Source organism: Thrips palmi, unplaced genomic scaffold, assembly GCF_012932325.1.
Source record: "Thrips palmi isolate BJ-2018 unplaced genomic scaffold, TpBJ-2018v1 HiC_scaffold_8, whole genome shotgun sequence".
In the NCBI taxonomy this organism is placed as follows: Eukaryota; Metazoa; Arthropoda; class Insecta; order Thysanoptera; family Thripidae; genus Thrips; species Thrips palmi.
In genome coordinates, this window is record NW_023144635.1 from 4,035,927 (window position 1) to 4,105,324 (window position 69,398).

The window sequence follows — 69,398 nt, forward strand, 5'->3', positions numbered from 1 at the left end:
CGCCGTACCGCTGCACTCGAATTCCTCTGCACGGCGCACAGCGGGCAAGATGCCGAACAGTGCAGAGCCTTTGCCTTCTCTCTCGCTCTCATGGGGCGTGCCGCAAGGTGCGAGAGAGACGGCGACGAAAGGTTGCGCACACTGTCTCTGGAGTCGGACTGCAGGCCGGCCGCCACAATTTGTCTCCAGTGTGCTCGACGACGATGCTGAGATATTTGAGAGCGGACGGGGCGGCCGATGGGAGTGGTCAGGCGGTCCAGAGAGCCATCGCTTTGGGAGCGGCCCGCCACGGAGACGGACTGCAGAGAGCCCCGCGAGCCGCACGGCGCCGCGTCGTCCCCGAGACAGGTCACGAGGCGGTGAAAGGGAGGGCAGTGGCGACAATTAATTAATATGGCAATGGAACTCGGGGACAGAGAGAAAGATAGAGGGAGGGAAAGAAAGAGAGAAGATGCCGGGAATCACTTCTGCGGTCCTCAGCTGAATCACTCGTCTCGGTCAGTGACTGCCGGTGACTTCGACACGAATTTTTGCGTTTCGTTTATATGGCACGAAGCAGCGTCACATTCGTGCGCCTTATTGGAAACCCTGGCTGACTGAAGTATTTCATTTTCCTTTTGTTTTTATGTGTGTGTATTTTTTTGTTTTTGTTTCTTTTTTTTCGGGTGTGGAAGGCGATCCAGATATCCAGGATGTCCATCGGTATCAGTAGCAGCCGGCCGGGGCCCGCTGGAGGACTTGGACGTGCGTGGTGCTCATTAAGGCCCGCCCCGCCCCGCCCCGCCCCGCCCCAGACGCCTACTCCGCCCACCTCGTTTACACGCATATCACTACCGGCTCCAGCGGTGCTCCAGCACAGCAGCAGCCTGGCGTCCTCGCGCGGCTTCGCAGCTTGGCGGCTTCGCGGCCCCTCGCCGGGACGGCGTTGTTTGCGACGCGTCTGGAATGTCGTGTGGCCCCGCCGCTAGGCCGCGCTAGGCCCGCCGGGACCAAAACGCGATCGTGAATGTGAACGCGAATGTGGATGTCGATAACCTCTGGCGGTCGAGGGGGAGGGGGGGAGGGGATAGGACGGCGCGTTTTGTTCCAGCTTAGCGCCGCGGGCGGTGGGCGGAGGAGACGCCGCCGGGGCTGTCGGCCGCGGCTCAACGCGCACGCACACACGCACACGCACGCACACAGACGCCGGACCGCGGCAGTGCCCGGCCAGTGCAGGGCCCTAGACCAAATAAAAAGAGCGGCGGACGACCTGGAGTCCTGGACCTGGAGTCCTGGACCTGGAGTCCTGGAGGGGATGATCGGAGAGAGCTGCGTGCTACTGGACGGTACATGCCATGGGCCGCAATTACGTCTCCGTCCGCCCGTCGGTCTGTCTGCCTGCCTGCCTGCCCGTCCGACCGCCCGTCTGACTGACAAGCCAGACTCCCCGGTGCCCCGCGGCTACACCGGGCCACGGCCACCTCCGGGGCCTCGTGGTGTGGTGCTCGGGGCCGTCACACACCCACCCTGCACAGTGGGCCAGAAGGCCGGTGGAGGCGATCAAAGTCCCAGACGCGTTGTGAGCTCCAGAGTCGCTAAATGTGACTCGAGCCGAACGTGTGACCCCACCAATGGATTGCTCTCCGAACGAGGTGTCCATTGGTGGGGTCACACGTTCAGTTCGGGTCCTGTGTAGCGACTCTGGAGCTCACAACGCGTCTAGAGTTTTGACCACCCCGCCTGTGCCCCGCGGTGCCCCGCACCGCAACAGCAGCGGCGGTGGTTCCGAAATCTCGCGATGCCTGGCGGTGGCAAGGAGCGGGATTCACCTGTGACAACTTTACCACGGCACAAAGGCAAAAAGATAAAACCAGCAAAAGAGTGTGAAGCCAAGGTCCTCTCGGGCTCGGCCGGGCCGTGGCGAGCCGAGCCGAGCCGAGTCGAGCCGAGCCGAGCGGGTCCAGCCCGGGCGAGGTATGCTAATTTGCCGGGCAGCCGGCCGCGGTGCGAGGCGCGAGGCGAAGCAGCGGCGAAGCGCGGACTCTGGGACTCACCCACGCCAGGAATTTCGCAGCCTCATCGCGCATGCGCGGTAGCGCCGGCAGAGCCGCGCTGTCTCTCTCTCTCTCTCTCTCTCTCTCTCTCTCTCTCTCTCTCTCTCTCTCTCTCTCTCTCTCTCTCTCGCACCCGCACCGCATGCCGCACCCCGCGTGAGTGCGAGGGAGACGGAGCGAGGACAGCGCTGTTCGGGATCACTCTGCAGCAGCGGCTTCTCAATGACTTGCACACGCACCGAGAGAGAGGGAGGGAGAGAGAGGAGAGAGAGAGAGAGAGAGAGAGAGAGAGAGAGAGAGAGAGAGAGAGAGAGAGAGAGAGAGAGTCTGCTGGCGGCACACAACGACGGCACCTCCTCCTGGCGAGTGGAAACAACGCGCTGGGCCCCGCCAAGGCTGCCCCTCGACGGCGTCCTCGACGCGGCCCCGCCCCGCCCTGCCTCGCCCCGCCCCGCCCCGCCCCGAGTGACCGAACGCATTACGCGCCCTAATGCAACAAGTGCCGCACCTGCAGACCGATTCCGAACCGCGCCTTCGTGGCTCTGTCTCTCTCGCACTCGCGGGGCGCTCGGGCCGGCGCGCGAGGGAGACACACCGCGAATCAGCGCACTGCAGTGCACTGGCCGGCTGGTAGCGAAGCGGCGAGGCGGCCAAGCAGTGCCACAGCTCTATCAGCGCCATACATTGCCGCGGCCGACAGCGACAGCGGGCCGATACACTCGCCCATTACTCCGGGGGAAAAGGAGAGAGAGGGGGGGGGGAGATCGGCCACCGCGTCGTTGCGCGACATACGATGATGGAGGAGTTGTGAAAGGAGGCGTATGGCAGTGTAGGGCACGCGCGGACAGAGAGAGACAGCCAGCGGGCGCGGGGCGTGCCGCCGCCCGCCGGCCACGGCATGCATGCCTGCGCGACGTGGGTGTCGACGGGCTGCCTACCCCGCAGGCGCTCGGACCGCGCCGCACTCCAAGCGAAGCCATCGGCACTCCACGAGCTAGAACAGTGGTTCTCAACCTTAGGGTCGCGACCCCAAGCGGAATCGCGAAATTTTTTTAAGGGGTCGCGGCGATGCTGGGGTCGTGTTTTAGGCCGATTTTAAGCAGCCACTGCGTCTGATCCGAAGCGGGCATTTTGCTCCCTCAGCGGGCAATCGGTCTTTGGACCTTCCTTTAGCATGACTTTGTTACGGAGTGCAATTATCAGTCTTAGTTTGGGAGCAGTATTGTCTCAAAGTTGGTCAAAACGCTCAGAAATGTCTATGAAAAATCGTGTTTTAGGCCGATTTTAAGCAGCCACTGCGTCTGATCCGAGGCGGGCATTTTGCTCCCTCAACGGGCAGTTGGTCTTTGGACCTTCCTTTAGCATGCCTCTGTTACGGAGTGTGATTATCAGTCTTAGTTTGGGAGCAGTATTGTCTCAAAGTTGGCCGAAACGGTCAGCAGTGTCTTTGAAAAATCGTGTTTTGGGCCGATTTTAAGCAGCCACTGCGTCTGATCCGAGGCGGGCATTTTGCTCCCTCAACGGGCAGTTGGTCTTTGGACCTTCCTTTAGCATGCCTTTGTACGGAGTGCGATTGTCAGTCTTAGTTTGGGAGCAGTATTGTCTCAAAGTCGATCAAAACGGTCGCAAGTGTCTTTGAAAAATCGTTGTGACTATTTTGGTCAACTTTGAGACAATACTGCTCCCAAACTAAGACTGATAATCGCACTCCGTAACAAAGGCATGCTAAAGGAAGGTCCAAAGACCAACTGCTCGTTGAGGGAGCAAAATGCCCGCCTCGGATCAGACGCAGTGGCTGCTTAAAATCGGCCAAAACACGATTTTTCATAGACATTTCTGAGCGTTTTGGCCAACTTTGAGACAATACTGCTCCCAAACTAAGACTGATAATTGCACTCCGTAACAAAGGCATGCTAAAGGAAGGTCCAAAGACCAACTGCCCGTTGAGGGAGCAAAATGCCCGCCTCGGATCAGACGCAGTGGCTGCTTAAAATCGGCCCAAAACACGATTTTTCATAGACATTTCTGAGCGTTTCGGCCAACTTTGAGACAATACTGCTCCCAAACTAAGACTGATAATTGCACTCCGTAACAAAGGCATGCTAAAGGAAGGTCCAAAGACCAACTGCCCGTTGAGGGAGCAAAATGCCCGCCTCGGATCAGACGCAGTGGCTGCTTAAAATCGGCCCAAAACACGATTTTTCAAAGACACTGCTGACCGTTTAGGCCAACTTTGAGACAATACTGCTCCCAAACTAAGACTGATAATTGCACTCCGTAACAAAGGCATGCTAAAGGAAGGTCCAAAGACCAACTGCCCGTTGAAGGAGCAAAATGCCCGCCTCGGATCAGACGCCGTGGCATGTTAAAGGAGGGGTCCCGTGGGGTCGCGAAATTTTTCCTGGGGGTCGCGGAAATTTTTGGCTTCAAATTTGGGGTCGCGAGCCGAGAAAGGTTGAGAACCGCTGAGCTAGAAGGTCCCTTCTCGAGTCAATTTCTATCTGTGCTCCACCGCGTGCTGAACTCGAACCAAACCGGCGTCGCTCCCGCTGCGTCTACTGCCACACTGTGCCGCGTGGAAGCCTCGCGTCGGCAGTGGGCTGACTGACATGAGAGGCCATGCGGGCGTTGGATTTTGCCGTTTTGCCGTTGTTGATGGCTTGTCGCCATGGACTGTCGCCGTGGCGGCGTGGCTTGTCGCCGCCCGGCCGGCACGCCGTGCGGCACGCCGCCGTGATGGCCGCTTTGACGCGCTGTTCCCCACTTCCTGTGGGTGGCTCTATGGCGGTCTATGACCCATTCCGCTCCGCCGTTCCGCCGCTCCGCCGTCTCGGAAGGTAAAGGTAAAACGCCAGCATCGCCTCCACTGTTTACGAGGCTTCCTCTGCTGCCGAGCGCGGCGCTGCGTTCCCGCGTTCCCGCGTCTCGGACGGAACCGCATCTTGCGTGCACCGCAAAATGTGGCGATTTGGGGCGCTCGCTCGTCCACGATTATTTTCAAAACTTGGGCTTTTCGGACAGACGACGGGAAAATGGTGTAGGAGGAACGACCTCTGCGTCCCAACGGGATAACGGGCTTTCAAACTGTGTTTGTCACGATAGGCCTGAGGTAGCCGTGTTCTTGCGTCGGCGTGTGTGTGCGTGTGTGTGCGTGTGTGTGTGTACCGCAGGCACACGCCTATGTTGACGAGGCTTCAGTTCCAAAGAGGAACGCAAACGGGCGCGCACAGCAGAGAAACGGAGGGAGTGCCAGCAGCCTCGTTTCGGCGGGCGCGGTGGTGCGACCACCTCCCTCTCGACGGCGACGCCCGCCTCGCCGTCGCCCAGGCACCCCGACGGCACCCCGCCGACGACACCCCGCCGATGACACCCCGCCGATGGCACCTCGCCGATGACACCCCGCAGATGACACCTCGCCGATGACACCCCGCCGATGACACCCCGCCGACGTCGCCGTCAACCGGCATCGGCGGTAGCCGGTGGGAGGAACGCACCCGTATTTTATGCCTTTTGGACGCTTTGCCTGGCTTTGCCTGGAGGCCTTGAGGCCTTTAGGGCGGGGCAGCGAGTCGTCATGCACAGCGATAAACGCGGTACAAACCAGTAAGCATGTTTGAACCGTTTCCGCTGTTTGAGGAGCAGTTAGGCCCCTTAGAGCCAGCGGGCCAGCCTTCGCCACGGTGGAGGCGAAGCGGGCGAGGCGAGCCGAGGCGGCGCGGTGCGGCGTACTGCTGCTGTTTGCTCGGGGGCTCCCTGAGTCCCCGGCTCCCTGGCCGCCTGCCTGTGGACCGTCTGGACGTGACCGGAACACCAAGCCTGTTGTCGGTGGCGCCCCGCCCCGCCCCGCCCCGCCCCGCCCCGCCCCGCCCCGCCCCGCCCCGCCCCGCCCCGCCCGCCCCGCCCCGCCCCGCCCCGCCCCGGCGATGCTGCGGCGGCCACATTAGGAGCTTCATGATAACTGCCACCCGATGCAGGATGCGTTTTGACAGCGTGTTTGGTGCAAGCGCCAATTACCGCCAGGAGGTGCACGACGGCGCGCGGCCAGCCAGCAGACTCATTCGTCGCTCTGTCTCTCTCGCACCCTCACGGGAGTCCTCATGAGTGCGAGAGAGACAAACCACTCTCGGTGCAGGGCCAGGGCCCACAGGCCCACAGCAGGACGCCGGTCGGCCGAATCCGCCATCATTTGCTGCCGCATGGCTGCCGCCATGACTTCTGGTGCACACGGCCCGGCCGGCCCAATTCGAACACGGTGGGCTGTCGCTTCGCTGGACCGTCGGCGGGCCGGGCCCTCCACGGCTTTGTGTGTTGCAGTGTGCGGCCTGGCCGTGGCCCGCCGGTCGCTCCTTTTATTTGAACAGTAAACAAAGTGAAACATGCGCGGCGGTAACTGTCGGTGCGGGTCGGCCCGGGCGCGGACCCCGCTGCAGCTGAAACGGGAGCTGCAGGAGGAGGGTCCTTTTCGGCTGGGGGGTGGAAGCACTGGCTGGAAGGTGCGTGCACTGGAAGCGTGTCCACTGAACTGCAAGTGTCAGCGCCTGGCCGAGGTGAAAGTGGTGCTGATAATGGAGGCGGGGCTGGCACTCCTGACCTCGCGGCGTCGCGCCGCGTCGCGCCTCCACTGCGAGTGGCCGGCCGGCCGGCGAGCCGCGCCGAGCTTCCGTTGACTCCACACGGCGGCCAATCACACTCCCTCATTACCCAGCCGGCCAGCCGGCCAGCCAGCCAGGGAGAAAATAAGATGAGAGCAATTAAAGACGTGGGCGGTGGTCGGCCCGGCCGGCCGCCCGGCAGACCCCGAGAGTCGCTCTGTCTCCCTCGCACCTGTACGGCGCGCCCCGTGAGTGCGAGAGAGACAGAGCGACGACTCTCGGAATGAGTCTCCGGCGCGCGGCCCCGCGGCAGCCGGGCCTACCGTTTCATTACAGTGGTGCGTGGCCACGGAGGAGCTCCCGAAAACGGGACACAGGAGAACAAATTCGACTCGTGTTTACCGTCACAAATTTCGGTTCCGGGAGCACCAATTCGCACTCTGTATCTTTTCTATTTCTCTGGTACTTTTTAATTTGTAAATATTTCTTTTTGTGGGTTGCTTGCGACGGCGCGGCGGTGCACGCTAAGCCGCTGCGGTGGCGGCGCAAAATAGGCGCTGAAAGTGACTCGGACGTTACGACACGTGACGGAGGGCGGGGCGGGGCGGGGCGGGGCGGGGCGGGGCGGGGCGGGGCGGTGTAGGCGCGCTGCGGTGGCCGGCCTCTCATTCCGCGCGGCAAATCGTTTCGGGTGGGGGCGGCAGTGGCGTGGCAGTGGCGTGGCAGTGGCGTGCGGCGTGTGTCAAGAGACACACCGTCCTGGACGCCGTCCGGGACGCCGCCGAGGCAGGAAGGCGATGATTAGTGCCTTTATTGGCCGTCTCGCTTTACTCGCGTTTGCTGACGTTTACCGGCGCCGATTGGAAGCGAGATGAGTGCCATGCGTCATGGCGGCTCACTCACCGCCTGCCCGACTTTCCCTCATCGCACTAATGAATCGCCGCTAATCAGATGGCAACGATTGCAGTGCAGTGGCATGCAGTGGCATGCAGCGGCCGCCAACAATCCACAATAATCTCTTTCGCGCTTGCAGGCCGCGCCAGGAGGGTTGGAAAAAACACTTGGCCTCGTCGAGTCGTTAGTTAGCGTGATAAGGGCCAAGGTTCCACACCAGCACACTGCCAACGCGGTGGAAGGCGAGAAACAGCACTGGCTGTGTGTGTGAGTACGTGTGTGTGGGTCACCAAGTTTCCCATAAAATCGGCCACTGCACTAGAGACCCTGTTTCGCCCTGCTGCTGCAGACCCTCGTGGACCCTCGCCAATGCCAAGTGCAGACGAATAGACGAAGCCAGTGCTAGTTTCGGGACGGCCCCCACGCTTCTCCGCAGCCATTGGCTGCCATTGGCCCGGCAGTCCGGCAGGTCGCTGCCTCCGCCTCCAGAGCCCCGCGGCCCGGCCCGCCTTTCCCCGCGTAGTTCCCACACGTCCGTCCCATTGTAAAATCGGCGACGTATTGGACAGGCGCCTCGTATTGGCTCGGGGCTGGCAGCGCGGCCGCGGTCCCGGGACGCTGTCCCCGGACACCTGCAGGTGCCGCATCGCCGCACCGCTCCTGGACAACAACACGGAGGGGGCGTCGCTAAGCCGCCAGCACCGGGTTCGAGTCCCGCACGGCCAGGAGGCCATCCGAGCCACGCGCGCTCTCCTTCTTCGGGCCGCTTCTTTCCACCTTTCCGCGTTTCCGGTTTTCAAATGTGCCAACGGTGTAGGATGACTCTGGCTCGCGCGCTCGCGCTCGGCGAGCTAGGCTGCCGGGCCCGCCTGGGCTGCCAGGGCTGCCTGCCCGGAGTGGCGGGGCGACGCGGGGCGTGTGTCAGTAACTCTACTCTTTGCAATTTGAAACGAACGTCAGCGTTTTACGAAATGGGACGTATTAGCATTTCTCATCGAGGGCCTCACGGCTCGGCCGGAGGAAAACACGCACGCACACAGACGCACGCACGCACACAAGTGCGTCCATTCAAGCGAACAGCATCAATTGCACACGGGGCGGACGGACGCATGGCGGCGCATGGCAGCTATACGACGCATTCATACTACTTGCAGATTTGAGCGCGACGGCCCTCTGCGCGGTGTCAGCTTTTGCAGTGCGTAGGTACCCGGTGCAGGCCGTGCAGCCAAGGGCCTTGGACGACGGCGATAGCGACGCGAGGGTGGCTCCGCCGCCACACCCTGCCACAATCGTGAGAGTGCAGATGACGCACCGAATTACGCGATGATGACATATTCGCACGTCTCTACGTAATCAGGCCTCTGTGCATTGTGACGATAAGTCTAAAGTTACAAATAAATTTAGCGTCTCCGAAGATTATTTTTGGTCTGAACAATAAATGCTTGTTTGCACCAGGCGTTTGTAAATTTTTTAACAAACAGACCAAATTTTTTAAACACTCGTTCTTTATGATTTTTTTTTTTTTTTAGAAATTTAAATTGGAGGCCCAGCGAAACACGGTTCACGGAAGCCGTCGAAGGGCCGGCTCCATTTTTCAGGGAAGGCCTCGGAGCACACGCCCACGAGCGGCCGAACGGGGGCGAGAGGAAGAGAAGATAATCAGAGAAGGAGAGCGACACGGCGGCCGCCACGGCCAGACGCCCACGCGGTGCGAGAGGGACGGACGGCGCCGGCCGCTTCTAAACGGCCTCCCACTGGCGGGCAGGCGGGCAGGCGGGCAGGCAGGCAGGCCGCGGCTCCCTCAGCGGCTGCACTGTAATCACTTTAGCGGAGTGTTTCCGATAGCCTGCATAGTAATGACGGCCCGGGCCGGCCAGTCCGGACGGCATGGCCCCCGCCGCGCGTGGGAGAGAGAGAGAGAGCGAGAGAGAGAGAGAGAGAGAGAGAGAGAGAGAGAGAGAGAGAGAGAGAGAGAGAGAGAGAGAGAAGGAGAGACGCATGATCGTTCATTTGACCAGTCTCAATGGGATCGGGTCCCGGGGAAAAAGGAAAGCGGGGGCCGCGATCGGCCCCGCCCCGCCCCGCCCCGCCCCGCCCCGCCCCGCCGCGCGGGTATCGCGGATGGGTGTGGCCGACGTCGTCGAGTCCGACACAAAGGTGTGACGACGACGTGGAGCATCCCGATTCATAATTCGTCCCTCATCCACATTTCGTTTTGTTTTTCGTTTTGCTTGGCTGTCTCTATCTTTTCCCACCGACGCGAGCGGGCGCCCTACAAAAATTTCTCTATCTCTCTCCCTTGCACTCACTTTCCCACTCGGCCGTGCAGAGGGCCGCCTTTTTTTGGTCCGTTCCCTTCTGCATGGGCACATCGAACAAGATGAACGACTAGCGTGCCCGAATGCATACGCCCGTGTGTGTGCGTGTGTGTGTGTGTGTGTGCGGTGCCTTGGCTTTTATCATTAGTCGTGCAGCAACTCTCTTTCTTCCTCCTCAATTTCCCCCCACCCTGTCTCTTTTTTTCCACCTCCCGGGGCCGATCTCAGAGTATCCCCGGAGGCGCAGTAGCCCACCGGGCCCCTGTCCGCCCCCTCCCACACCGTGTACCGTGTACACGCCGGCCCGGGCCCCGCCGGGCCCCGAGCCCCGAGCCCCGCCAGGCCGCCACCGCCAAAACCTGTTTATTTTCCTGCTTCATTTCTCGAATGTGAACTCAGCGTAATCTGCTCCCGATGCGCGAGGCAGGCGGCCGGGCAGGTCACCGCACCGGTCACCGCCTCGTCTCACGGTCACCGCGGCGGCTCGGCTCTGCCTGCATCCCATGCCAATTCAGCACCGCGTCGCTGGGCCGCTACCCTGTCTCCGTCCCTCTCGCACTCCAGGGGCGTGGCGTACGGGAGCGAGAGAGACAGAGCGACGCCCCGGCCTGGCCAAGCTCGTCGTCACCGCGATAGTGGCGCCGACGTCCGAGTCCGGCGATGACGCGCTGTCCGCCAAGTCCGCGACGGCGACGCGGCGACGCCAGTGACGTCCACGGAGGAGCTTGGCGCTGCTTGGCGCACTTCCCGGCTTCCCGCGAACGCCGTCTTCATCATCGTCTGATAAGGCAGGTGTGTGGCTATGTTTTGCGCAAGGTGTCTCGATTGTCTATCACGCCCGCCCACACGCTGTGACACGTGTATCCCGCAGGGCCCCGCCGCCAGGAGGCCCTACCAGGACCCACATCGATAAGCCAACACGCACAGCGCGGCGCTCGTGTCGCAATGGGAAAAGCTTTCTCTTCAACGTCTCGTTTGGCTACGTGTCGGCCGTTTGTTCCAGGATAGGGTGCCCAGGAAAAGGTGTCCCGGAAAAGGCGCCTCGAAAAAGGTGTCCAAGAACAGGTGCCCTGGAAAAACTGTCCAGGAAAAGGTATCCTTGTCCAAAAGCAGGCGTCCTGGAAAAGGAGTCCAGAAAAAGGCGCCAAGAATAAGGTGCCCAGAAAAAGGCGCTTAGAAAACCGCACAGGAAAAGGCGCCCAGAAAAAGGCGCGCGTTTCTAGGCAGCCCGACACGCAATGCTGGCCGGCGCGTCGTCCGTCGTCTCCTTGAAGACGGCCGGGACGCCGACGCCCCCTCGCGTGTGAAAACGAAAATACGTCCGCCGGGCGCGCCACTGCCGCGCCACTGCCGCGCCACTGCCACCGCCCACCGCCGTCTCGGCCTGCCATAAGCAGGGCACTTTTCGCTCCTCGCAGCAGCGTTTTCACGCCGGGCGATTCCGCGTCTGTCCCTCTCGCACCGCGCGGGCCGCGCCGTCAGTGCGACGGAGACGGAGCACTGTGGGTGGGGGACGCGGCGGGGCGGCCACTGCATGTTGTTTGTCGTGTCGGTAGCGGGGCCAGCGGGACGGCACCTTCGAGGTGTGGGAGTCTCACGGTGCACCCGCGCTCGCCCCGCCCCGCCCCGCCCCGCCCCGCCCCCGCGGCCAGCCGGGCCCGCGGCCACCGCCCGCCCCGCCGCTCCCACATAGTTGCCCACACTTTAATAAGAAATACGCCCCGCTGCAGGCCGTACTGCTGTAATGGAAACGATCGGTGGCCCTATTCATCAAATCGGAGGGAAAAAACGGCCCAAGCTCAGCGGCAGCAGCAGCCTAACCTCAGCCCTCGGCCGCCAGCCCGGCAGCCCGGCCGAGGCCCCAGGCGGGGTGGCCGGCTCGGCTTGGGCTGCGCGACACTGGGTCGTGATTCGGCTTGGCCTGCTGTGCTGCGGTTCGCTCCCACAGCCCGCTACACAGTGGGCCAGGCGACCGGTGCCGGCGGCCAAAACGCGTTTTCAGCTGCAAAGTCGCTAAACAGTACTCGAACTGAGCGTGTGACCCCACCAATGGATTCCTCGTCCGGAGAGCAATCCATCGGTGGGGTCACACGTTCGGTTCGAGTCCCATTTAGCGACTCCGGAGCTCAAAACACGTTTGTTTTCAGGCCCACTGTGCGCTACCACAATCCGCTACCGCCCGCTACCGCCGCGCGGCGTGCAGCCTGGGGGCCTGGCGGCCCGGCTGGCGAGCTGAAGCAGCGGCCCGTCGGCCGGCTGCCCGTTGGATGTTGCATGGCGTGTGGGCGTTGTGCGCCAGATACTCATCTAGGCATTGGGCCGCGCGGCCAGATAGCGCTGCTCGGCCGCTTCTTCTACACGCCACGCGTCGCCGTGCGTGCTGCTCGTGTCAAAGGCGTGTGTTATGGCCAACGTCCCCGCCGCCGCCACCGCCGGACGCGTGAAGGACGACGGCAAAAAAGGGCCGCAGCTGCTGGGCGCGCCGCGCTGCCCAAGCAGCCTTACTGGCCACTGATCGCGGAGGGTGTGAATGGCGCGATTTGTTTGAATGGAGTGGCTTCGGCGAGGCGTCGGTGTCCGCGACTCCGCGGAGGACTCCCAGGGAATTCCCGCCTGGCGGCATTCCAGTGTCGCGGCCCGGCAGCGCCGGATCGATCATGTTTCCGTTCGCCGGACACGTGTTTCCCTTTGGCAGTGTACCGAAATAAGGCGAGCCGGTTCCGGGAAAAGTAATGACCGTTTCGGCGAGATAATTCAGTCGCACCGAAGGCCCGAAGGCCCCAAGGAGGTGTGATTCACTATTCACCGGCCGCGACCCCGCTATCTTATCGTGATGCAACGCGCCGCGAAGGACGAGGCAGACGACGCGCGGTGGGCCGGGAGACCGGCGGAGGCGGACAAAAACTCTAGACGCGTTTCGAGCTCCAGAGTCGCCAAATGGGACTCGGGCCGAACGTGTGACACCACCAATGGATTGCTCTCCGAACGAGGCAACGCGAGGCGGTGAGGTGGCCGTCAAGGACCCTCGCCGTCGCGTTCACGTTGTTGCAGTCGCTTTCGGCGCATTTGGAGCGTTTCGGAGCGTTTCTTGGGCCCTCCGGTCCCGCTTGCCGCTCGCTGCGCCCGCGTAGAAATGTACGGCTTTTATACGGCTGCTAGATATTTTGTGATCAAAGTAACGCGCAGGCGTTCGAAAAATACCCGGCTAATGTTTGGACTGTGTCAGCAAGATGTTGACAAAATATTCGGATATTTTGTGGACGTTTTGCCAGTCTCTGGCCGACCGCTTTTCGACGTCGTTTTAAATGACCTTAAAAAGATGTCCAGAAGGCAAAGACAAAATATCGGCAAAGAGCTGCCGCATCGCTGGCCGCAGCGGCAAAAGAGAAGCCACCGGCGTCGATCCACTAACCTGTCGCTTGCGAGACAAGAGCGAATCCGCTGGGCCAGGGCGTCTTCGCTGAAGACGATTCGCAGCTGAGCGGTCCGTATACGCATCCACGACCGCGTGGACTCAGCCGGTCCCTGCCCCAGATCAAGCCTATGATCCAGCGAACACTGTTGATGACGCGCGGCAATAACAGCTACGTAGCTTTCATCTCTTTCCTCCCATTCGTTCACAGCAGGTCGCAGCAGGTCCACGCTCTAGACTACGTAGCTGTTATTGCCGCGCGTCATCAACAGTGTTCGCTGGATCATAGGCTTGATCTGGGGCAGGGACCGGCTGAGTCCACGCGGTCGTGGATGCGTATACGGACCGCTCAGCTGCGAATCGTCTTCAGCGAAGACGCCCTGGCCCAGCGGATTCGCTCTTGTCTCGCAAGCGACAGGTTAGTGGATCGACGCCGGTGGCTTCTCTTTTGCCGCTGCGGCCAGCGATGCGGCAGCTCTTTGCCGATATTTTGTCTTTGCCTTCTGGACATCTTTTTAAGGTCATTTAAAACGACGTCGAAAAGCGGTCGGCCAGAGACTGGCAAAACGTCCACAAAATATCCGAATATTTTGTCAACATCTTGCTGACACAGTCCAAACATTAGCCGGGTATTTTTCGAACGCCTGCGCGTTACTTTGATCACAAAATATCTAGCAGCCGTATAAAAGCCGTACATTTCTACGCGGGCGCTTCTGCGAACGCGACTGCAGTAGGCCAGGCAGTCAGGCAGGCAGGCAGCCAGGGCGCCATTCGTGGACGACTCCTTTTGATTGTTTTTCAGTGCGTTCCTCCCGCAGAGAAGATTGATTTCCCGGAAGGGAAAAAATGAGAAAGAGGAAAACAGCAAAAACAAAGGCGCGGGCAGCGCGATGTGGCTGGATACGCACGTGACGGGGATTGCTTGAGTTGTGCCACCCCCACCCCCTCCCCCACCCTCTCCCCGAGGCGGGTCGGGGTCCGGTGGGGCATTCGGACCACTTGCCGCTAATGCCGCACGGCCCCACGGCCACCACACTGTACCACCACGGCCCCCGGACCACCACCGGCGGGCCGCTCTGGCTGCACTCGGCCTGGCGGGGCTGGCGGGGCAGCTGCCATCACCGGGCCGGACTCGGGGCTCGCGAAACGCTGCCGGGCCAATAATGTTGTCCGCCAGGACGGGCCAGCAGCAGGACTCGCCAAGAAAAATGCACACAGAATCTTATCCCGAGCAAAAATCTGCTCCCTTTTCTGCTCCTTTTGTGAACGTTCTGTCTCGAAGTCGTCCCGAGTCGTTCCAATATAGTCCCGAAAATTTTCGAGTTGTTTGGGGTGAAAACGGGGTTCTGATTTTGTTGAGCCTCTGTTGAGACCGAAGGTCACAGCTGTTGTTGAGACCACGCAGGTCACAGCTTTCAAACTAATTTATGACGTAAGGTCTTCTGCATCAAAACATGTTGTGGTCAAGAAAAATTGAAAAATCTTGTACTGCTAACGATGGTAAACTTAAAAGGTCTCCCGCTGCGCTGATTGCGGCTAGCCATTTCAACCTTCGCGCTAAACTCTTACTGCGGACACCGTATCATTATTGAAGTAATCTGAGCTGGATCACTCCTGGCAACGAGCACTGGGCGACACTGTCATAGCGTTCGCGTTCGTGGTGCCAAGTAGACTCGGCGCCTTCTGCTACTGGTGCCTAGCGTAGCCAGCGTAGCGCACTACACTGCGAAGCGAGGCGGCGGGCAGACACTGCATTCTCGCATTCTCGATTCGCGGGAATGCGCCAATCGACTTATCGCTGCCGCGCCCCGCCCCGCCTCTCCGCGCACGCGAGCGGCACGCGACGTTCTGCCTCGCGCCGCGGGGCGTGGCGGGGCGGGGCGTGAGTGGCAGCGCGGCCTCCAAGGCACGCGTGCCAACGAGGCGCGACGAGTGCCGTCGCCGTCCTCGCGGCCTTGGTGCAGTGCACCGAGCGCACACAGCGCCGCCCTCCAGTGCCGTGCGCGGGGGCGGAACGCCGAACCCCCTCCCCTGCTGCCCTAGTGAGGCGTTCCGCGCCGCGGAGCAGAACGCCCCGCCCCGCCCCGCCTCGGTGTCAAAATGACGCCCTTGGACACGGGCGGGGCGGGGCCGACGAAGGTCCTGTTCCTGGAAGACGCGTCCGGGGCCGCGGGGGCGTGGCGGGCTGCTTGGCGGCCTGCTTGAGGTGCGGGGCGCGCGTCCGGGACTCCGGCACCGACGCGGCCCCACGTCGAACTTGAGATGCAGGGCGCGGTGTTTCGGGCCGTTGGTCCCTCCGCTGGTCCGCTGCTCGCGTGACCTTGTCGCGAGATCTAGAGGCTGCCGGCGGCACTAGCGGCGGCATGAGACGGGCGGGGCAGGCAGCTCGCAACCCTCGCGAGGTGCAGTGCCCGCGGCCGCGGCAGGCAAGGCGGCAGGCAGGGCGGCAGGCCTGCAAGCACGCTGCAAGCCGGGGGGCGGAACTGGGCCGGCTGACGGGGAGCCTGACGGGGACCCTGTCGGACTGGCAGCACGTTGAGGCGGCCGCGGAGTGAGCGGCCGGCTCGCCTGCATTAGGCCCTCCGTGTCCGTGACTCCGTGACTCAGCGGTCGGCGGCTGTCTCTCTCGCACGCACGGGGCGCAACGCGTAGCGCTGGGGTGCGAGAGGGACAGCAACACCGCTCGGGAGCAGGCCGCACGGCCCGGCACGCCGCGCGGCACGGGCCGACTGCAGCCCGCCCCATCCAGGCCCCATCGCAGCCCCGCAGCTCAAATGGAGCCGATTTGGACCGGGGGGCTGATGGCGCGACCGTGGGAGAGGCGGCCCGGCCCGGCGCGGCTCGCGGGTTGCGGCGTGTGGAAAACTTTTAGTTCGCGGTAGTCAAGCTGGCGGTGCAGGCCCAGCCGGGCTGCTTTCGAGAGTCGTTTCTGTCGCTCTGTCTCTCTCGCACCTCTCTCGCCCCATGAGTGCGAGAGAGACAGCGACGACAACGGAATGAGTCTGCTGGCCTAGCCGCCGACAGGGCATCGCTATCGGAATCACGTTGGCCCCACAGATCGCATCGCAGTGTTTGATACAGACGTGCGGCCAAGTTTGGCCCGGCCAAAGGGGGCGGGTTCGAGTCCCAGTGACGGCGCGCTGCATATATTTGTTCATTATTATTTCCAGTCGGTGGCGCGCTGCTCCCGTGCCCCGTCTCCCTGGGGGCATCGGAATGGGTCTGCTTTTACGGCGTAATGCCAAAGCCATGGGAAAACGGTGGGCACCTGGTCTTCGGGTGCAGGCGCAATATACTTCCTTCCAAGTATACTTTGGTGTCTATCTCGCAAACGGTGCGTAGCGTGTAGTATCCATCGCCGGTTTCGAGTGACTCACTTCGCGAAAGTTTGATTAATCAAGCTAGGAAGGGACGCGCCCTGCGTGCCCTCCCTGGGCCCTGCCGCCCTGCCGGTCATAAGGGCCTTCTTTACGAGGGCGTCCGGGACGTCCGCCGCGCCGTGCGTGCGGGCTGCATCCAAACATCGCCCCGTCGTTCCGTCCCCGTCGCACCCCTACGGGGCCTACGGGACGCGCCGCGAGTGCGAGAGAGCCCGAAAGCTGGGTTCGGAGGGTTCGGCTCGGCCTGCCGCCGTGTCTCGCCGTGTCCACATGTCCAGCGGGATAATGACGCGTCACCACGACCCCGTTCCGTTCCGTTCCGTTCCCCTGCACTTTAATTCCATGTCGAATGGACTGCCTGCAGGATGCAGCGCCCGGCTGCGGACTCAGGCCGAGAGTCGTTTTCGTCGCTCTGTCTCTCTCGCACTCGAGGGGCGTTTCGTACCGGTGGGAGAGAGACAGAGCGACGAGAACGACTCTCGGAACCAGCCTGCGGTCAGCCGGCCAGGCGGGCAGGCAGGCGGGCAGGCAGGCCGGCAGGGACGTGCTATCGGGAGCATCGCTGCGAGCGGATTCTTATGGCTGCAACGAAACCGCGCACCGAGCGGTTTGCGTGCTGCACACATCGACTCATTAAGCAGCCGGTTGCCACTTTCTCGCAAGAGAGGAAGAGAGAAGAGGAGAGAGAGACTTCCGCGGTTCGAATCCCGCACCCGCCTCTTCATTTCGGTGGTTGCGAGTGCGTTCCATTCACGGCCTCGTTGGTTAGGTGCGATCTCCGCGGACCTGCTCCCCGTCATCTCGTGGCCGCGTGGCCCGGTCCATGTCCGCAGCATCCCCGCGCCGCCCCGCGCCACGCGACACCACAATGCACCGCGCCCGCCAGGCCGCCACCGAGACCCTCCTCCCCCACGACGACGTCACGACGGCGGCGCGGCATGACACTCGGCTCGTGCTGCGCGTCCTCCTCCCCCAACTAGAGCGCTCGGCTCGGCTCGGCTCGGCTCGGCTCGGCTCGGCTCGGCTCGGCTCGGCTCGGCTCGGCGCGAGCACCCACGCGCCGCGAAGCGCGACGGCGACGGACAAGCCGCGCTACAGGTTAGTCTGGCTCGTCTGGTCGGATCAGCGCGGCAACAGGTTGCCTTGCCTCCCCCGCCTCGGCGTGCCGCAGTGCCGCGCCTCGCGCCTCGCGCCGCGACCGCCACTCGCCTCGTGTCATTGTTATTGTTTGTCATGGTACTTTTACGAGGGTGTCGCGGTGTCGCAACGCCGCGCTGCTTTACCGAGTGCGAACCGGACGACATTGTGGTCGCCCTTCGCCCTTCGCTGTCTCTCTCGCACCTGTGCGGGCCGCCCCGTGAGTGCGAGAGAGACGCTCGGAGTCAGTGTACCGCCCTCCAGTGCGGGTGGCTGGGCGGCGCGGCGGCGCGGTGACACTCATCCGCTTAGGCTGCGTGCGAGGGCGAGAGAGCGCGACCTTCCAGGCGAGGGCGGCGGGCCGTGCTTCGCCTGCTTCGCCTCGGAGACTCGGAGGGCTCAGGTGACCGGGCGTCCTCCCCCTCATAATTCCCTGATCCTCACGACGTGCGTCTGGCCGCGTCCGAGGCGCGCGCTCCGTGCCCGTCCAAGCCACGTCCAAGCCACGTCCAAGCCACGTCCAAGCCCAGGCCTTCAGCTGCCTTCGGCCGGCCGGCCGCCCCGCACGCAGCCCGGCCCCGCCAGGCCGGCCAGTGCGTGTTATTGAGAAATTATTCGGCCGCCGGGCCGTTATTCATAACTCCTTGCTGGTTTTGTACGGCCATAACACGATCGCCACGGGTTCAAATCCCACCCGCCTCAGTCACATTTGTTCCTTTTTTCTCGCTTCAACTTCAAGAAGACGCTGCTCGCTGCGTGCAACTCACGGCCCTCCTTTATTTTGCGCGGCCCCGTGCCGGCCGCGTGCCTGCCTTGGCCGGCCCGGCGGCGTTCGCTCCGGGATTACCAGGACGCTGACAACGCGCGGCGAGCGCTGTCGCGGGGCCCGGCCATGGGCCCGGCGAGGCTGGCGAGGTCTGTGGTGCCCGTGGCCGGGGAGTAACACCGCCCAGTGGCGCCCCTTCGCCGCGCCGCCGCGCCGCCGCTTCGAGCCGCGGCCGCTAGAGGGCGGGGGCGGCGCGTGGCGGGCCCCACTGCCGGTGTGGCGCAGTGTAGCGCCACCGCCCTGCACCACCCCACGCCGGGCGGCCGAGCGGGGCGCCGGCGAGGGGTGCGGGCGGCGCGCTCGGTCTTCCCCGCCGCACCTGCGGCATTAGTTTTACTTTGTTTCACTCCTAGATACGCGCCGGTCAATTTACAGTGAGTTGGGCTAACTCGCTGCTGTTCTCGGGCTTGCACCCACACCGACTGTTTCGGCCTGGTTCTCGAGCCGGGCTGGCTGCTCGGGCGGGCGGGCGGGCCGGTCGCGCGCACAAATCGTTATTTTCCCATCCATCAGCCATCAGCGTCGTTCCGTTGAAATCACCCACACGGCATCATTACCTAACCGCCTTCGACAAGACAGATCCAGCGGTCCCCCGGGTCCGGCGCTGTCCAGCCGGCGGCTCAGCCTCAGCCGCGCCAAGGATACACATCTCATCCATCTCCCCCTTGACCACCCATATGTCCGCCCCCCTCCCCCTCCTCCCCCTCTGCACCAAACTGCTTGAGTAAGACTGGTTCCGATAATCAAGGTGACTAGGCCATATACACCGCCAGCCCGCCGCCCGGGCCTATTGAGTGATTGCTTTGTGAAGCATTGTCGGGGCCCACGAAGGGCTTAAGTGTAAGGGAGAGAGAGAGAGAGAAAGAGAGAGAGAGAGAGAGAGAGAGAGAGAGAGAGAGAGAGAGAGAGAGAGAGAGCGCTGCGAAAGCCCTGCCGACAGTGTGCTGCACTACAACCGAGGCCTTCCCCGTGCTCGGCTCGCGGTGATATTCTTAGCGCTGCGTGTATTATCATCTCTGAAGGGCGCTGCCCCGCCCCGCCCCTCCAGCTGACCTTAAGGCCACGTGCGCCAGCGCGGACTGCCACGGCAATGGCCTGCCAGTTTTAGCGGGGCATTTCAGATCCGTCGTCGACTCTCTCTAGACGCCCTCTGGACTCCCGAGCGGCGCTCCTGGCGGATGGGCAACCCGCCCCACGGCGGCGTGCACGGCCCGCGCTGGTTGCCTACGCTGCATTGGTACCATTACCATTAGAGGCCAGAGGCGGTAGTCCTCCACGCCACGCCGTTGCGCCGCCGGGCAAACGGCTTGCAACACCGAGGCGGTGGCGGCGCTGGCGGCGCTGCCGTGGTGGCCATGCATGGCCAGACCGCGGCGCGAAGCCCGCGAAGCAAAGCAAAGCCAGCAAAGCACACAACGGTAACAATCGTAACACGAAGTGTATTGCCGCGGTCGAGTCGGTCTGTGCGGTCGGCGCGCCACCGCGGTGGAGCCCCATGCCGCATAGTGGCAATGGCCAGCAGCCCCGTTCTGCACGCGGTGCGTCGGTCTCTCTCGCTCCCACGCGGGGCCGCGGGGCGCCCCGTGAGTGCGAGGGAGACGGCGCGACGCGGCACGGCGTGCAGGCGGTGCGGGCACCACTCTCATCGGCAGCCTTCTAGAGGCGGCCGTTCATCACAATGACACGAATCCATTGTCTGCCGGAGTGCCGGGTGCGGCAAGTGGAACGCCCCGCAGGAACGCCCCGCAGGAACGCCCCGCAGGAACGCCCCGCTGGAACGCCCCGCAGGAACGCCCCGCAGGAACGCCCCAGGCCCATGGCGAACGGCAGCAGGCCGCCCACCGCCAAGGCCGTGCAGTCCGTCGCGAAAGCCAGACAGAGGCAGCCGGGGTCCGGAGAGAGAGGTCACGCGCGGGCCGTGGGTTCAAGTACCACCCAGGGCGTAACTCAGGCGCGTGCCTCCAGTGGAGGCGCGCCCGGCGGAGGGGAGGGGGGTGTCAGTGGCGCGGCAAAGAAGCACTACGCGGATGCCCCACTGGGGCGGGGTAGCTACGCCGCTGCCGCGCCTGCACCCTTACGGGCCCTTTTCCCGCCTGTTTGGCCGCGCGGGGTATTGACGTATTTTACGTATTTTCGAGCAAACAGTGTAGGACGAAAGGCGTGGAGGGCAAACGCGCTACCGGCGAGGCCTGCCGGGGTCAGCCGAGTCGCTTCGGCGCCCTGTCTCCGTCGCGCACGTGGGGCGCCCCGTGGGGGTGCGAGAGAGACAGCCGCCGCCTCCGGCGGTGCGTCCAGCGGGGACGCGCGGGGCCGCCAGGACCAGGACGCACGCGGGTGCGGCTCGGCTCGAGTTAGCCGTGTGTTTGCCCGGCGTGTTTGCCCTCGAGGTGCATCGCAGCGGAGCAGCCGGCTGCGTGCGACCGCCGCCGTCGCTCTGTCTCTCTCGCACCCACGGGGCGTTGCGTCGGGGCGAGTCGTCCCTCCTCGCAGCCCTCGCACTCCGCGGCGGCGCGTAGCGGCGCGTAGCGGCCCGTCTGTGACTGTGAGCTGCTTGTGGTGCCTCGGTCCTTTTTCTTCCTAGTGCAGTGCCTGCCCGGCAGGCCGCAGCTCGAGGAGGGCACCACCTTGTTGGCTCTGGCTGCACGCGTAAAGTGTGTTTGCCGTGCCGGCATCAAAGAGAGGGCCAAGCGCAACCCGCGCTACGCAGAGCGCTACGCAGAACGCACCGCCTCGGGACTCGACACGGACGACGGGCCAACAGGACACTCCCGGACATGGCGCGGCACCGCCAAAAACTCGCTGCATCAGGTTCGTTCTGTCTCTCTCGCACTCGTGGGGCGTCCCGCATGGGTGCGAGAGAGACAGAGCGAGGGAGTGAGGGAGGCGCTCCCTCATTACGTCCGGCAGGAACGGCCGGCTCGCCTAGCGGCCCGTCGCGACGGCCTGGCTTCTGCAAGTCCCCGCCGCCGCGCCGCCGCACCGCCGCGCCGGCGTGGACACACACGTGCATTGCGCGCTGTTGGTTTATTGCTATGAAACCATGATATTTATCGTAAACTGAAACCACCGGCCGCGGCGGCCGGTGCAGGCGGCGAGGGGGTATTGATTGTGTGGGGAGTCTCTCGCTGTGTGTGTGTGTGTGTGTGTGTGTGTGTGTGTGTGTGTGTGTGTGTGTGTGTGAGCATACAGCGCTGCGGTCAGCGAGTCCTGCGAGCCTTTTCTTTACCAGCTGCAGGTTTACCAGTGGCGGGACGAGGCTGGTGCTGCTCGAGGCAATCAAAGTCAGCTCATGGAGACATATTGGCTCGGTGACGCGAGACGCGAGACGCGGGGCTGGCGCGCCAACTCCAGATGGGCCTGCTCATAACTCGGACCTCGGCTGCCCTCGGCCCGACTGGAGCTGACTAGCTGCAGACTGATTCCGAGAGTCTCTCTCTCGCACTCATGGGGCGTACTGTGCAGGCGCGAGAGAGAAGACGGAGCGACGCAACCGACTCTCGGCATGAGTCTGCTGCTGAAAGCGATCGCCGCGGTGCCGTCCGGTTGACATGTTTAGCCAGCAAGGCGATAGGCTGGGCCGCGCCGCGCCACGCCGAGCCGTCACCACCGAATCGTAGCTCAACTTTTCGTTGAGTCGGATCGCGCGGACGTCGGCCCTCGCCGCGCGCGCGCCGCGCTCCCGGGGACCCCGAAGACCCCCTCCATTGAGCCGAGCGCCCTTGTAGTAAGGAGTTACGATCCGGGACGCCGCCATAAGTCTGCGGCGTCGCGACGCCTGCCTTCGCGTCCCGGAGTCCTGGAGTCCTGGACACGGGGAACAGGTTTCATTCTTCAGCGACGCGGCGCTGCCCGTCCGTAGTGGGAGGGAGGGAGGTCGCTTCCAGGATCCCGTTGAGCGCCCCTCCCTCTGTTTCGGCAACAGGTGCGCGCGGGTCAAGCACCCCGTCAACGTCATGGAGGCCTCGATGAAGGCATCCCGAGCGATTCCGCGAAGGGAGCGCTGCGGCGGCGGCGCGAACCAGCCGACTGATTTCCAGAGTCGTTTTCGTCGCTCTGTCTCCCTCGCACCTTCAGGGAACGCCCCAGGGGTGTGAGGGAGACAGAGAGACGGAGTCGACTCTCGGAGTCCGTCGGCAGCCGCAAGGGCCGACCCTCCGGCCCGACCGGACACGATTGCACCGATAAGCCGAATATAAAAGCGTACGACGGGGTGTTGGGGTGTTACAGCACTGTGAAGAGCCGGCGGGGCAGGCGGGGCTGGCGGGGCTGGCAGCAACAAGGAGCACCAAGAGGCGCCATTGGCAGCCTTTATGGCGGCCCGCTTGACGGGGTTGGCAGCACCGGCAGCATTGGCAGGGGCGGGCGTGGGAATGCTGCGACGCCACTGTAACTACAGGCAACTTATGGAAAAAACGCTAACGCTAACGCTAACGTGGAAGCAGATGACATTCTAATGAGAATGTTTATTTTAATATGCTTGTTTATCACTTCATAGCTGCCGGGCCCTTTCACGTTTACGCTCTCGTTGTTCTTCGGTCAGCTTCCTGGGGGCCATAGCTTTGGGCAGTGATTGCCGCTTCACGTGCTTCTTCCCACATTTCTTGTCTGTGTACTCCACACACGCAACGCGCTCCTTCGGGCCAGCCGGCGACACTGTTGTTGTTGTGCAGTGCGAGGCCCCCGCTCCCCTCGCCTCCAGCGGCATGCGGCGTCGCCGGCGGCGGGGCCACGCTGCATCCTGCATCGGTATCGGCCGAGCGAAGCCGACCTAGCTCCGAAGGCGGTACGAGCTGAGCAGGCCACGCTAGGCCCCTGCTTGAGAGCCGAGCCGAGCCGGCCGAGCCTTGCCTAGGCACGCAGCACGCCGCGCCACTGCGCCCAGCGCTGGCGGCGGGGAGGTAGAGGGGGGGGGCCCGGCCCAGGCCGGCTTCACGCACGCATGGTCCCGCCCCGCCGAGGCGGCTTCACGCACGCACGGTCCCGCCCCGCCTTAAAACTATCTCGAGAGTAAAAGCAAGCTGACACCTTCATTGCAATTGTATAGCTTGCTTTTGCTTTAGCAACGGTGTCATCTGCTAAAAACATGAAAAATTGCAAGCAACGTTTGCAGCAACAAGTTTGCACCGCTTGCCGTCCTCTGCCACTCTGCTGATCACCTATTCTAATTCAAAACGCGGCTTCTTCACCCTGTCTCTCTCGCACCCCTAACCGCACCACGAGAGCGAGCGAGACGGAGCCCACACTGCAGGGCGCCGTTAGACCGCTGCGCTGCGTTGCCTTCGCATCATCATCATCATTGTCATGCCAGACAAGGTGTGTTTTTGTTTTGTGTGTGTGTGTTTTTTTTTTTTTTCAGTGCCGTGGGAGGCCAGCGAGGGCACTGAGTGAGCGAGGTGTTATTGGCGGCCATAAACTGTTGTCGCTAAAATCCCTGCCTAGTGCCAAGCACTGCCAAGCACCCATCCGTCCGTCCGTCCGGCGATACAAAGTTATCCTCCTCTCGACCGACACACTCGCATAACACACCTGCGACTGCGTGCCACAGTGCCACGGCAGGCCGAGGCCCGCGCGGAGGCGGTGGAGGCGGGCCTCGCGAATGCGGCGAGCAGAGCGAGAGAGAGAGAAGAGAGAGAAAGGGAGGGAGAGAGAGGGCGGTGGCTGAGTGAGCGGGGGAAGGTAAACAAACACCCCGACGCGACGCCGGGCCGGCTAACGAACGGTCAAAACATGCAACAAATAATGAAGAAACAAATAAACAAAAGGGCGGCGGAGGGGGACAATATTATTACCATTATAAAGTAGAAAGCACCACGCCGCGCCACGGCCACGGCTACCTTGATCGTGTGGAGCGGCGCGCTGGTGTGCAGATCACGGTGGCCGTGGCGCGGCGAGGCGCGGCGAGGCCTGCCGGGGGTGTCCGCGCGGAGAACAAATGGCGAAACTTGTTGGCTCATCACTCCACTGCGAGACTGCGAGACTGCGAGACTCGGTGCAATGAGACGTCGGGCCTTTACCGGGAATCCACGGCGGTGCGGGCAGGCAGGCAGCCAGGCAGCCAGGCAGCCAGGCAGACAGGGGCACTGGAGGCTGCGGACGAGTGAAAAACGCGGCCTCGATTTGAAACTTTGAGGGACCGGTTGAGGGACGCATCAGGACGTCCACAAAATGGTCATAAGGGATACACTGCAAGTTTGACATCGGTGCGAAATACCGCCTGCCTGGATCTCGATTTTGTTCAAAAATCTGTCATGCATTTACGACGTGCCAACGTTTTCGATTGGCCCGAGATGGGCATGCGTACGAACGGCCTGCGAAGGGTGGGACCTTTTCAGTGGCGGTTTGAGGCAACCCCTCGACCTGAACTCGCCTACGCCACTGGCCACGACGTGAGATTCTGCTCCGCGCCCCGACCCCTCCGACCCCACCTCCGACCCACTGCGGCCCGGCCGAGGGCCCGGCCCGCGCCATACTGACCCATTCCCGGCTCTCATTCGCGACACTCATTTCTCCCAGGAATGCACATACCTCATTTCGCGCACATCTTTTATCGCCCGTCCGCGACTCCGCGTGTCGCGTTCATGGGTACTTGGGGGCATGCGACGCTCCGCGCTCCGCGCTCGCCGGGCCGGCCGGCCTGGCCGTCGGCGGGCGACGCGGGGCCCGTCATGCGCGCCGTCATGCGCTACACGCGGGGGGCGTGCCGCCGGCAGACTCGTCTTCGTCGCTCTGTCTCTCTCGCACCTGCACGCCGCGCCCCATGAGTGCGAGAGAGACAGAGCCCGACATCGGTCTGCAGGGCCGCCAGCGAGGCAGCCGAGCGGCTGTGCGGTGTGGTACGCGCGCATCTCTTGCGGTAGGAGTCCGCGGACGTGGCCGGGCCGCCGGGGACGTGGGAGGTCTTGTCCGCCGTGCTCGCCGAGCTGCCCGACAACGCGACTCCAATCACAATTACTGTCCGTTTTATTATTTCACACTTGGCTGAACGGAACGCGAGGCCTCGCTGCACTGCCTCGCTGGCTGCACCGCGAGAGGGAGGGGTCGTAAATCAGGGCACAACACCACAGTCAGTCAGTCACACGCCAAGGCATCGCCAAGGCTGCACAGACTGACTGCGGACCGGGGTCGCTCTGTCTCTCTCGCGCCGCGACGGAGCGGCCCGGCGGCCCGTCAGCGCGAGAGAAACAGCCGCTGTCGGGAATCAGTTCGCTGGCCGCGGCCGGGGCCCTTGAACCGCCCCGCGCCGCGCAGAGCGGGATTTTCGCGCGCTAGCCCCGCCGTGCCGTGCCGTGCCGTGCCGTGTCGCGTCCCCTGGCGGGCCGCCCCGCCCCGCCCGGAACCCTCCCCATGCCGTGAGACCGCGAGGCAGAGAAAGAGAGAAAGAGAGAGAGGCGCTGAGACAAAGGCAGATTCCCTTCGCCATTCCAGGAGCGAGCGAGGCGGCCGAGGCCGAGGGGTGCCTCGCCTCCCCTTTCTTCGGCCTTCGCCACCGTGGTGCGTGGATCCGCCCGTACCTGGGGACTCCGAACGGTGCTCTGCCTCTCTCGCACCCCGGCGGTGCGCCCCGCGAGAGTGAGAGAGAACGCGCCGTCCGGAGTGGCCTGGCGTGTTGTTCTTTTCCCCATTTCATTACGCGCGGCAACAATAGGGGAGAAGGAGCGGCTTTGTCTTAGCCACTGTGAGAGTTGTTTCCAATGAGGACTGGGGCTGGTCGCCCTGGTCGCCCCGGCCGCCCCGGGACGGAGGCGTCGCCGCGCGGTCCCGCGTGTGACACTCCCGCGGCGTCCGCGGCCATGAGGGTCATGATCGTGAGCGGGGAAGGCGGCGGCCTCAGGGTGCGAACGGCCGCCGCCCTTGGCCGCCGCTCGTCCTGGAGGGCATCAGGCAGGTCAGGGGGCGCGGCGAGGGGCGGGCTCGCCGTCGTGCCCATCCGGGCGGAACAAGTTAGCGAAACAGTGATGGTCCAGAGTCCAGGCCGCGTCGCCTTGGCGTCGCCAGCGCGGGCCTCCCTTCGGCTAATCCAAAACCTGAGGTGCCGCGCAACCCCGCTGCCTGCCTGGCCGTGGCCTGGCCCTGGCCTGGCCCTGCACCCTCCCTCGCTGCTTCCTGGTGCCGATTCACCCTCTGCAACGGGACGGCGACGTCGAGGAGGCCGAGGGGAGGGGAGGGGAGTCTTAAGATCCATCGGGGGCACCGGGCCACGGCGGGCGGGGCGGGCTGCGGTGCAGGGGTGCGGCGCGTTGCGCGGGACGACGCGGTCCTCGACCCGGGAACCCTCTACTCCCCCTCGACGTGTTGCAAACCGAGGCCGTCTTGTGTCGCCGCCCGGCAACGGCGAGGCGGGAACCGGGGGCGGTCCCGGCAGGCCCAGCAGGCCCGGCGGGGCTGCAGGGCGTTGAGGGGTGTGTGAACCAACCAGCTGGCGGCGGGCTGGGCGCGAAAAGTATAGCCTCACCGGGCCTCGCGGTCAGCCCCGCAGAAGACCGGTGGAGGCGGCCAAAATGCCGGACGTAGTTTGAGCTCCAGAGTCGCTATAATGGTACTCGAACCGAACGTGACCCTACCAATGGATATTGCTCTCCGAACGAGAAATCCATTGGTGGGGTCACACGTTCGGTTCGAGTCCTGTTTGGCGACTCTGGAGCTCAAAACGCGCCTGGCCCACCGTGCGTTGGTGCCGGAGTCCAGCTTGGCGGTGCCGCTTCGAAATTGAGCCAATCAGAGACACGACCGCGGCCCGTTGACGAGTTGGCCTCCTAAACCCGCAAGTGTCGTGGCGTTTACGGACGGACTGCCCGCGGCCCGCGCCCTCGGGGCCGTGGCGGTGCCGTGGCGGCGCTGTCGCCGCGCTGTCACGCCGTGCTGGAGCCGAACCGGGACGGCGACGGCGACGGCGAGACGGCCGGGACGTAATGGACGTGCCGCGGCCCTGCGGGTCGTCATTCATCAGGTTCCAATCACGGCCTCGTAAGTCACACCGCGGGCCGCATCGCGCGCATCGCACGCATCGCGGCACGGCGTCCGCCAGGCCTCGCCAATTACTAAAACGAACAGGCCGGCCTGATACTCGATCCGAGTGTGTTCAGTTTGTAGGAGCCCTGTCGGATTCGGAAACGAATGGCCGGCGGCGCGGGACAAATGTGCTGGAACTGGAACTGAGGAACCATTTTCGGCCAGCCCTCGCCGCCTCCGGGGCTTCCACCTCGGCTTCCACGGCCCCGGGGGGCGTCCGCAAACCCCGATAAGGCGGGCCCGCTCCGCTGTCTCCCTCGCACCCCGCACGCAACGCCCCATGAGGGCGAGAGGGACGGCGGCGTCAGCCTGCGTCGAGGCCCTTTGCCCCAGGACGACGCGAGTGTCTTGTTGTTCCGGACACACGTTGCAATATGCAACGGCGAAGGTGATCGATAGCCGTCGCACCGCCTCCGGCAAAGCCCTCTCGGCCCGGACGTCGGCGCAACCACTCCGCAACCACTCCGGAGCCGTTTTGGGGAAGTTGGCGGCCCCGGGCCTCAGCCTCCAGCCTCAGAGGGCGGCACTGTCGTGCTCACCCACAAAATATTGGTGTTTCTGGACTTTCTTGTTTGCTGAGACCCGTGAAAGTATTTAACGCGGTTGCCTTGCCCGCCTGCTACTGCTCACACACTCACACATACACACACACACTCACGCACACACAAGCCGAGGAACGTTAAACACGATGTGGCATGCGGTGCGACAGAGAAAGAGAGAGAGGCACCGCGCGAGGGGGCCGTCGGGGCGGGGCCGGGCGTTGGTCAGACGAAGACAGACAGCGTCCCACTGATTGTTAGGTAAAAACCGGTCGAGGCAAAGGTGACGGAGGCGGAGGGGGCGGGCAGGGGGCGGGCGGGGGGCGGGCGGGGGGCGGGCGGGGGGCGGGCGGGGGGCGGGGGAGGCAACGCCCTGCCCGCCGGAGCCTGAGGAGGAGGCCTCGCGGGGCCGAGCGGCCGAGCCGCCGCGGGAGCGAGAGCGAGAGAGGCAGAGATGGCCGCGGAGGGGGAGGGCGGAGGGCGGTCCCGCGGAGTGCCTCCACGGCTGGAGGTGGCGGGGCGGGCGCGGGGGGCGACGCGGGGGGCGGCGCGGGAGCGGGAAGGCGGCGGGGAGAGCGAATGGCACGGCAGCTCGACGCCGCGCCGCCGCGCCGCGCCGCGAGTGAGGCCTGCCTGCTGCCTGGCTGCTGGCTGCCGCTCAGCTGAGAGGGTTCGGGCTGCGGCCGCTCGTGGCGCTAGCGTTGCGTCGCACCGGCCGGGCGCTGCGCCGCTCTGCGCCGCGCTGAGGCTCCCCTGGCTCGAGGAGGGGGACCGGCTCTCAGTTTGTGACAACAGCCGCCGGGGACAGTACGGCCGTGTAGCGCGCTGCGTGTCGCCCGCCTTCGTCCTCACGGCCCGCTTGTTCGCGAGCCTCGCGAGTCGAGACGAGACCCCAGTGTGAGGCAGCATCCTTGGAGGAGCCTGCCTTGTCTTCGACGCCGCAGCCACAAGCTTCGACAGTGACTGTCGCCTCTCAGTGCTCGAAAAAAAAGTGTGTGTGAAAGTGAATGACCAACACCGTCGGGTGTCAGTGGTGTTTAGTGCTCGACAACAGTTGCCGTGCCAAGGCAAGGGATTATACCGCTGTGACGTGCTTCCCCCGGTGCTGTCGACTTGTTGACATCGCTTGTTGACTATGCGTGCCGCCGCCGGGTGCAAGCGCCAGGACTAAACGCAACCGTCGCCGGATTTGTGGCCGTGGAAGGTGAGTGTCGGTGTTGTCACCCGCGTGTTGTGACAGTGACGGCGTGCTTGACGGGCCGGCCGGTCGAGCCGCCCAGCCTTGCCCAGCCTCCGCCCGGCGCGGACTTCCGGACTTGGCGTTCGCCGCGCTGCCGCCGCGACGCGTCGTAAAAGTGCGCGTTGCCAGTGGCGTGCCGGCGGCGTGCGGCGTCTTCGCCGAGAAGGAAACACCGCCGCTATCTAGCCCGGTTGGATGACTAGCCGGGGAATGCCGCTAGCTTATCTGGGCCGTCTGCCGGGCGCGCCGCGTCGTCGCGGTGCTGCTGCATGCTGCTGGCGCTGACGGGGGCGTTCGGCGGGGGCGTCGCCTCACGTCGCCTTGTCGCGCAGGAAGCTGCACTCTGATTCCGACAGTCGTTACTGTCTCCCTCGCACCGTTACGGAACGCCCCACGAGTGCAAGGAAGACAGAGCGACGCGCGGAATCAGTGTGCTGGTTCTCCTGCCGCCGGCCGGCGCCCTCGGAAGTGGTGTCGGCGCGAGGCGCTGGGCGCGCGGAGTCTCGCGGACGACCCTCCGCTCCGCGCGCCGCCACGCCACGCCGCGGGGGCGGGCTGGGAGGCCGGCGGGCGCTACAGGTGGTCGATAGAGTGCGTAGCGCGTAGCGCTTCGCCGTGCGTAGCCACCCTCCTGGCCACCCTAGCACAACCAACCCTCGCTACGCCCCAAGGTCGGCGCCCGGCCAGGGCTGGCAGCCAGGCGCGCGGGGTGGCTTTGCTTTATTAGCCGCCGCTGGAATGCCCGCGCTTTGCCTGTTATTTGGACGTGTTCTGGAACACAGTGGAATGGCGGCGGCGCCGTTATTGCTTTGGCGAGGGCCCCGGGTTCAACTACCGGCGGCCGTGTCGCAGTTTTTCTTTCGCCTTTTCGCCAAGCTTTCCTGCCGCGCTGTGCGGTGCGTGGCGGCGCTCGGACGACGTGAGCCCCTCTCGGCGTTTCGGCCGTGCGGCCCGTCGGGCCGTCGGCGCGGCGACCGGGTTTACCTTTTTGATGGGCAGCCCGATCCGTGCCCTCCTCTTGTAAGAATGAAAATGACGCCTATAAATCTTTTCATTGACTTAGGGCGTCATGGTAATCGGGGGGCGGCTGCGTCCGCGCAGTCCGCGCTGCGTCCAGTGCGCGTCCCGCTCCGCTTCGGACGCGCTGCTCGCGGCGTTTCCGCCGTCGTCCTCGTCAGTGTCGCCGTCATCGGCCCGCGAACCTCGCGTCGGCAAGAGTACAGTGCCGTGGACGCGGCGCCGGCGCGAACTCGCGCGGCCCGACTCTTTGTTTTTTGTAAAAATGTGGACCAGGTGCCTGTGGCTGGTTCGGGCGGATATGAGGGGGTAGCAATTATGTCGTTTATGCTGCGATTACGGCGAGTCCCTCGAGTCCAGTCGGCCGGCCGGACGACCCGGGGCGACTGGGCCGAGATATATCGACAGGCGAGGCCTAGGGGGCCTCGGCCACGGCGGCCATGCGACTGCATGCCGCGGCCCTGGAGGTGGTGGAGGTGGTGGGGGAGGGAACCGCAAATTAAATACAAAGTGCACCCAATAAATCGTGCAAGTGTCGGTATGGTTTGGACCGGGTCGGTGCGCTACGGTTCGGTGCGTGCGTGTGTGAGTGTGTGCGTGTGTGTCTGTGAGCGTCCAAGGCGCCGCGGCGCTCGGTGCGTCTGCCGGCTGCTCCGCCTCTCGCACCCCTGCACAGTGAGTGCGACAGAGACAGGACGACGGCGGTGTTCGGAATCCTTCTGCTGGACTGGAATGCCTCTCTGAGTGAGCGCGGCGGGCCGACGCCGGGGCGGGGCGATGTCAGTGTGGTTGCCTCTTCGCACAGTGTGCGCGCTGCGGCGCTGCGGCGCTGCGGCGCTGTCACGTGGTGGACATCTGCGTCCCTGCTGTCTTCCCGGCAGTTCCACACAGTGGAGCGGACCCGCGGCCGGCGGGCCCGGCAGGGGCCCAGGGCCCTACCGGCAGGTCGATCGAAGCACGCCTGGCTGCCTGCCTGACCGGCTGCCTAGCGAGGTGGCGCGCTCTGTCGGCCGGCGCGGCAGTGCGGGCTAGGCTGGTGGCTGCGGGGCCTAAAGGCGATGGGACGCGGCGCCGCCCCGAACGCCCGCCGAGCCGCACATCCCCTTGAAGCTGCACGCGCCGGCCGGCCGCCGCGCCACCCCGCCGTCCAACAGCCCCACCGCCCCACCGCCCCACTCGGATCCGGCGCTGCTGAGAGCCCTTCCCTGCGGCCTTCCCTCGGCCGGGAAAGGAAGTTGGCTGCGAATTTGGCTGCCGGCGCCACGCTTTTCTCGCTGGAATGCCTTTGTGTGCGGGCGGGGCGGCGGGGCTGCGGAGCCATTTGCCGGCCATCTGGGTGCCTCGCTGCGCTCCCCGCCCCGCCCCGCCCCGCCCCGCCAGCACGATGCTATCGCACCCGTGTTTTTCGCACCTTATTGCCGGGGTGCCGCTCTGCTGCGCTCCGCTGCTCTTGGCGCCCGGGGCGGCTTGCCTGCCCCGTCGCTCTGTCTCTCTCACTCTCATGCTGCGCCCCGTACAGGTGCGAGAGGGACAGAGCGACGACTCTCGGAACGAGTGTGCTGGCCGGCCGCGGTGATCGGTAGTGTTCACGGCCTCCTTGACAGCGCCGCACTGGTCCGCGGCTTCGCCGGCTTCGCCGGCTTCGCTCAATTTGCCGCTAATTGCGTCTCGCAGTGTTCCTGCATGCACTCTGGCCGGCCGGCCGGCCGGCGGTATGCGGCGGGCGGTGCGCGGCTCGCCACGGCCCGGCACGGCCCCGCAGAGATTAATGGAGGATGAATTATCGCGGCGGCGCCTCGCTGTGCGTTGCGGTGCGTCGCGGTGCTCGGCCGCAGGAAGAAGAAATGCGGTCCTTTATTTTGCTGGCAGCTCCCGCGTTGCACGCCCCCGCGCCGCCACGCCTTGGCACGCCCCGCCACGCCCCGCCACGCCCCGCCACGCCCTGGCGGCCGCCGCTCGGGTCCTCGGTCCACCCACCCACGCGCGGCTGGCAACCGCGGCGCGCTGTGCGTCGTCGTGGTGGCTGCAGCTGCAGGCTGGCGGCGGGTACAGTAGGCCGGGCAGCGCCCCCTCTGGGTCCTCTAGGCCCTCTCGGTGGCGGTGGGCGCGAGGCGCGCGATGTCGACGTCGGTGACGCTGGCGGACAGTTGGCGGCGCTGAGTGCGTGCCGCGGCTCTCCGCGGCGTGTCTTCGCGGCACCCACAATCATTCACTGTGTGTGTGTGTGTGCGTGTGTGCGCGCGTTTCGATTTTTCATTCTCTCGCCGTTGGTCCGCCCCCGCTTACACGGCGCGTCGCGTCGCGGGGAAAACAATATACCGTGGCCGCGTCATGGAAAGTGGAAATGGAGGGAGGGGGGGGGGATTGCACGGCCGGCGCCTAAGAGATTTTGATGGATCAAGATTATTTACGCTCGTATTTTAGCAGCGGAGGCGGCTCGGCCCGGTGTTTACTACGCCCGCCTTGTTTATGTGTGCCGCGCTTTCTGAGGAGGCCGGTGAGGGCGGACGGACGGACAGACAGACGGGCCGGCCGGGCCGGGATGGCTCGTCACCTGTTTAAGCCTTCATCATTCCCTGCAGTGGCGATGCATCACCCTGTCCCACCTCCACCCGCAGTTTATCGCTGTATCTCAAGTCGAGTGACAGTGTGTACGCGCCGCGAGAGTGTGCACGAGTGAGTGTGTGTGTGTGTATTCGCGCGGTGTCGTCACGTTTTATTCCTAGCGCCCCCTGGAAAGGCCGCCACACCGTGCCGTGCCGTGGGGGTAGGTTCGACGCTCGGGTCTTTGTTCGTGGTCGTCGCGTTGCCTGTTGTGGCCCGCTCGTCGCGGACTGGTTCCCGTCAGTGCGAGATACTCTCGACTGCCAATTGCTCGCCACTGGCTAAAATTGTGCGCAGGCCCTTTCTGCGAAGCGGAGCAAGCTGAGCGTCTCGTGGAGCCCCCACGGCGGGTCGGCCGGCCTCGGCTGGGCCAGGCAGCACCGCCCGGGGTGGCGCGGCCGAGTGCGGCGGTTGTGTGGCACTCGTTCTGGCAGAGGCTTATCCACTACTGGCGATCTTTGGCTCTAAACGTCGCTAAAGTGACCCCCCGTCCCCGTCGCGGACGTCTCGGTGCGCGCTGCGGTGGTGGACGCGGACGTCGCGTCTCGTCGCATCCGCGGGCCGCCGCGCCGTTGGGGGTCGCCGCACAGCGCGGCCGATCCCGAAAAACGCGGACATAAACGACTTTTTCAATTTTGAGCTACAATTGTTTCTATAGTGGGATTCGAAACTAGGATGATTCTTGCGTCTAAAAACAGTTTACTCATATTTTTGCACACCCGAGAACGTCTTCTGTAGCCCTTCAAAGATACGTGTTTTGGCGCCAACGAAAGGGGCAACATAACCTATACATGTTTTCAAAGCTTTTATCAAGTTCCTTGAGCCACCGAAGCAGGCCGCGCAAATGCCCCAGGTACAGCTCGATCCCTCGTCTTTCACGAGCAATAAGGAACTTTACCAATATTTGCAAAATAAGTATTCTAAATTAACTTTTTCCTGGGAGCCCGCGCGGCTTCAAATTCATATAGTTTCGATTGAGATATAAAATGATTCCCGGGGATTCCCGTCGTTTGGCGCACATCAAATTAAAGCTTGATACTTCCTTGATCGATTCCAACAAAGATTGGGCCCAGCACGCCCCAGCCGCAGCTGTGCTGAGCAAGTATGTTCCTTGATTTCTGCACTTGTCGCCATATTTCCACCTTAGTGGACGGGTCGGTATCGATACAACAATCACAGCAGGGACAGTCAAATTGAGTCTCCTCAAGTTTGGAAGGTCGGTGAATCCGTCCGTGACCGCATTTTTGACAAAACAGGGGCGGAACCAGGAACAAAAAGGGGGGTAAATTTTGAAATTTGACCAAATTGTTTAAAATTTTGTATTGGGGAGTTTTAAGGGTATCTAAATCCATTTTTGGCAATTTTGTTGACCTATCAAGTAAAATGGAACTTTCCCCCCTTTTAACTCCCTGATCCGCCCCTGCTATAGCAAAATTAAGTTTTGAAATGGATTAAGAGACCCTAAAAACCCTCGGGTGCAAAATTTCAGTCTGTTTGAAATACTTTTAAAATTTACCCCCTTTCATATTTCTGGTTCCGCCCCTGCTGTATCAAAATTGAGGTAAGAAATAGAAACAGAGACCCCGCAAACGTATCTGAGCGAAAACTCGTCGGCCTACGTTTGCTAGGAACAGTTTTTTTGAAATATGTCCGTCTTTTTCGAGATCGGCCGCACTGTGCGCCGGCGCGCTGCAGGGTGCACGTCGTGCACGTCGCCGTCGACCACGTCAAGGCCAGGTGCGACGATTCTTCGTGGCGGCAGTTGAAGGTTTGAGCCGTGTTGTTGTGGCCGCCGCCGCCACCGTCGTCTTGGCGTGAGAACCCCCGAGGCGCCGGCCAGCCCCGCCCGTCGGCCACCCCTCCGCGGCTCGCCTCGCCGCCCTAACGGCTGCCGTTTTGTCGCCGGGCCGCTAGCCGTGCCCGCCCTGCCCGCCCTGCCCGCCCTGCCGGCCGCAACAAATTGATGGAGCCGGCGATAACGGATCTCGGCTGCCGGGCGAGGCGAACGAGGCCCCTTGAATGGACGGACGGGCGCGCTGCTGGCGGGGCCGGCGGGGCGGATTGGGGGCGGTGGGCGTGAGCAGGGCCTTCTCGGCCTCGGCCAGCACGCGCCCCTTCGGCCCCGTGTGGGGGCGAGGCGGGCGTGGCGATGGCCGTGATAAATGAGAGCACTGCGATGGCTATCGCTGCGCTGTCGCTGGACGGAGTGGACGGTGCACTGCCCCTTGCTAACGAGGCCCACCTCAAATCACTGGTTTTCGGACAAAGGGGTGTAAGTCCTCAAATGAAAATTTGTGGGTATGTAATGAAAACCTTCCTGCATCTGAACCATTAAGAGTTGCAGGAAAAGACGTATACATTTTAGTATGAATTTTCATGTCTTATCCGCCTGATTGTGTCATGATTGAGTTGTCACAACGGTTTCGGAAATGTATGGACTTACGCGGTTTTGATCATGATGTTTGTGCTGACAAAAGGGCACATGTCCACCGTTTTCTGAGAAAAACAGCACAAGTCCACGTAAGTCCATACGTTTTCTGACAGAACAGCATAAGTCCACCTATTTTCTGACGAAACAGTGCAAGTCCATAGATTTCCTGGACTTACGCGGTTTTGTCAGAAAACAGGTGGACTTATGCTGTTTGGTGCAATGACAAAGATACACATTCAAGGCCTGCAATCAGTAAGGTTTTGCTCACAATCAAAAGTAGCGCGTCAGGCAAATGGATTCTATAGAACCAGAATCCTTGTAGGCTGCACTATCCTTTTGGAATGTATTCCCCATTTCTGTCAAAACAGCACAAGTCCATCGGTTTTCTGACAAAACCGCGTAAGTCCATAGATTCCCTGGACTTACGCGGTTTTGTCAGAAAACCGATGGACTTGTGCTGTTTGTCAGAAAACGTATGGACTTACGTGGACTTGTGCTGTTTTGTCAGAAAACGGTGGACTTGTGCCCTTTTGTCAGAAATTGGTGGACTTACGTCCTTTGGGACAGTGCGGTATCTCCGCAAGCAGCAGTCATATTGACGATCTGACACACCAGGTTGTGCGGTTTTGAGTGATATATCCGAAAATACACTTCACTCAATTTTTCGATTTTATGGACTTACACCCCTTTGTCCGAAAACCAGTGAAATGAACCCGTTGCCATGGCCACGGGAAATGAGAAAGTGGGGGTTACAGTGTAGTGCGCGTATCCTCCCCGAGATCGTCCCCGCGATTGGCGCGACGACGGCGGCCTTCCCCAGCGGCCCGGCGAGGGCTGCCGAGGGCGGCCAGGAAAGCCGTGCTCCAAGCGGCTCCTGGCTGCTGCCCCTGCTGCCGCTGGACTCGGCTGGAATCCACACTCACACTCTCGCGCTCTCTCACACTTGCACACACGCCGCCAAAGGTGTGAGAATCAATCTGTATGTTAATCCGGTATCGGTAGGTAGGCGGGCAGGGGCCGGCCGGGCCAGCCTTTGCTGCCTTGCCTGGGGTTTAAACACTCGAAACATTCTGGTTCCGCCCTGAGCAAGGAGCCCTGGTCCGCTGGTCCGCGCCGGTCCCTGGTCGCGCCGTGTAGCGGCGTTTGTGTTTGTGTCACCTGTTTGTGTGTCCTCCCCCTACCGCCCCACTCCTCTTGATCGGCCCCTCGAGTCTTCTCTCTTCGCTCCTTTTTCTAAGCCGCTTCTCCAGCCGCGTCGTCGTCGTCCTCCACCCCCCTTGCCCGGCTCACATTGCCTTTTATCGCATTTCATTATCATTATTTTCTTATAAAACTCGTGTATATCTCTATAGGTGCCCGTATTTTGTTTTTGGTTTATGTTTTTCAGTGACACTTTTATACGCGTCCTTTCCTTCTTTTTGTCGGGGGCTCGGCCGGCCCGGCCGGCCCGGTGGGACTTGTCCAGCCACTCGCGCGCAGCATCCCAGATAGCCCATCTCTCTCCTCTCTCTCTCCTCCTCCTCCTCCTCTGGTCGGCGTCGTCGGCGGCGTCGTGATTGTTTTGGAGCGGGAGGAGGTAAAAAAAAAAAGGTTAAAAAAGTGGAACTGGTCCTGTAGGGTCGTCGTGTCGTCTTGGCGCGGGTGGGACGAGGCGGGGACGGTCCGGCGAGGTGCCGGGGCCCCCGTGGCCTCGCCGAAGGCCCCCGAAGGCCCCTGAGGCCCCCGAGGGCCCGGAGCACCTGTTGGCTGAGCAAATAGAGGCGAAAGGGATTTGAAGGGCGGCGGGGCGCGGCGGGGCTGGAGGCGCTTCTCGTGGTCTGATAGGGGATCGCGAGCCGGCGGCGGCGCCCCGTCTCCCCTCCCCTCCCCCCTCGGAGCTTGGTCGCCAAGGCAACCGGGGGGACGCGGCGGAGGTCGTGGTGGTGGTGTTGCTACAACCGCAAGCTACGCCACGCCTCGCACCTGCCGCGAGCGCGCGCGGACGGGCGAGTGTGTGTGTGTGCGTGAGGTTGCTGTGGTTGGTTATTGATTCCTTATTCTCCCCTCGTCTGGTTGCGAGAGTGGAGCGGCCAGAAGCTCGGCCTGGACGTTCCGCGTGCTGGCCGCGCTGGTCGAGCTGGCCGGGGGTTGGCGATGAACGACGAACCCTCCACTGGCAAATCTACGGCGGCTCAGGCCGGCCAACATGGTTCGGTGCTTCTGCCGCGGCGACGTGGCCGACGTGGCCGACGTGGCGGTAGGCCGGGAGGTGGTTCGGGCGGTAGCGACGAGCGGCGGTGCCGTGGCGGTGCGTCCGTGTGTGCGCGCGGGCGGTGCGGTGACCTTCGGGGCGGAGGGGTGTCGGTGTGGGTGGGGGACGTGGACGCCGGGCACGCCGTGCCGATGGGACGGGTAGACGGGTACCCGGCCGGGTTGTGTTCCCACAGGCCGGCCACAGGCCGGCCACAGGCTGGCCGAGGCTGGCCAGAGGCACACCGGTTGGGTCCCCTTCCTGCCTGTTCGGAATGCCTGGCGTTATCGAGGAGAGCATTAGGCGGCCGATGGCGTGGCGCGGCGTAGTGCCGCCCGGCTGGACCAGTGTGTGCGTGTGTGAGTGTGTGTCTGAGAGCCCCGTGAGGAGGCGGCGGGGGCTCCGCCATGCTACGCTACGGTGACCAAATTACGGGCCTGGCAGCGTCGCTTTCGACCAGCAGCCAACAGGTAGAAGGCTTGCGGCTTGCGTGCGGGGGCGGCACGGCAGTGCAGTGGCCGGTGTTGCTAGGCGCGTCGCCGCCCCGACCGCCCTTGAACCAGGGGCGGGGCCCCCACCGTGCCCTTCCCCCCGGCGCCCTGGTCGCTAGTGTTGGAAGCGCTTAGCCCCTTGGCTCTGGTTTATTAGGCGCGCCCTTTGATGTGGCGCTAGCGAAGCCTGGACCTGCGCGCGCGGATTGTACGTGCTTGTCTGTGTGTGTGCGCGCCTGTCTCTGTGTGTGCGCGTTGCTACAGTGCGAGGGGCGGGGCGGCACGCGGACACGTATTGATGACCTGGTGGGTTGCTTGTGGGCCTTTCGCGCGGCGCGGCGCGTGGTGGAGCTTGACGCACTTCTCCGGCTGCTGGCGGATGCTTCGGTGGGCCGCGGTGCGGCGCGGTGCCTCTAGAGCTCGGGGCCTTCCACGTGCTGCGCGCGGAGCGTGGCGTGGCCTGGCGCTGCGTGGCGCGGAGCGTTGGAGTGGTGCTTTGCTGCGCTGCGCGTCCCCCAGCCCCGCAGCCCCGCAGCCCCGCCCCTGGCCCGGAGACTTTGCCATGCCGAGGATCACGGCGTGGAGGGAGGGGAGGGGGAGCCGCCCGTTAGGCCGCGCACGTGCTGCGGTGCAAGCCCCAGGCGCCACGCCACGCTACGCGACGCTACGCTACGCCCCCAGCGCGCGCCGCCTGATGGGGAGTCGCTGATGGAGGCTGGGATGGTGATGAGGAGAAGAGCCTTGAGCTCGGTCTTCTTGGTGCAGCGCAAACATCGTGACGACCGCGTAATGGGTGCGGCAAGGCGGCAAGGCGGCCAGGGGGACCGCCCTATCCGGGGCCGCCCGCCGCCTCCCCCGACTCCAAGGTCACGCCAAGCCGCGGGCCCTTAGGGGTGGGCCGGGTGGGCTTGGGGGTGGGCTGGGGTGGGCAGGCGCACGCGCCGCGCTCCCCCACCTCCCCGGCGGGGCCTCCGCTTGGAGCTCCGCTTCCCCCTTCCGCCGCGCCGCCATGTGCGGCCATCTCCGGGACGCCCATTAGCAGATAACTCGTTTTGTGGAGCGAGTCAAGCTGGGCAGCGCGATGATGGTCACTCCGCCGGGATTTGCTTGTTGGCGAGTAGGTCCGCGCAGGCAGGATTGAGCCGTGGCGCTGCTCGCGCGGCCCCGTGTCCCCAGGCCGCGCCCCGCGGGCCCCGCGCCGGCCGGCCGGCCCGTGTTGCCTAGCTACCGGGCGTTGCTCCTGGGGCGCCGGTCGGGGGTAGCGGAGCCCAGCGGAGCCCAGCGGAGCGCGCTCAGCAGCCTGGCGGGCGCCGGGGCGGGCGGTGGCGGCGGGGGCAGGGGCGTGACCTTGGCCGCCAGGCGAACCGCGACTGTGGGGGTGGGGGCGGCGGGGGGCGGCGGGGGCGGCGCTACCCCTCGGCTCGCTTCCGCACCCGCACCCCGCCCCTCCCCTCCCCGCCAGGGCTCCGGACGGGGTCGCTCGTGCCGGCTATCGATCCCCGGAATCGAAACTCGAGTGTCGGGAGGGAGCGAGAGGGCGCGAGCGTCTCTGTCGCCCGCGGCGGCGTCGCCGGGCGTCGCGCACGTGGACGTGGAGTGGATGGCCTTGGCTGCAGCAGCCAATGGGCTCGAATCTGGTGGCTGGAGTGGTGCGGGATTTCCGCCTGTCCTGCCAGAAGCCCTAGCGGTGGCGCGGCGAAAGCGCGTGGCGACAGGCCGCCCCGCCGGCACGCCGCGGCACGCCAAGCGGGCCGGGCGTACGGCGTAGTACGATGCGCCCGTCGTACGCCGGGCCCGGCGCTTCCTTATCCAGTGACCTTGAGACTGGTGGCCGTGGCGGCCTGGCGGGCGACATGCGCTCCGGGAGGGTGGGCCGGGTGGGTCCGCGCCGAAGCTGCCGAGCCGAGGCTCGCTCGGGGTGGCCGGTGGGTGGCTGGTGGCTGCGGCGCTCGGAACCTCGGAACTGCGCATCGGCCGCGGGCCTAACCAGCAGCCTGCCCCAAGCCCCCCGCCAGCGCCGCGCCCCGCCGCGTCTGCTGTTTGCCGACAGAGCGTTACCCCTGCAGCGAGCCCCAGCGCCGCTCTTTCTCTCTGCCGCGGTATCGGCCCGGCGCGATGCTCGCCCTCATGATGGTTATCAGGCCGAGATGCTTGCACTAAGGCGGGCGAAGGCGGGCAAGGCGGGCCTACGTGAGGCGCGGGCGGACGTGCAAGCAGTGTGGTGCCGGCCTGCCGGGTCACAAGTGGCCGCTTCGCCCCGGCCGCCCCGCCCCGGCCGCCACGCCCCGGCCCGGGCAGCCACACGCCTGCCTGCGCGCTGCGCGTGTCTGACCTGAGGTGAGGCGAGATGCGATCGTCGGCGTGCTCGTCGGCATTCCGTCACGCTTGCTGGCGGCGCGGGCCGGCCAAGCGCCCGCCAATTGCTGCCTCTATCGCGGCGGCAGTGTGCTCGCGTGCCGCGGCGCCGCGGCGTGGGAGGGGTGGGGGCACTCGACGCGGGGGTGGCGCGTGGGCGCGGGCTTTCCCCCGTGTTGCTAAGCGCGGCGGCGCGGCCGGGTGGCGGTACACTGTAGGGCGGGCATGACGGCGACGCCTGCACTGCCCTGCATTATTGAGGCGTCTCGCTCCTGCGCGCCGCCGCGACGTGGCACTCTGGCGGCGTCACGTCGGCCGGTCGGAGAGAGATGTGGGTCACGGCGGGAATAGGAATAGGCCGGCCGGCCGGCCGTGGGTTCGAATCCCGGTGCAGGGATTCGATTTCCTTTTTGTCTTTCTCGCGGGTCACTATTTGGCGCCCCGCGCAACAGGTAGGGAGGGACTCGCGGCGCGCTCTTGCAGGCCGTGCACCTGTTGGCCGCGCGTCGAAGGCCAAAGGGTTTTTGTCGGGACTGTCCCTCGCTCGGCCGGCCAGGCCGGGGACTCCAGGCGACAGCGCCCCTCGCTGGTTTTACATATGGCAGCGTTGATTTGTGAAGCCGAGATGCGGCGCGCCAGATAGGGTGGCGTTCGTTGGTGCGTCCTCGGCCCGGCTGCCCGGCTCCAGAGCGCGCCAGCACCGCGCCGAGCGGGTGGGTGGGCGCCCCTGGGGGGCCCCTGGGGAAGGGGGAGGGTGGGGCGGCTGACAGGTCCCACACCACACGCGGCGCGCGGGACGACGCCGGGAAAATATACTCACTTCATTTCACGAAAAAATTGAAGCGCTGATAAAACAAATGCCGTCGCGTCGCCGACGGGGCTCCGGCCAGCGAGCGGCCAGCTCGGCGTGGAGGCCCTGTGGGGCGCCTGCTACGCCTCCCCTTCCCCCGCCTCCTCGTTTACTCGGACCTCGGGGGCCTCGACCACGACCACGCCGACGGCGGCAGCGGCGGCGGCGGCGGCGGCGGCGGAGTGGAGGCATATTACAGATTCTAGTTCGCTGCTTCGCTGCCGGGAGAGTGGAGATCAGGTTGATTGATAAGGCGGAGGGGCCATCCGTCACCGGCGGGCGCGTCGGGCGAGGGACGTGTCCCTGCTCACCCACACACCCACACGCCGTGGGCGCAGGCAGGCGGGCGGGGAGACAGCCCAAGCGCAGCGCAGGCACTCACACCAATTCACCGGCCGGTGCTAACTGGCCAAGGCAAACAGATCGCGAGTCTGCATTCCAGCCACCGTGCGCTGCGCGCCGTGCGGCCGGCGGGCTGATTCTCGACGCGGCTCTCGCACTCGAGGCGCGTTCCGCAGCGGTGCGAGGGAGACGCTTGCGGCCCCGCAGCTTGGTTTATAGCGGTGGCGGTGCGGGTGGCGCGGAACCAATAACTAACGCACACAGTTTTCTCATCTCGTCTCGTGTGATAGTGTATGTGTGTGTGTGAGTGTGTGTCGGCCCGCAATGCGCACTGCGCGGCACTGCGGCGCGGAGTGGCCTGGGGCGCCCGGAGGGTAGGCAGCCCCGCCGCGCTGGCGTGTCGTCGTGTTGCCTACCCTCGCGTCTGCAGGCGCTCCGCCCGGCTCCAGTGCCGGGACTTGAACCCGCGCCGCCGCTGTGGCTGTTCCGTGTGGCGCTGCCGGGCGTCCTTCGTGTCGCGGGGAAGGACGCCCGGGATCGATTTTGGCGGGGCGGGGTGGGGCGGGGCGGGGCGAGGTGGGACGGAGCCACTTAGCGCCGCGGCCCGGCCGGTGATTAAGGTGTTAATTAGTGAATCGGCCGGTAATGAGCAGGTAACCGGGAGGGTGCGCGACGAGGTGCGCGACGAGGTGCACGACGCCGTGTTCGGCCGCTCGACACACTGGCCAGCACTGTCTCTCTCGCACCCCTACGACAGAGTGTGAGACGGAGCTCTCCAAGGCAGGAGGCGCGCTCTGCGTGGCCGGGGCGCGTAACTCATTTTGGCGGGAATGTCTGCGGGGGCGTGCGCGCGGCGGTCGTGCGGAGGGTGGCGGGCTGGGCGCGCACGCCGTGGCACGGCGCACGCCACGGGCCGCCGGGTTGGCGGGTTCGTGTTGCACGCGTGGCCTTGGGGCGCGACGGCGGCGAGGTGCTTTTCGGGCCCGGCGCTGCCGCCACTGTGAATTGGCGTCCCCGGCCTGACCGGGCCACAGGTTGCGATGCCGTCGCGTTTCCAAAGTTTCGAAACGCCCCGTCGACTTTGATAGCGGGCCCTGTGCGCGCCGGGTCCGGCCGGCCGGCCGGACAGGACGGGGTGACGGCGGTCCGGCCCGCCCAAAAACTAAAGGAGCACGGATTGGGTCAAATTACCCGGGGATTTAGTGGGGGCCGTGGGGCCGAGGGCAGTGGCCGGCGGGGCGGGGCGGGGCGGGGCGGGGCGGCTCATGCGTGAGACTTATGCGGCGCTCGCACGCTCGCCCGACGCGCCCCGTTCGCTCTGTTGGCGCTTATCTGTCGCGGGCAGCCGATGGTCGAGACAGATAGGCCGTTGTTGGGGTACATTTTGCGAGCGGGGACGGCCGAGGGACGGCCGAGGGACGGCCGGCGACAAGGTAAGATTTCTCTAGTGCTGGCTGGCCGGCCGCGCTGCCACGCGAATGCAAATCCAGGCAATCTCCACCCTGCCATCTGGGCGACGGCGTGATAATTATTTTACCTCACCGAATGTGCTGCGCGCCGAGACTCGGGTGGCCCTGTCTCCGCCGATGCGGCGGCCGCGATGGTGGCCTTCGTCGCCACCGCCGCGACGCGGACGCCTGCACAGTGGGCCAGAAGACAGGCGTCGGCGGCCAAAACTCGACACGAGTAGCTTCAGAGTCGCTGAACGGGACTCTAACTGAGCGTGTGACCCCACCAATGGATTCCTCGTTCGGAGAGGAATCCATTGGAGGGGTCACACGTTCTTTTCGAGTCCCATTTAGCGACGTTGGAGCTCAAAACGTGTCTAGAATTTTTGGCCGCCGCCACCGGTCTTCTGGCCCTCTGCGGCTCGCCTGGCCGGCCCGGCACTCGCGCAACCGGCAGCAGCTCTCTGGGTTCCCTAAAGCAGCCAGTGAAAGAAACGGGCGCTCGAAGCTCAAACAAGAGTGCTAGGTGCGAAAGCCCTCGCCTTGCCTCGCGGCCTGCGCCTCGGCCTGGGCCGCCCGGAAAAGTGATTGGTGGTGGAGAAAGGCTTCGTCCCGTGTGCCGAGTGGCGCGCTGTGTAACTCTGAAAAAACTTAAAATGGATTCGGGAAAAAAAGGGAGCAGCAGTGAACGTGTTGGGCAGTCGGCCGGGCCGCCTCGGGACTTGCATCGCCACCTCGTCGATTGGCCATTCATTATCCCCGCCTGGGTGGTGCTTCTCTGCTGCCCCTCGCAACGCCGTGCCCCTCAATGCTATTCTCACTGTTCGCGCCGAGCCAAATGCGACCCTCGCACAGGCCGCGGTGTGCACACTGCTCAACACGCCGCGGGCGTGGTATTGGCGCGTCGTTTGGTCGCTCTGTCTCTCTCGCTCCTGCGCGGAATGGAGTGCGACAGAGACGATGCGTTGCATTGGCTCCAGGCGGGAGGCTCGGCGGGGGCGGAGACGAGTGGACGGGGCAGACGGACGTTTCCCGAGCAACGTTTCCTCTTTTAGCGAGTAGGTGTGAGTAGTTGCTATCGCCGTCGCGATTGAGGGGGGGGAGTTGAACGGTCCTCGTGTCAATCACTGGCCGGCGGCGGCGTGGCACTGCTAGAGTGGCGGGGCGGGGCTCGGCTTGCGGCGCATGGTCTAGACAGGTGCCGGTCCGGTCGTCTCGTGATCCGTGAGATGTAAACCGCCTTGACGCGCGCAGGTTCGGCGGCGGCCCGTCGCCCGATGTGTGTGTGTGTGTGTGTGCGTATGTAAATGTGTGTGTGGGGCCAATTAGTGTGCGTGTGCCCGCGCGGCTGACGGGCAGCCCGGGCGGTGCAAGGTGCAGGCATTCGGCAAATGTTGTGATTGTTCGGTACTGGTGTTGACCGCGCCGACCTGTTCCCGTGTCCTGCGGACGGAGTCGTTTTCGTCGCTGTCTCTCTCGCGCCTGCGCGGGACGCCCCTGAGTGCGAGGGAGACGGAGCGACGAAGCAGTGCAGCATCCGCGGCGCGGCGCGGCAAAGGCTGCAGCGGCCCGGCCGGCCGGCTCGGCTCCGACTCCGACTTGGCCATCGGAATTCAGCGAGGAGCGTCTCGGCGAGCTGCTCGTCCACCGCCGGGCCGCCGGGACGCCCCCTCCTCCCGCGGGACCCCCTGACCACGCCGCACCGCGCCGCACCGCGCGCCGCACCGCCAAAACAAAATAAAGACTCTAGAAGCTGATGCAGTTCGCCTTCATTCCAGCAGCAGCAGTCTGGTGCTGCCGCGGCGGGTGGAGGCGTGGAGGAGGGGGAGTGCCACGCACTTGCTGCTCACCGGAGCTGCTGGCTGTGAACGCCCCGCCCCGCCCCGCCCCGCCCCGCCCCGCCCCGCCCCGCCCCGCCTCGCCTCGCCCCGCCCCGCCCCGCCGTTTAGCGAGAAAAGCAATCAAGCCGCACGCGATGCATGCTCGTCGGCTTGTCGCGGAAAGCGCTGCTCGCAACGGAAGGGACGGCGACGGTCGGCGGGCCTCGAATCTGGGATTGAAAATGCGGTCGCAGCCCGAGTTTGGTCGGGGGCGTGGGGGAGGGGGGGGGGGGGCGAGGGCTGCGTCGCTGCGTCGCGAGGAATGCCGGACCCATTTCGTATTTCACAGAAAAGACTGCATCGCTGCAGCCCGCTGGCGGCGCTGGCGGTGCTGGCCCGGACCGGCTGCGCTCTAAAAAGCGGCCCTAAATGACGGTGGCGCGGCGGCACGGCGAGGCATTGTGGCGGTGCGGCGGGGCAGCGGCCCGATTAAAAGTGGCTTCGCGGAACGTAGTAAGTCATTTCGGCATGTCGGGCACACGGTGGGCGCGGCGCGGCGCCTGGGACCTGGGAGCGGCTCGGTGGGGGCCGTGCCGTGCCGTGCCACGCCGTGCCCCGCGGCGTGGCGGCCCGCTCGCCGACAATGGCGCACCCACTACCAGTGCAGCGCCGCCGCCACGCTCGGGTAGGCCCGGGCACGGCAGCACGGCGGGCTCGCGGTACCGCCCGCCCTGCCCGGCCAATCCCCGCGCGAAGGCGTCTGGCGCCGCGACGCCCGGCCGACGCCGCGGTCTCATTGGCTGCCGGACGACGGCGACCTTGTGGCGGCTCGGGCGGCTGCCCCGGGCGCCGCTCTCTCCCCTCTCTCGCTCTCGAGGCGCCGCTGATAACGCGGCCCACCTCCGCGAGAGAGGGAAACGCCTCGCTGCTCCACCGCGAGACTAACTCGTTTTCTTTGTTGCAGGCGTCCGCAGGCCCACTGGCAGCCCTGCACCAGCCTCCCCCATCCTGGCCGCACTGGCCGCCCCCCGGCCCCGGCTCTGCTCACATGGGTGTCCGCTACGAGGTGAGTGTCTTTGCCGGCGAGCCACGCGCGAGGCTAGACTCGCCAATCTTTGAGCCCCTCCCTCGCGCTTTCGTATGCGGGGTCGTGGGAACTGTGACAACATATTTTGCCAGCAGAATGGAATGCAAACAGGCCTTGACCTCGGCCGCCCCGCCCCGCGGCCGGGAGGCGGAGGGAAAACACTGCTCTAAGGGCTCGTCAATTTTTGAGTAGCTGGCGCGCGCGGTCGCTGGGCCGGCTGTCGTGAGCACGGCAGGCTTTTGATGTTTGAATGTTTTACGGTGGATCGGTGACGCCACGCCCGTGCGGGCGGTGCGTGGCCTTGGGGCTTATCGCTGTCCTCCCACCCCGCGTGTCCATCACGCGCCGCCAAGAGGCCGCTTTTCTGTTGAAATTCGTCGTTCCGCGAGCCTCTCTTTCCCGCGCAGCTTTGATTCAGTTGGCGCGGTTGGATCGGACGAGGCGGTCTGAAGCGGCCGCTCTGTCGCGCCGATCCCTCGCTGGAGAAGGGAGTGAGTGAGACGTCGAGACGTCGGGCTGTCTGTGTGGGATTTTCGGATGAGGAGGGGGAGAGGGGTCCGCGCGCCGAAGCCATAAATCTGGCTGTGCGTCCGCTCCTGTCGCGTCTCGAGTCTAGGACGTCTAGGATTTGGAGAGAGGCGCGCCGCGCTGGACGGCCGCGGTGCGCGTGCGTGCGGTGCCGGCGTAGCCCCGGCGTAGCCCGCCCGCTAATTACGGCAAGCGACGGCCCCGCCCCGCCCCGCCCCGCCCCGCCCCGCCCCAGCGCCGCGCGGGGAGATTGGAACCCCCTGAGATCGACGCTGCTCGCGGCCCGCGGCCCCCGCCGCTTGCCGACGAAAATAAAGAAAATGAATTTGAAATAATGAAAGGGCAGTGGCGGTGGGTGGCGGGGTGCTCCGGGAGGTCTCGCTGGGGGTTGACGGCGTGCTCGAGCCTCGAGCGACACGCAAGGGGGCGCACGGCCGGCCGGCCTGATAAGCCCGCGAGTGGGCGTCGAGTCTGTCACGCCTGTCGCCCCTGTCGCCCTTCCACCTGTATGCATCTCACTTTTTATAAAAGCGACTTTGCCACTTTGTTTGTGGCCTGCGGCGAGCCGCCCCGCGCACCTCTTTCTCTCTCTCTCTCTCTCTCTCTCCCTCCCCCTCCCCCTCCACCTCCCTCCCTCTCTTTCTCTCCGTGCTCTGGGCGCGGAATTAGTTGGAAATGGACGAAAATGCTGCGGTGCTGCGGTGGCGGCGGCCTTCTGTCCGCCGCTGCGCGCTCCGCGGCGACAGGTTGGTGCAGGTGGTGGAGGTGGTAGTGGTTTGCTGGAGGCCGCCCGGGTTTTGTCGACCTAATAGTGGCACCCTGCCATGAGGCGTGTACGCGTGGCTGCGCGGGGCGCGGCGGGGCGGGGCGGCGGGGGCCCAACATTGCGTGCTCGCACCCATTAGCCGGTATGAAAACTGGTATCGTTCGTCGCGCAAACATCTCTCGTGCTCAGCCAGACATTTGTTCTCCCCCGTCGCGGCGCGCTGCAAGTGTGTGCGTGCGTGCGAGTGTGTGGGTAGTAGGTGAGGCGTGGATTCAATTTGAGTGGCGCGGGCAGGGCAGGCAGGGCCGGCAGGGCCGAGTCGGGCCTGACCTGTCCCTACCGGATGGCCTTATAGGCGGCTTCTGGTCGTCGCCCCGTCCCGTCCGGCCGGCCGTCTCGCCGTCCGAGGCTGCATGGTGCGGGCCGTGCGGGCCCCACCCAGCGCCCGCGGCGAGCTGGTTCCTCCCCCCTCCCCCTCCGCGCGCCGCCCCCGCCAAGGCCCCCGCCGCCGTGGCCGCGGTGCACCTGCAGGGAATCGCTGCTGCAAAAACGCCTCAACGTTTTCATTTAGTTTTTATTTGGGCCGCGCGGCGCGGAACGGCGCGGAATGTGCGTCGTCGGGGCCGTCTTGTTGTTGGCGGCGCGGCGCGAGGTTCGCGTCGACGCGACGGTCCCTCGCCCCGCGCCGCGCCGCCCGCGCTAAGTACACGGCCCTGATTACCGCGAAATCGGCGGTTATTAACGTGTGGGCTTTGTGGCGGGGCGGGGTCGGGCGAGGCCTCCGCGATGGCTATCGCCGCCCCGGCGCGCCCCGGCGCGCCCCGGTCCCAACAGGTGTCTGGGCGGGTCGAATGCGGGTCGGCGGGCGAGGCGAAGCGATCGGTGATACATATCGGCCGGCGGCGAGGGCGGGGCGCGCGGCGCGTCGTGCGCTACCGTTGACCACGTTGACGCAGCGCGAGCCGCGCCGCCGGAGACACGAGGCCGCCGCGGGGCCGCGCCTGGGCCCCGCAAAGGGCCGTGCGCACGCGCTCTGGCAGTGTGTGTAAAACGACGCTCGTTTTCGCTCGGCATTTAATTGCTCTTTGGCTAGTGCGCCGCCCCGTCCCGCCCTAATTTGCGTCCCATAATGAGGAGCGACGTAGGCATTGTGCAACGAGCGCGGCGTGCCCGGCCGCGCCGTGTCGGCGCCGTGCCCCCGAGCGGCCTGCTTGGCGGCCTGCTGGACCTCCAGCGCGCCTCGCCGCCCGCACGACTTTACCCTTGTAAATCTGATTAGCGGCGGCTGTGCCGGCGGCGCCGCCTCGCAGTGTCTCGCGGCCTGTGCGACTCGTGTGCCCCGCCCCCTCGACGAACAAACAGCGGTGCGACAAGTGGATGGGAAACCAGTGGGATTTCACGAAATCGTGGTGGTTCTGTCTTTCCTTTCTTTTCATTCATGGAGCATGTCTGTCCTTCCGTCTAGTTTGGCTGCTCTGTCCGCTCCACCGCCTCGTCTGTCCGGTCTTGGACGTCCCCTCATCGCGGTGCTCCGCTGCTGGGCCAACAGGTCTGCGTCAGGCAGGGCGACGCAGGGCCACGCGGCGTGGCGGCCACAGCAAGGCGCAGCAAGGCGCGGCGCGTTGTCCAATTTGAGTTGCATGCCGCAGGGCTGCGGCCAAGGGCTGACCTGCTGTAAAGTGGACTAGTTGTGCGTGGTGCGGGGAGGCTGGCGCACGGGGGCGACACGCCCTGCAGTCCCGCGCGCCCTGCACGCCCTGCACCACGCCACTGCAGTAGTCAGGTTGCCAGAATGATAAGGAATTTTCGCAATGGGGGTCGTTACAACGTGCGGAGCCGAGCGAGCCAGCGCCGGCATTGCCCGAGGAAGGGGAGGGAGGGGGTGGCACGCCGTGGCGTGGGGGCGGCGACGGTGTACTGCGCCCTGTGCGAGGCCCTGCGCCTGCACTGCAGTATCACACACACACAGCCAGGCGCGCGCACAAACCCCTTTTTCTGCGTGATGTTTACGGTTATGCCGGCCGACCCCGCAGGGCCCCGCAGGGCTTGCCCGGAGCTTGCCTGGCCGGGTGCAAGCCATTGCTGCTGCGGGTGCGATGCTGGAAAGGGGAAGGGGGGGGGGCTTGGTGCGGGTGGCGGAAAGGCCCCCCCAGACTCGCCGCTCTGCCGCACACTGTATAGTACCCGTCCGTGGTGGATGGTCCTGCCGCGGAAAAGGGCTGCTTGACGGCGTCCTCTGCGTCCGCGGCCGCTTGGATGGACGCCCTCCTCGTCGAGGCCTCCGAGGCCGTCGAGTGCCTCCCCGTTGTAATAGCGCCCGTCCGGCCCTGGGCGCCACGCCCTGCCACCAAGTGCCACGAAGCGCACGACCCTGGCCGCTTATTAAACCGCACGGCCCTGCCCTAGGCCCTCGGCCAGGCCGCCCCAGGCCCTACCTGTACTGCGCCCGGCCGCGCCGCCACCCCGCTGCACCCTTTCACGGGAGATTACATGGGCCGGGCCGTGCTGCAGCTCTGCAGCCGGCGTGTCGCATTTCTTAATTTGGAGAATGTAGTGCCACGTAGTGCTAGGGCCGCCGGGGCGGCGCCGCCACCCCCGCCACCCCCCTTTGTGTGTCGTCTCCCCTGCGGGAGCCATCTACCCCCCCACCCCTCGCCTCCTTCCCCGGATGATGCGGTTTCACGCGCCTGCAGCCAGGCAGCCCGGCAGCCAGCCTGGCAGCCCGGACCCGCATCCCCCCGTACCGCCCTGCAGCCCTGCAGCCCATAAGGCCACAGCTGGGCGCCGTCTCTTTTCTTCTCTCTGCAGAGACGCTCTGCGGCAGCGCGCAGCCTGAGCTGTGTCCGTGGCGTCCCTCCGCGCTTTTGGTTCGCGTCGGCCGAATCTCTGTCGCCGGGGGCAAAGGGTTGCCGCGGCCGCCCTGGTGGTTGGTCCCACTGGCCCGGGGCGGCCGGGCTGGGCTGGCCGGGTGCGCGCGTCCTTGGTTCTAATTAGGGCTCGCAACGCCCTCCTCGAGTTCCGCCCTTCACACACACACACACACGATCACACACACACACGGCCAAAGTCACCCTGTCGTCGAGGTTTCGAATTCCAAAACGCGACACTATCGCCGTGCCGACGCGCTGGGGCGCTGTGGTGGCGGTCCGCGGCCCCCCGTCGCCGTCCTTGATGAAGGCGGTGATGAGCAGGTTGGCCGCCAGCGCTGCCAGCAGCCTTCGGCCAGGCCGGCCGGCCGGCGTGCTCGTCCTTGCGGCACTACTGTACGCCCGGCGGCCCCCTCCCCCTTTCCCTGCATGCCTCGGTCTTCTTCGTCGCTCCGTCCGTGGTCTTGTCATCGATATCTTCTCTCTCCTCTCTCGGTTCCCTCTCGTTTTCCCCGCGTCATCTCCCTTCCCCCGCCTCCCCCGCGACGGCGCGGCCCGGCATGGCGGGACGGCGGCGGCGTTCCTCCGTGTGCGTGCATGCGTGTGTGAGTGAATGTGTGGTGAGCTTGATACTGCTTTTTATGATCTCCGTGCGGTTGGGTTGGAGTAGAGAGGCCCTGCCGGGACGAGCCGAGCGCCGAGCCGGCCGAGCGCAGCCGGGGCGTGCGGGGACGTCGCGGAGGCCCCGCGGGGCGGAGCCGAGCCGGGGCGCGGCGCTGGCTGCCGGCGTGACCGCAGCAGTGTTGCACGACGGCACAGTGTTTGCTGAACGTGCGTGGCCGAGCCGGGGGCCTGCTCGGCCTGCTCGGCGAGGTGCACGCAGTGACCGGCCATCTTTCGGGGGCCTCGGCCGCGCTCGGGTCTGTCGCCTGCTCGGCTCGTCCGCGCTGCGGTGTGGAGTCAGGACTGGTTTCCCTGTCGCCTCCCCCGCCCCGCCCCTCGCAACGTCGCCACCGGGCTGCGGTTGTGAAAGGCTTGATAAGCCAAGTGGCGCGGCCCTGCGGCCTGGACGGCCTGGACCCTGATGAAGTGGCGACTGTCATTAGAGGTCGTCGCTGACCTCCCGCCCCGCCCCGCCCCGGACGCACGACAGATCGCCATCATACGGCCCGCCCGGTGTCCGGAGCCGGTACCCGGGGCTTGGGGCCAGCCCCGCCAGCCCAGAGCTCGGGGCCGGGGGGCTCCGGCTTGCCAATTAGAGACCCGGGCCGAAGACTCCGAAGGGGCACCCAGCGGGGCTCCTGTATGGGAACCAATGGGACCGGGCGGCCGGGGCGGCCGGGCCCCGCGACGACAATACGCCCGGAGCCGCGGCCCCGCGGCCCGCCTGTCTACGTCCAGCTCCTGCTCCCTCCCTTCGAAATCTGTTGCTTAATATTATCGCGCCGGCCGACAGGGACAGGCCTTGGACAGGAATCCGGACCGCCAGAAATGGATTGTCGTTTTTTTCTGCGCCTCTGGGACTGCTGCGAGGCGAGGCGAGGCGCGGCGGGAAGGGAAGGGGCGACGTTAGTTCCTTGCTCGTCTTGCGAACGTGATCCTGTTGACCAAGTCCGTGGATGATGTTCCCAGATTGAGGCCAGTGCCGTGCCACGCCATGGCGGTGGTGTCAAAATGCTACCCCTCCCTTCCTCCCCCGGCCCCGCTCCCCGTCCTTGCCGGGGGTCACTGCGGTGGCACACTGCTGCGCCCTTCCACTCCCCCCCCCCCCCACCCGTTCCTGTTCCGCGTCGGCCTGTGGGAGCAGGGCAAGTGGATCCCCACTGGACTCCGGTGACATTTACAGCATTCCGTAGCAAAATAACCGAGCCGGGAGCTGGAGATGCTGCTGCCCGTCCCCCCCCCCTTCCCCGCTGCCCGCGGCGCCGACGCTGCTGCCTTCTCACGTGTTGGTAATGCGGCGTGAGATATGAGCAGGTCTGCCCCGCCCTCCCCTTCCCGGTGGCCCCCCCGCCCCGCCCCCGCTCCAGGCTTTGCTTTAATGATGATTAGGCATCTCTCCTCCCGCGCTGCGGTGGCGCGACGACCGGCTCGGCTCGTCTGGCCGCGCCGTGGGTGCGCGGTGTCCCCCGCGTCCGCGGCGGCCCGCGGCCACGTCGAGGCGGCCGCGAGGAAGTCCGACGCGCCCCTCGTCCAGCTGCCGCTCGTTGTGTTTCCGAATATCGGCCGGCCTGCTCGGCGCGGCTCGGCGCCTCGGTGCGTTGGCGGCTCGTTAGTGCTGCAGTCTCATTAGGTGGCGTGCCTCGCCGCCGCGCCGCATCGCCGTCGAGACGTCCACGTCCAAGACCGAAATTTTGATTGGCGTCGCGGACGACGTGTTGCAGCAATTAACGGTGTCGTCTTGTCTGTTGCAGTTCGGGCTGCCATGGAGCGGCGCGGATGAGCGGCGAGCCCTGCCCGCCCTGCCGAGCCTGCCGCTGCCCGCGCTGTCGCACGGACTGGCCGCCAGCCCCGCCAGCCCCGCCCTGTCGCCGCCCTGCCCTCCGCCCGCCGCGGCGCCCCGCTGCCCGCCCATGCTGATGGCGATGGCGGACACGCTGCTCAAGCAGCACGCCTCCCTCAAGCTGTCGCTGAGCAACAACAACCACCCCGGCGCCGAGGACCACAACGTCCACCAGCGCCGCTCGCCGCACCCGGCCAAGCAGCGGAAGCGCAAGAGGCTCTCGCAGGTGGTGGACAAGCTCGCCGGCCAGGTGACCAACAACAACATCCACCTGCACAACAACAACAATGAGCTCAAGAGCCACAAGCCCGAGGACGGCGGCACGCTGCACCACCCGCCGCGGCCCGACGTGTTCCGCTTCGACAGCGTGGACCGCGAGCGGTACGCGTCGCCCATCAGCGAGGAGGACGAGGTGGAGGACGTCTTCAGCCCCGCGTCCGCCATGTCGGGCGCGTCGGGAGCGTCGTCGTCCAAGTCGCCGCACTCCTCCATCACCGACTCGCCCAAGATCAGCTTCAGCCCGCTCAGGCTCAAGGACTCCTCCATCGACGAGGACGACTCGGACCCGCCCGCGGGGCTGAGCGCCGTGTCGCACCACGGCCACCATGGCCACGGTCACCACGGCCACCACAGCCCGCAGTCGAGGTACCCGGGGTGCTCGTGCCAGCACTGCGTGTACGGCTCGTCACCCATCTCGCCGCTCACGCCGCTGTCGCCCACCGCCGCGCCGATGTACAACAGCTTCGAGCAGTACATCCACAACAAGTACCTGCCCGACATCTTCCGGCGGCGCAGCCATTCGGACTCGGACCTGCCGCTGTGGCTGGAGGCGGCCAAGCTGGAGCGCGGCGACCAGCTCGTGCCCGCCGGCCCGCCCACGTCCCGGCCGAGGCTCAGCGTGCACCGCACCAAGGCCGCGTCCCTGGACTCGGACTCCAGCACGCCGCAGGACAGCCCGCTCGACCTGTCCGTCAAGACGTCGCGCTCCGGGTCGCGCTGCGGCTCCACCAGCGGCAGCAGCTCGGCGGCCACCTCCACCAGCGGCTCGCCCCCCGAGCCCCTGCACCTGCCCCGCGAGGTCCGCGAGGCCGCCAGGGAGGCGGCCAGGGAGGCCGCGCGCGAGGCCCGGGAGGCAGTCCGCGAGGCCAAGCTGGAGCTGCCCGACGACGCCGGGTCCCCGACGCCGCCCATGCTGCAGCTGCTGCCGCCCGGCTTCCTGCCGCCCCGCGGCGGCGCCAACAGTGTGTCCGTGCCCGTGGTCAAGGGCGACGTGGCCTCCCCAACCACCAAAGAGTCGGTGTCGCTCCGCTACAACCTGGACGTGTCCCCCGTGGTGGAGGAGATGCCGCCCGGCGCCGACGTCGCGTACGTGTGCCCCGTCTGCGGCCAGATGTTCAGCCTGCACGACCGCCTCGCCAAGCACATGGCCTCGCGCCACAAGAGCAAGGCGGCCACCGCGGACGCGGCCTCCAAGGCGTACCTCTGCGACGTGTGCAAGCGGTCGTTCGCGCGCTCGGACATGTTGACGCGCCACATGCGCCTGCATACGGGGCTCAAGCCGTACACGTGCCGCGTGTGCGGCCAAGTGTTCTCGCGCTCTGACCACCTCTCCACCCACCAGCGCACGCACACGGGCGAGAAGCCGTACAAGTGCCCGCAGTGCCCGTACGCCGCGTGCCGCCGGGACATGATCACCCGCCACATGCGCACCCACGCGCGCTACGAGCCCGGCCAGGAGCCGCCGCCGGGGCTCGACCTGGGCCTGGGGTCCCCGATGACGCCGCCGCCTGCCAGCCCCACCCTGGACCCCGAGGCCGATTGATCGTACGCCTCGGGCCCAGGACGCCTGGCCGGCCCTGGGCTCTGCGGGGGCCGCGTGCTGCGCCCCGCTCCGTTGTACCCCGCCGCCCTGTACTCTCAGGAGCGCTGGGTCAACCCTTGGGCCGAGCACTGGCCCTGGGCCGAGCCAGCAGGGCCGGCAGTGCCTTGGGGCAACCCTTTCCACATGTGCCATGACCGCGCGCCGTGAGGGCCTGGGGCCCAGTGCCAAGGGCCAAGGGCCCGGCCCGGCCGGCCCCACAGCCTACGGCCCCAACGGCCCCCGCGGACCGCGACTAGCCCCAGTGAGGAGCTGCAGTGACTCTGCCACTCGTGACTGGCCTGGAAGCTCCCCTTCCACGGCCACCGCGGCCCTTAATTTATTGCCCTGTCCTTGTATTTGTTAGACGATAGAAATGTAATATATACATAATATATATTGTGTATCCAGGAAAGTCACGAGTGGTGCATCAATGTGTTTGGTCGATATTTATTCCTGTCAGTGAAAGTAGTCTAGTTATTGGATATGCAGCTTTGTCTACGCCAAAGCTTTCGATTGTAGTACCTTTTGATTTGGAAATACTTAATATATTATTTCTTGGACAGTTTTGCTCTCTTGTAAGAAGATCTCATTTGCCTCTTGACGTTTTGTAAACGTGAGTATAAATTGGAGACAGCCGTGCGCGCACAACCCATTACACCGTTTGTGTTTCCACAGTATTCTTTGTGTTTATGTCTTAAGTAGTCTTCGTATTGTGGTAGCGTGGGCGTTCTCATTGCGCTGAGCATCTAGGCCAGTCGTGTAATATTGAGCTAAATTGTCCTCAAGGATTAAAAATCTGATCTAATTCTATGTTTTAAGTGATACTTGCGGGCAAGTAATTAGATTCGAACGGGAACAAATCCGGGGTTATATTCACTAGTAGAGTCTCTAAAATGTTATGGATATGTAATAGTGTTACATACATGCAAGACATTGAACCAAAGGATTTGTAGCAGACACTGTATAATCCGATTCACGATTTGGTCCCAATTAGTCATAAGTAACTTTTGTATAAACTCCCCTCCTTTTTTCCAATTTTACAATTGTACTGTTCACTTAACCATATTTGTGTGTTAACTCTCTGAAACGACGATTCTCTTTGTCATTTTAATATATGTGTGTGTTGGTGTAGAGAAAATGTAATTTTCGGAGCATTTTGCTCAATAGACTGTTCTGTCATTAAGTTTGCTCATTTGGCATTCCATTCGGATAACTTGTGAAGGAAGGCATATCATGACAAAGTAGCAGCCTGGTTTGTTTGTTGAACTTAAAAGCTCTTTCAAAGCAATGCGTGTAATGTGTTTGTCTTGACGCTAAAATGTATTCGCTGCAACCTATGATGCATTAGAATTCGTTCTTTTAAAAGTCTTGGAGACCAAATGGTAGTACATATATAAATATGTAAGAGTATATTGACAGCACAAAGTGCGATTTTGCTTATGTATACGTACAACACAAAACTGTATTGTCCAAATTAGTTAACTGGAGTCCAGTGTTACAAATTTTAAGTGTTGATTTCTAGATTGTGTAGTAGTCCTCGTGACTCTTTCGATGTATTCTTGACGTACAAGATGGTTTTCTTACCAAAAAAAAATCTCTCCCGCGTAGAATTTCTTGTACACCCAGATTCTCTTTAGTGACGTGCAATGATTTAATTTGCTGAATGTTGATAGTTACTCTACTCAGTGAATATAAAATGTTTGGCCGCGTGGGTTATGCTGGTCGTAACTTCCACAGGCTATAGGAAGTTATTTTTGATAACGCTTAGCTGTTGAACTGAAAGTGCCGAGTGGAGCAGTCGTCTTTTGTAATTTTTTGTAATTGTGGAGACGTGGTACGAAGGCGATTATCGCATCTTGTTAGTTACCTTTCTTTTTATAATTTATATATGCTGTAACCGCGTTCTAAACGCATATTAGTTTCTTTCACGTACTTAGAATTCAAAGTTGTGAAGTGTTTTTTTTTTACAATAGTCCCATAGCATGCGACTAATTTTTATGTTATTTTTCGCCAAACTTTCCCAATGTCTGTGAGTTTTATTTAATTTAACGTGATGGTTTGGAGACTGTTCTCGCTCTCTGTTTTATTTTTCGTTGGTCTTCAACAATGTATCCACCCCTTAATTTTCCCTGTTGCGCAAATATGTAGAAATTTGCAATTTGCGACGAATGCGCATTTGCGATTGGCCCGTACCTGCTAAAATAATGCTCTCCTCCCAAAGCAGTGCCAAAAGGCAGCGATCCGTGGAGACGATGTGAGTGGTGATGTGAGAGGAGCTGTGAGGCTGTACTGCAGGATAGATTTGTTGATGTAGAATACTGGAGATGGCATTGTACATAGTGTAACCAATTGTAATTTATTTTTAAATTAACTGTTGTCTAGTAATTGTTGCTTTTGATGCGTGTTCAAAACACAAAGTCCAAAAGCCAGATTGTGAATTAATTTTTAAAGAGGTTTATAATTTTAATGTAAAAGTGATAATGTATAAAATGAAATGTTTTAAGTTGCGCTTGATAAAAGCTTACTCATGTTTTAATTATTTTTTTCACAGTTTGCTCAAATTGTCCCTTGTCTGCTAGTGTTTTGGCACTGCCCGAACCCTGGTAGTGTCCTATTTTCAATAAACCACTCTCTCATTTACTCCAAAGTTTTCATTCATCCCTATCCCCTCACACCTAAAACGAAGAAAAATAAAAAGGAAATAAAAGACGTGAGCCAGTAAACAGACGCAAATTAGCTTTTTGGCACGGACCACTCTCAAAACGAATGAAAGAGACACAAAGACAAATGCATTCAAACTGTAATGGCAGTTCATTAACATCACAAACAACCTGGAAAGAATGCAATTGCGCAACGAGAGAGAGAGAGAGCATAAGAGGGAGAGAAGAAGAGGCGGGGAGGGGAGAGCGAGCAAAGAAAGGAGAGGAGGAAGGAGGAGGTGAGAGGAGGAGCAGGAAGGGGAGAGAGGAGCCTGGGAGGAGAGGGGAAGAGAGAGATCTGGAACACGAGGCCGGGCGTGGCGCGGGGGCCCGTGCTAATAGAGATACAGGTGTGGGTGGCAAGGAGTTGGGCGTTTCCTCGAGGCGCGCCGCGCTCCGCATTTGGACCACGGAGCGTGAGCGTGGGGCCTTCTCTGGCGCTCGGCGGCTGGGCAAGGCGAGCACACAGTCCGCGCTGGGGCCACGGGGGCCGCAGGGGCCACAGAGGCCACGCAGTGGGGCAGAAGGGGGCCACCGGGGGCCTTCGACACTTCATCACGCGAATATAAGCGTCGGGCGCGCGATAGAGCCAGCGCCGCCAGTCAGGCCGCACGGACGGCGCCGCGGCGCGCCCACGCCGCCTCCAACCGCGACGCGACCACGCCACCGCCGCCGCCTGGGCACCGTAGCACGCCGTGGCACGCCGTCGCACCGCGGGGCGTGGACCACGGGGACCACGGGGACAATGGTGTGGGGGTGGGTGACCGACGCGACCGCGCAAGACGGCGACACACACACACACACACACGCACACACACCGGCGCGCATGAATTGTTGGATGCGGTCGTAAAAACTGAAGGCGACGAACACGCGTCATAATGTCCGTCTGAGAACGGCGTAATTGCAACGCATTAACGCAACGCATCAAGTCGCCGCGGCGCGGCAGGGCGCGGCACGGCGTGGAGGAGGGACTGCCGCGTCGCACCGCGTCGCTGGATTGGAATTAGCGCGTCGCGGCGCGCCCCGCCGTGTAGGCCGGCAGGCAGCAGGCATAGCAGTGCAGGTCCCCGTTGCAGCGGCGCAGCGGCGCAATGAAATGACGAATTCGCCAGCCAGTGTAGGTGGGGCGGGGCGGGGCGGGGCGTGGTGGCCCAAGGCTCGGCGAAAGGCTGGCCGGCCGGCCGCAGGCACCGCGTTGGTTCATTCTGTGGGTTCGACGGCTGCGGCCGCCTCAGCGCGTCAGCCTCGGCCGCCTCGGTAAAAAGTGACGCCGCAGTGCAGGCCACCTGGGGGCGCGGTGTGGTGGGGCGGGGCGGGGCGCGGTGCACCAGCCATGCGGGTGGAGATGTGGTCGCCTCATGTCGCGCAAGGAGAAAAAGATGAGCCAGCAGACGAACACACAGCGGGGACCTCCACCACAGGCAGACGGCCCCAACCGCACGACGTCGCCGTCGACGTCGCCTCGGCCAGCGCTGTCAGAAAAGTAGGCGAAATTTTATGGCCAGCTCAAAACGTGCCCCGGCGGCAAGGATCTTTTTGCATCGACGCGTCACTCCCACGGTAGCGGGCTTTGGCTTTGCTTGAGCGCAGAGCACCCAAACAAACTTTTATCTTACAGCACACGAGCTATGGAAACAGGGTATTTTACTCTTCTGAGCTTCCTTCTTACTGGCGGGGCACAGGTCGAAGCAGCCCTGGCCGGGTCTGGCACTGCAGCCCCGCTGGACCCGCTGGTGGCGACCAAGTGCATGATTCAGGCCGTGCTCTGGATGCACGGCCTGCTGGACAGGCCTGGCCTGCAGTCCAATGCGGCCGCAACCCCGCAACGCAACGGAGCCTCGCAAAGGGGCAGATGCTCGTCACCTGGGCCGTCCCAGCCGTCCAAGCCGGCGCTAGGGCTGGCCTCCGAGGCTGCCTCCGAGCGGCCCGTCGTCGCCCTGTCTCCCTCGCACCCCCCGAGGGCCGTGCGACGGCAAAGCAGCAGCCTGCAGCCGTCCAGACGACATCTCATCATCGCATAATGCAGCCCAGTGACCCCGTGACCGATGCGCCTCGGCCCTTCCAGGCCCTTCCAGGACTTCCACCACCGCCCCCTGGATACAGTGCACCAGCACCTCTCGAGGAGACAAGCCGAGAAATGCCGCAAGACGAGTTGATCTTTTTCTCAGTTTACTTCTGGCACGCCCCTGGGTAGGCCGCCCGTGAGCCGCAGCGTCCCTTGCCTCCGTTTTCGAGCGGCCCGCTTTCGGAATTTCCACGGCCTTGGTCGCCGAATAAATAATGAGCAAACAGTTGGCCCTTTTTTTCGCGTGTGAGCGAGGACTTGACTCCTCCGCGCTGCGCCGCGCCGGCCTGGCTGCTCGGGTTGCCTCCCCTCTCCATTTTTCTTAGTCAGTGTGGCAGTTCGTCGCGGACCGCCCCCACCCCTTGACCTCAAATCATTCCAAATGGGTCGTGTGAACACGATTTCGTGGCGCAGCGCGGGGCTGGGCGGCGCCTGTACTTGTGCTCGCCATGTGGGACAATGTGAGCCCCGGCGCGTTGTGAGTCACTGGGGGGCGACGGGGCGACGCGAGCAAGGCAGTGCGAGACGCATCGTTATGCAAGGCGCTGGCCAGCAGTCGTTTTCGTCGCTCTGTCTCCCTCGCACCGAGACGGGACGCCCCGCGAGTGCGAGAGAGACAGAGCGACACAAAGGACTCTGGCAATCAGTCTGCTGGCTGCGGTGGGCTGCCGTCCCCCACGTCTTTTGGGCCCTTTGCGTGCGGCTCCTCTGCGTCTTTTGGGCCCTTTGCGGCTCGCGAAGCCGAAGACGAGGACCGACGAATGGACGCGTAGCAACACGCAGTCGCTTCCGCCGAAAATGTACCTATACGCTGAGAGTTTTGGAGCAGCCTCTGCCCTGCGACTCCGCGACGTGCCCGACCCAAGCATGTTGTTTTCGCGCGCCTTCGGGCCTTGGGCGACCTCCACCTCCTCGCCTTGCTTCGCCTTGCATCGACGTGGCTGTCCTCGCGTCCCCGACGGCGCCGCCCGCGCCGCTGACTCAGCCGCCCGGCCGCCGGTAGTCGCGCGGTAGGGGTCTTCTTCGCCTGCTTATCCGGCTGTCCGCGGCCGCGGGGGCTCCGGGGGCCGCGGGGGCCTCGGCCCGCCACCCCGACGCCGCGCCGGTGAAACTGGACGCCACCATTGTGCGTCGCCGCGTCGCGGGAACCAACGCCACCGCCATTGGCGGAAAGGAAGGGAATGACGACACATTCAGGTTCGAAGCCCACCGCCATTGGCGGAAAGGAAGAGTACGACGACACATTCAGATTCGAGGCCCACTGTAAATAATTACAATTTTGAAAAAAGAATAGACAACAACAAACGATACGAAGAAGGAGAAAGAGTAAAAACAAAAGCAAAGAAAACCAGGAACAAACCAGTAATGCGGTTAATGAGATAATGAAATCCAGCCAGCACCGCTTCATGGAGGGCGTACTCTTTAAGTGCAAACCTGCGCCCAGCTGATTGCTGTGGGACCTACACGGGCTGTCCTACCTATGACCGCGCGCGCATGTGTGTGTGTGTGTGTGTGGGGGGGTTTTCTGTGTCGGCAAATTGCAGAAGCGTTAAGAAATCGGGAGGGAAAGGTTAGCCACCCAAACGCAGCCCGCAGGGCAGGGGCTGCCTTTGATCGTGCGAGCACGTAAGCTTGCAGGCGCAGCGCTGCAGTACCGAGGGGCGTCAAGCCACGCACGCAGATTGAGAAGCCTGGCGGGCCTGGAAGCCTAGAGGTCCTGGAAGCCTGGAGGGCCTCCCTGGACAAGCTCGGCCTGCTCGGCCTCCTCCAGGGCTCCGTCAGCGCGGCAGCACGCGGCAGCGTCAGTGGCGGCCTGCCTGCAGTCCCGCGAGGCGGTGCAGTGCCTGACTGCCGCTAATTAGAACCGCACCAAATCAGATCGTACACCGCACCGTAAAGGAAGAGACAGAGAGAGGGGAAGGGACGGAGAGGGCAGAGAGAGAGGGAGCAACAAGCAGAAAGGCCATTATCAGTATCGTCTTTTTGGCGCGAACGGTCGCTAAGATTGTTTACTGAAGTGCTGTGCGCGATTTGGAACACCTCACACAGAGCAGCATGTGGCAGACCGGACCTAAGTCAACGAGCAGCTTAACTTTTGTCACATTCCGTCACGGAGCCTCGAGTCTTTTTAGGCGGGTCTTAGGCCTGTGCCTGTTTGCTTCGATTCAGCGCGGAAAGCAGACACCGCGTCCTAGTCTTGCACTTTCCGCGGCATTCATGGCGCGGCGACTCGAATGGCCGAGAGGCGTAGGCGTCATTCATTCTGAGTCACACGAAAATAAAACAAAAAGACAGCGGAAAAGGCGGCGAAAACGGCGCGGACGACACATTTCGTTGAAAGGGCGCAAAGCGCCGAGGCGTCCGCGACCAAGTCCGCGACGACGGCGACGCGACGGCGACGCGACGGTCCCGTTTCGCAGCGTCACCTTCCAGGAAGGCGGCCGCCAATTCATACAGTGTCGTGACGCGTCACGTGACGTGTCACACCTGTGGAGGCTACTTTGTTGCACCCTTCGCTCAATGAGGGCGAGACGAGAGAGAGAGAGGCGCGGCTAGGGGCTCTCCGTCCGTCATCCATCACTAGCGGAACGGTTCCAAACGGTGGCGCCCTGCCTCGCCCGCACCCCTACGGGTCGCCCCCGGAGAGAATGACCGGTAATGGTTTGACTCAAGCCTAACCTACCCTTCCGGGCTGTGCTTCGATTCGGGGTTGTCATGGAGCAGTCTCTGCCGCCCGAGCCCAGCCGTGTGTGTGTGTGTGTGTGCTGCCGACGAGGGTGACATTTGACCGTCGTAGGCCCTAGCCCGGCGGTGTGCAGCAGCTCCATAAAACACCGGTAGCACGGTGCATACCGCAGTGCACACACACACGTCCACGGTGCTGCCGTGCGCGGTGTGGAGGCCGCCCTGCAGCACGCTGCAGCAGCACATGCCCCTCGTGGCCGCGGTGGAGGGTCCGTGCGCCGTGCCGCGCCACGCCGTGCCGTGCGGTCACGCAGGCGTTTATCTCCGGCCCATCTCTGGGACACTTTCCTCCCAAACGGTTTGGGTTTAAGCGAGGGTCGGTCCACACACGTACGTATATATTGCGTGCTGTACGTACGGTCGGTAGCCATGCGCAGGCATTGCGGCCGCATCACACACACACAGTCGTGTCCCCAAACAATGGGCAGGCCAGGGCCAGCACCAGGACGACCATCGCGGCGGCCGGGTCTACTGCCGGACGCGCCGAAAGAAAAGTTAGAAAGTGCGCGACTTGCTATGTGAGCGCGAAGGGGGTGAAGGGGGCCCCCACGGCCCCAGGTGTCACAACGCGAGACTTTACTTTGAGAAGCTTATGCGTCTCTTTCAGTGGATCGATAGTAGAACGTGGAGGTCGTGTGGCGTGGACCCTTTGGCAAAAAACTGTGACCAGCCTCCCCCTCCCCCGCAGCGTTTGAAAGAAATGGGGCCAGGGTCTGCCACCTTACGGATCTCAACTGCTAGGGATCCCCATGCGTGCTATGTGGCACAGCACAGTGACTGCCCCTGAGTAGGTAGGATTTTCCCTCAAGAAAAAGTCAATAAAGAATAAATAAAAACCTTGGCCGTAAATTGAAATTAGTTTAGCTTATCTGTCAGTGCCCGCGAGTGCACCGAGGCCTCCGCGTCTCGGCAATCTTTGGTTTTACTGGGTACTTACCCGGACATATCGCTAGCCGCTCGCAGGGGTTCTTCGCGAAACCAATTGTATCGCGTCAAGTGCCTTGCATTTGCAGAGAAAGTGTTCGGGACTCGCGAAGAGGGCGAGCTGGGTGGCGCCGCTCTTTAACCATAACTTGGGAACGGAAACACAGAACCCGGAACATCACACAGGAAAAATAGCAGACAGAGATACCTTGTCCTCTGTCCAAATCATCGCCGCCTGTGGGATTCGAACCCACGTCCAACCAGTTCAGTGGCGGACTGACCAATCAGCAGTTGAATGTCAGACAGGGCTCCGGTGTCTCCACCACATTTTTCAGCAGTGCGATGCACAGAGGGCCAGAAGACCGGTGGAGGCGGTCAAACCTCTAGACGCGTTTTGAGCTCGAGCAGAGTCGCTGAATGGCGGAGAACTTCCTCGCTCGAGGAGCAATCCATTGGTGAGGTCACACGTTCGATTTGAGTACCATTTAGCGACCTTAGCTCAAAACGCGTCTAGAATTTTGGCTGACTCTTTTAACAGTGACGGCACACAAGGTTTTCCTCGCGTGCTACTATCTCGACACACTCTGGCGGCTTGATTGCCTTTTCCGCCAGAAATAAAGTCGCCACCGCACCGTAAATCGGCGGCCGGGCGCCTCCAGCTTCTCACGGTCAAAACGGAACCGCTTTCAGGGATTTAGTGTGCCGCGTCGCCCCGTCGCCGCGTCCACGTGCCAAAGAGCAGGGAAGCGGCGTAGCAAGGCGGCCCGGCCCGTTCGACTGGCTTCGACCCCAATCGGCGGCGCGGGCCGCGCAGACGGACGAGCAGGCCCTGTAGACTGAGTCGTCCTCGTCTCTCTCGCACCTGCACGGGACGCCCGAAGAGTGCGAGAGAGGCAAAGACGACTCCCGGAATCAGTCTGCTTGGAGCCTATCGCCATCATGGCCGGGTGTTAATGATGTCCTCACTCCAGCCTGCATTAGGGCCCTATGAATATTGGCCCCGTGCAATCAACATTTTTCTGGTCTGGGAGAAAAGGAGTCGTAAGTCTAGTTACTGGCTTGACTTCGTCAAGCCCGCTGACTTACGACGGCCCCGCCGATATCGAGTAAAAGTTTAAAATGAAATAACTCTGCGGCTGAGCGGCCGGCCGGCGTACTGTAAGTCTCGTATTTACCGCGCTAGTTTCCCTCCCCCGCCCGACGCCGTGCCGGACGGTGCCGGACGGTGCCGGACCGTGCCGGACCGTGCCGGACGCCCAGCGGAAGGCAGCGCATTCGTCATCCCAGCCCGATAAATACGCTTCGGCAGCGTTCTCTCTCCGTACCGTTACCGCGCACACTCAGCCTGTCTCTCTCGCACTCGCGGAGCGCAGCGCTTGGGTGCGAGAGAGACAGCTGCGCGCTGCGCCCGCCGGCCAGCGTGTGGGAGGCCGGGGCGGCCGGCCCTCCTTGCAGCCCCCGGGGGGCCCCGCCGCCCACGCCTCGGCTCACCTCAGCAGCGGCCTTTTCAATAATATCCAGAATGATGTATGTTTCGTCATTATGCGTCTAATAGCGTTAGCTCGGCCAGCGCGCGGCGTTAGCGCAGAGACACGGCCGCCGCTTGTCCGGCCGGGGCCGACCCGGCCGGCCGGGAAATCCGTAGGCAGGACTCGATTAAACCATTAATTAATGGAGTGACTTCGATGGAGCCGCCCAACTTCCACTTATTGATTTGTGCTCCCGGAGAGCGCAGCGCGCAGACCGCGCCGGCTAGGGCACTAGCAGCTGTCCCTGTCGCACTCGCGGCGCCTCCTGTCGGTGCGAGAGAGACAGGGCGACTACTCCTCCACGCTCCACCCGCGCAACAATGTGTCGTGCTTCAAGGCTGATTCCGCAATACGCCGCGCCCAGGCCGCTGGCTCGGCGCTAAGTAGGATAAATAGAAATGCGGCGATGCCTCCCATTCGTCCTGCCACACGCACTGCACCGCACTGCACCTCGCCGCTCCGGCCGTGCCACGATTTGAGAAACGCAAGTGCCGTTTCCCTTCCCCATTTATGGGCTCGCCGTCGCCGCGCGTGTGTGTGTGTGTGAGCGCGTTCTCCATTTCGCGCAGCAGGGGAGCTCCCGCGGTGCACTGCTGATGCATGTGATAATTCTTGCCGATAAAAATCCGCAATTAGCGTCGCGTCTGTTAACACAAAGTAGTGTAGTGGTCCGCGAGGGGCGCGGCCGGGCGCGGCGCACGGAGGCGCACGGCAGCCCTTCCGGCCTTCCGGGTCGCATGCAAATGCCGCGCTCGGCCGCTGGACCGCCACTACTACCAACTAAACAACAACAAAAACAAAACACGACGAAAAATTGAAATAGAGGTTTGTTTGTACAATGGGAACTGTTTCTGGTTTCAATTCGTCCCGACAAGAAAAATAAACAAAAAGCAGTGGACGTACAGCTATAAGAGGGAGGTCTGAATCGTTTTAACAATTTAATTTTTTAGCCGCTGAGAGTTTGCGTCAGGTCCGCCGGCAGCCGCCACAGCTTCCGAATCAAGGCCGACCTTTTTTTTTATCAATCTCGACGCGACGCGACCTCGTGACATAATTCAGAGTGTCCCGGCGCCCCTCGCTGGCCCGGAGGGAATCATCAACAAGCCGCGTTCCGGGGAAATCGAAGGGGAAAAGTGCCGGAAATTGGTCGATTCGTCTCTGAGAGGTGGCTAACTCGATGCAGAGACCGCACGCAGGGGGTGCTGGCCGTGGCCGGATAAATCCGATTATTTGATTGGTTGATAACTCAATTTTTGTGAAAAGGTGCCGCGATGCCCGAAATTGTCCAAAGCCATCGCCTGAAACTTTGCGCGAGCAGCGTCCAATGACTGAAGGATGGGACAACTTATTTTAGTTTGATATTGCTCAGCTTCCCCTACACACACCGCGCGCGCGCGCAGAAACAAACTTTCTTCCCGCCGAATCCATGGCACGGTCCCAGATGGCTCGCAGGATTCCCCAGCTCTCCGGCGCCGCCTTCCTTGCAGTGCAGGCACTCAGTGGCGATGCCCCGCGCAGCAATAACAGCCGGCATCGGGGACGCCCCGTCCAGGCGTCCGCCGTCCACGCCGTCTATTCCAGAGGCTTCACCACGGCCTCACGCAGCCGTGGCAGCCATTGGCTGACGAATGACCCCGATTCAGGATTCACTTATCGCCGGCAGCAGCGCAGACAGCCAGAGAGGAGGGGAGTGTCCCTGTGACCTCACGGCGCCGTGCCGTCCGCACATAGGCAGCACGCATTACCTAGAGATGAGCAGTAATGGAGGGGCACATCGTAATCCGTCGGCGTCGCAAACACAACGCCTTACTTATCGATGGCGTGGCCCAGACCCACTAACGCCGCCCGGCGGCACTGCGCGCTGCGCGCTGAAATTCAGAGTTGTCTGTGTTTGTTTTGAGGATAGATTTCGCGCAGGATAATGACAGCCTCGGTGACGCGGCGACGCGTGGCGACACGGCACTCGCGCGTGCTTTCAGGTGTCTAGCACGCCGCAGCGGCCGAAGCGCGTCGGCTCGGTGAGGGACGGCCGGCACGCGTGCGACGGGGGCGGGGCGGGGCGGGGCGCGGCGTGGGCGTTCGCTGTCCTGGCCAAGCGCGCCGTGACGGTGATATACACACGAGCGCCCCGCCGCCGCCAAGCCTTCCGGACAGCGCCGACGACGTCTCAACTGAGCACACCGCGGCGTGCGAAGCGATAGCAGCGTTCAATTCGCACTCGGTATTTCTTTTCAATTCACACCCGGTATATCTTTTCAATTCACTCTCTATTTTCCAAGTGGTACTCTATTTTCCAATTCGCACTCAGTATTAATTTTCAAATTCGCACTCAGTAGAAATTTTTAAATTTGCACTCGGCATTTCTTTTCACTTTGCACTTGGTATTCGAAAAGGAGGAAACTTAGAATAACGGAAAATAACAGAGGCGCATTCGAAACTAGCTCTCCCTTCTCACAGGCCGAGACTCACACATGCTGAGCCGCATACAATGTGGGCAGGCCCAACATACATTCTGTACAGCGCGTCCGAAGAAGTATCTAACCAGGATAGAAGTGTGTACGCGTGTGTCGTTGAACTCGGCTCCGTTGAGGTGTGGCGAAGGTAGACGGACTCTCATAGCACTATACAAATTAGCTCCCACACAGCCACCTCGGGTGTTCGTAGTTCGTGGAGTACAACCACAGAACAAGGCTGAACGGCGTACTGTTCGAGGCGAGTGCGGGAGAGCGGCGGGCAGGTGAGTCCATCTCCCCGCCAGGCCGTCGGCCAGGCCGCCACCCACGGGCTGGCCCGGGCCGGGCTGAGTCGGAGCGCCGCGAGCCGCGATCAAACAAAGCCGCATCGCGGCCAAATCACCGCCGAAAGGTGGGAACGCGCGCCCACCAGCCAGCGGGCCTAACGGCCTAGCCTCGCGGCCTAGCCTCGCGGCGGGGGCGGCGCGGCGGCCGGCCCAGCGCCCACGGCCCACGAGCAGGTGCATTTCCGGGTCGAAGGGCGGCGGGCGAGTTGTTGTTCAGCATGTAGGCAGCCAGCCGTCAGGCCGTGCCCCTCGGCGGGCCTTGAGGTTCTCACTATTGTTTCAATCATTTTACTGCCCGGCTCCACCGCAACCTCCGCGACGTCACCTCGCCGCGACCTCGCACCGCGCGGCCTCCTCCACCGGGACCGCCCCGCCCCGCCCCGCCCCGCCCGAATTCCTCGCGGTGCAGCGATTGTCTGCGAGGCTCCTCCGGCCGCCCTCGGGCCTCTGACGCCGTGCTCTCTCTCGCAGCCGCACGGGCCGCCCCGCAAGTGCGAGCGAGAGCGACGTCCCGCTCGGAGGCGGCCCGCTGGCGCGGGGCTCGGCGCGGGGCTCGGCGCGTCCGCCTCATGGGGCACCCGTAGCCAACGTGACAAATTACTCGTCGGTCGCCACGGACATTGAGTCCCCCCGCGAGTCGCGACAAGTGTCACATAAAAGTGTGAGGGATTGTCTATGCAGCGCACACAACAACCACGACGACGACGACAAAAGGCAACAAGGCGGCCGTGCGGGACTCCCCAAGGCGATCCGGGCCCGCGGCGCGGTCCGCGGTGCAGTGTGGGAGTGTGTCGGTGTGGGTGCCCCGGCCCCGCCCCGGCCCGGCCGGCGAGGCGGCTAATCGGGATCGCCTTAGAAGGCACCGCGCCGCCCAGCGCGGCCAGCACGTGCAGCCCGACCCATTTGTAACCACGCCGAATTTTGGGCCGCGGGATCTGGAGCAACAGCGCACAGTGGACCAGAAGACCGGTGGGGGCGGCCAAAACTCAAGACGCGTTTTGAGCCCCAGAGTCGCTAAACAGGACTCGAATCCATCGTGTGACCCCGCCAACGGATTCCTCGTTCAGAGAGCAATCCATTGATGGGGCCACACGAACGATTCGAGTCCTGTCAAGCAACTCTGCGGCTCAAAATGCGTTTTGAGTTTAGGCCGCCTGCGCCGGTCTTCTGACCCACTGTGTAGCGTTGTGACTGGAGGCGTTGTGGCGGAGCGCCTGCCACTCGCCAGCTCGGCCTGCCCGTCGAGCGCGCGAGCGCGGCGGGTTGCCTACCTGCCGGCTGCCAGGCGCTCGGGCCGCGTAGAGCGCAGCTCCGGCGCGGCGGCGGCGCTTGAGTGCCGCCCCTCCCCCTCCCCCGGACGCGCACCGCCACATCGATCACTGGCTAATTGGAGCTGCGCGGAATGTGTAAACGTCGCCAGTTTTATCGGGAAATATTAATTGGCACTGCTGCCGTCGCTGTGCGTCGCTCTGCGCGCGATTCGTTAGATACTTTGTTTTGCCGCGACCACGCCTGCCGGCTCCAATGATTAATCCTCCCTAGTTCGCGGAGACCGGCCGGCCGGCCGCATTGTGACAGAAGCAGCGGCGGCAGCCGGGAGGGAGTCAATGGGCTCCAGGCCGCTCCAGTGTGGGGGAAATCAACGGGCAAATCGTCGCTGCATCGCTCAAAACAAAGAGTAGCGCTTCATAGGATACTTTTTCGGATGCCTTTTTACATACATACTCCATAAATAGAAACATTGTGAGTAACTTTTTTGAATACGCTTGGTTTGACGCATTGCGTTGTTATGATTTGGAAACTGAGAGGTTCGGCCGGCCGCACTGTGACAGGGAAGTAGCGGGAGGTGGAAAGCGGCAAGCCATCCGTGCCGTGAGTGAATCGGCCGCAATGACCGCCGCTCCGGTTTCGGACTATTCGGCGCTCCTCCATCTCGCCGCACTCCGCCGCCTCCTCCTCGAATCGGATCGGTTTCGGTGTTTCGGTACCGCGCGGCCAGGCGGCTTCCGAGCGCACCGCCACCGCCGCCCCACTTTCGGCTTGCTTTCGTCCGCCC

The 69,398-nt window shown here is 63.6% G+C and overlaps 1 protein-coding gene and 1 long non-coding RNA gene across 2 annotated transcripts; both read left to right on the forward strand.

Moving 5' to 3' along the window:
* Positions 1-28,875: 28,875 nt before the first annotated feature.
* LOC117653400 lies at positions 28,876-52,726 on the forward strand. Its single transcript, XR_004588220.1, has 3 exons — positions 28,876-29,344; positions 45,933-46,034; positions 52,631-52,726. It is a non-coding gene; the product is annotated as an uncharacterized LOC117653400 (long non-coding RNA).
* Positions 52,727-52,757: 31 nt separating this feature from the next.
* LOC117653600 (early growth response protein 4-like) lies at positions 52,758-57,220 on the forward strand. Its single transcript, XM_034399393.1, has one exon. The coding sequence runs from the start codon at positions 52,790-52,792 to the stop codon at positions 54,539-54,541; it is 1,752 nt and encodes a 583-aa protein (XP_034255284.1). The 5' UTR covers positions 52,758-52,789; the 3' UTR covers positions 54,542-57,220.
* Positions 57,221-69,398: the final 12,178 nt, after the last annotated feature.

Bases quoted from the DNA above. Each gene is read 5' to 3' on its own strand.
- LOC117653600 (XM_034399393.1), top strand. From the start codon at position 52,790: ATGCTGATGGCGATGGCGGACACGCTGCTCAAGCAGCACGCCTCCCTC.